The sequence below is a fragment of the Bemisia tabaci genome, chromosome 2, assembly GCF_918797505.1.
Source record: "Bemisia tabaci chromosome 2, PGI_BMITA_v3".
Taxonomy (NCBI): domain Eukaryota; kingdom Metazoa; phylum Arthropoda; class Insecta; order Hemiptera; family Aleyrodidae; genus Bemisia; species Bemisia tabaci.
This window is the reverse complement of record NC_092794.1, coordinates 53,416,544-53,484,511: the sequence shown is the minus strand read 5'-3', so window position 1 is coordinate 53,484,511 and position 67,968 is coordinate 53,416,544. Positions and strand designations below refer to the sequence as shown.

The 67,968-nt window shown below is 41.0% G+C and overlaps 3 protein-coding genes across 3 annotated transcripts; 2 read left to right on the top strand and 1 right to left on the bottom strand.

The window, feature by feature from the left end:
• Positions 1-10,721: 10,721 nt before the first annotated feature.
• On the bottom strand, positions 10,722-16,100 carry LOC109039257 (uncharacterized). The gene is made up of 3 exons (XM_019054694.2): positions 15,923-16,100; positions 11,664-12,095; positions 10,722-11,130 (listed from the first exon to the last, which is right to left on the bottom strand). The coding sequence occupies exons 1-3, from the start codon at positions 15,971-15,973 to the stop codon at positions 10,858-10,860; spliced, it is 756 nt and encodes a 251-aa protein (XP_018910239.2). The 5' UTR covers positions 15,974-16,100; the 3' UTR covers positions 10,722-10,857.
• A 2,502-nt stretch (positions 16,101-18,602) lies between these two features.
• Positions 18,603-27,671, top strand: LOC109039174 (V-type proton ATPase subunit E 2). Its single transcript, XM_019054593.2, has 4 exons — positions 18,603-19,256; positions 20,358-20,521; positions 25,168-25,336; positions 27,067-27,671. Exons 1-4 carry the CDS (start codon positions 19,005-19,007, stop codon positions 27,421-27,423), a joined length of 942 nt encoding a protein of 313 aa, XP_018910138.2. The 5' UTR covers positions 18,603-19,004; the 3' UTR covers positions 27,424-27,671.
• A 3,069-nt stretch (positions 27,672-30,740) lies between these two features.
• Positions 30,741-63,485, top strand: LOC109030311 (uncharacterized). The gene is made up of 4 exons (XM_019041595.2): positions 30,741-31,064; positions 50,628-51,598; positions 55,444-55,713; positions 56,999-63,485. Exons 2-4 carry the CDS (start codon positions 51,415-51,417, stop codon positions 57,112-57,114), a joined length of 570 nt encoding a protein of 189 aa, XP_018897140.1. The 5' UTR covers positions 30,741-31,064; positions 50,628-51,414; the 3' UTR covers positions 57,115-63,485.
• The last annotated feature ends 4,483 nt before the right edge of the window (positions 63,486-67,968 follow it).

The following is a 67,968-nucleotide window of genomic DNA, read 5'->3' as shown; positions in this document are numbered from 1 at the left end:
AAAAGTCGTTTTTGGAAAAACCTCAACGTTACGGCAGTCATTTAGAGCTTATTACATCGTTGCCATGTCTCTCCTGACTGTTGCTGACTGTTGCTCGGGACAATGATTCTAGCGCGTGAAAAAGTTATTGATGGAGCAAAAAATAAATTGACTTATTTTTTTTCTCAAATTCAAAAGCATTACCTATCATCTCCGATAAAGTTTTCTCAAATAATCACTCTAGTTATGCTGCAACATCGATTTAAAGTCAAGAACCAGGCACGGGGGACACGCAAATTTGGGACAAATGTAGGCAATTTGCACATTCAAAGTTCTCCTAAATTTTTATTTCAGTCCAAATAAAGTGGGAAGTAGCATGTAATAGTCAACAATAGTGTGGAAAATGAGAAAAAAATTTGATCTGCCCATGATTCTCAGATTATGACGATTAAAACAGCTCGGGACACCAAATTAGACGCTTATTTGAACTCACCCACCTAGCTCCACGACGTGTTCAAAACAGTGCAGTCAGCTCTACGTACCAACGTGCGAAGGAAGAACGCCATATAAGCCTTCAGGCGTTGCCAAATTTCCTCCGGAGAAATGCGAGGTTTGAAGAAACTGTTGAATACTTTTCCTCCAATTTTTCAAAGAATTTCACACGCAATTTAATTTAAAGTATGCGAGAATTTCAAAGAAAAATATTCTTTATATATTCTTTAAACATTAAGCTTTATCAGGGTGAATATGGCAACTTCTGAAGGCTCGTACGGCGTTTTTCCTCAATGCGGCAGCGTAAAACTCACACGCACTTACTTTACAACTCGTTTGCTCAATGTTTATACACATGGCTCACGGATTCATTAATGAGGGTGCTGAGGTTCAATATTACAACCCCCATCCCCTTCCACCGAGGTATTTAGTATATTTGCTGTTAAGGAAAAGAATTGACATACTCGTACATTTTAGGGATAACGTCTGGAATTTCCTAAGAAAAAGCTGTAAAAATAGGTATGCAAAATGGAGGACCCTTTTTCGTTTTTATTTCAGAATGTCTCCTCACATTTTTACAAGCTGGATGCATATTTTCCCTTTAATTATGGTAAAAACTGGAGCTGAGAGTCAAGAATGACAACACGCAGTCCCACAGCATTCTTAAAGTCTTGTGCGCGCTAATACACTATTCACGCCAGCTTACCGATTGCGCTGCGTTTGACGCAATGCGAGAAGTATTCAGGCAGTCTTGTAGGCGCTAATACGCGTTTGACGCCGACCACACTGTTTGGCGCAATGCGTGCAGTATTCCGGCAGTCTTGCAGGCGCTGATATGAGTTAAACGCCGACCGCACCGTGTTTGGCGCGATTATTCGAACTCGCGTTAGGGTAATCGCGGCATCGAAAAGTGGGGTTTAAAAAGCCCATGTCGTGTTTCGACGCCGTATGAGCATTCCAACGTTGCCTTGTTTCTTCCGATTAAAATTTTTTCCGACAAAAATTAGGAGAGTTCTTTAAACCCTCGACCATTATTTAATCTTTTTACTTCATTTATCATCAGAAAGTAAGACATCGATGACAACCTAAACTAGCGTTAACGTAAAATTGCGTTTATTTTTCAACTGCCTCCTATTTTGCCAATATTCTACCTTGAATGAACTTCATTTTAAATTCGCACATTCCTGTAGCAGATGTTAAGGTTTCTATTCGCGCAATCCTCGTATATTTTCTTAGACCTTATTACCGATGTCGATGGTTGAAGTGCGAAACGATATACCTCCGTTTGCGACGGAGCAGACTTCTTGTCGTAATTATTCATTTTTTCTTCGAAAAATTGGTTCACGAAATTTCTGGACGAGAACTTGATTGATTTTTCTATCCTATCAGCAGAGTATTCCTTGTAAATTTCTAGCCGTTAAGTTGGCTTGTTTCTCCTCGAAAAATAAACTAGGAGAGGAAATTTTGAAACGCCGCGATAAAGATACGTAGTTTCGCACTTTGACCATTGAAATTGCATGGTTCAGATAGAGCTTTGTCTTGTCTTATCGACATGAATTCAATAATCAGGCCAATATGGTCCTCTCTCTACCTATCGAATGAACTTGTTTTCTTTTTCTTTTTTTGGTTCGTAATTTTTCTCCTTAAATCGTGAGGCTAAGAAGAAGAGTTAGAATGGTTCTTACTCAAGTCAAATTTTTAACATACATATAGCTGACAAAAGGGCGTACTACACATTGAGATGAGCCCGGAAAAGCATTAAAGTGTATGGATAACAAGGTTTATTGCCGAGTGCAGTTACGCCTTTATGTCAGGAAGGCGACGACCTTACGGCACTTACCGATAGGAGTAGACTGCGATTAATATTGAAATAGCCGGATGCTGAGATAACCAGAGGAATCGCCTGGATTTGAACGGACATGATCTCGATCTGAAAAATTGGTCAAGTGCAATACAGTTGCCGATTTTATGGTAATTTTATGGTCCAGTGCAACCGGGAGAAGAAGTCAAGAAATTTTTTAGTTCGAGAGAAACCCGTCATGTTTTTCTTTACTTTTTTATTCAAGAAACCGACGGATCGCACGGTTCCCTCGATGGCAAAAGTGCGAAACCACGTATTTCCATTGCGGAGTTTCAAAATGTCTGCTCCAATTTAATTTTTTCGAGAGGAAAGAAGCCAACTTCATAGCTTGAAATTTATATAGAATAATTAAAATATCCTACCGATATAAAAGAAAAAACTAAGTATGACCGGCATTCTGCAACGTAGAAAACGGAGATACGTGGTTTCGCTTTTAACCATAGATTCGGAACCCGTGTCACCTGTTTGCACCACCAAGTTACACCGTTGTAAAAAGGAAGGGATCCAATTATAAAATCTTACATTTTCTACAGAGGAAATTAATGCATTCGGTCCACAAATCTACCGTCAGTATAGAAAATAAAAGTAAAATACATTTTTAAAAAACGGTCATTTTCATACCTGGTTCAGCCAAGAATTAGGAAGATACTGCATTGGTAGGCATCTTAAATCCTTGACAATCGATTTACTCTGTAAACGAAATTGTGGATTATCAATAATGAAATGGAACTAGGAATCGTGTAAATTGAAGTACGTCAACTTATCAGTCATAAATGTAAAGAAAAAATAAAATTTTTGCTTCCCTCGCATGCACTGAAAAAAATAATATGCTTTTTTAGCACCTAGGATATCAAAAATGTGTCTGGTGATTCCAATCTGCTGCCTTTACCGCCACCGCAGTTACCTTTACATCCACTGAATGCAAATTCAACTGCATGGGCAATCAAGGCAGCATTTTATTTTTTTTTAAACAAAAATCAATTATTTTATTATGTTTATTTACAGGGTGGAATGATATTTAACAGAATATCACCCGAAGGCCTTGTTTACATTTTAAAAGAAAGTTCCTAAATAATACAGTTATTTGTTACTTATAATTCCCCCCTGTCCCGTGGAAGCTTAGATTTCTAAGTTAATAATAATTGTATCTTGAGTTCCTCAGACTCTAGTTTAATGTTGTGGTTGATTTTCCTCGGCATTACCATTTGGTTTCTCTTCGAGGGAGGCATTGGTTGATTGGTCTGCATTCAAAAGACGTTGTTTCCTTATGAGAGTTTCCCGAATAAAATGGTGTACTCTTCTCCAATTTTCTTTTGAGGATGTTAAAATTTCCAAGATGTTTTGAGTTGAAATAGTTTGATTTGTTTCTGTTTCAAGTTTGGTTCGTAAGTCTTCGTTATGTTTACATTCAAAGAATGTATGATGAGGTGAGTCTATTTCTTTTTTATTGCAGGGGCAGAGTGGAGAGTCCTTTAGCTTAAAGCGATGGAGGTATTGGGCATATGCTCCGTGGCCCGATAAGAACTGAGTGATGTAAAAGTCTGGTTCTCCAAATTTCCTTTCGAGCCAACGTCTGGGGTCAGGTACAACACTTCTAATCCAGTAGTTCTTTTCTTCTCCATTCCAAAGTACTAGCCATTTCTTGATTTTGTCTCTTTCTATTTCATATTGGTCTTCACGGTTGTATCTGGCCAGACGTTCCTCAATCAGAATCCGGCAGCATCTTTTTATCACCACACACATTTTTGACATCCTAAGTGCTAAAATAGCATACCATTTTTTTCAGTGTGGATATAATCAGAGCTCATGAGGGTACATAATCGCGTGCCATTCGGGTAAATAACTATTCGACTCGTACTTACAGCCTTGATCATGTTCTCTGCGGCTGTGGTCATGGAGTGGATCATATAGTAGTCATAGAAGTAGTGGAGAACCATGGAGAAAGTGACCGACTCGGAGAGGATGATGATCTTGTAGCAGAGGTGGAAAGTCTCGTAGAGGTTCTGGCAGAGAACGACAAGAAGAGCGTCCCCGAAGAAGCTGGAGCCGACCTCGGCCGCCTTGACCAGGTTGAAGTAGTCGGTGCGCATCTCCTCCAGGAGGAATTGGTCGTCCTCCGCGCCACCTCCACCTCCTCCTCCGCCTCCTCCACCTCCTCCACCTGCTCCGCCTCCATTGTACTTGTCGCGGAGGCGGAGCGTCAAGTTACGTCGGACGAAGCGGAAACGGCGGACGACCTCATCGGCGATGACGACGAAGAAGAACCCGATGAGGATGCGGGGGATCCGAAGGAGGAACGAGGAGAGGAAGCAAAGGACCAGCTCCCATAAAGGGTGGTTTTCGGCGTCGTGCAACAGGTCCAGGTATAGTCCTGAAACGGGATAGAAAACAGCTGACTTTTTGGTCAGGAAGTGCAGTGGCGTGACGTGCTTTGCGATATATCGATTGATGCGCCACTCAAACCCATGAAAAAAGATCGATTATCAGGGTGTTCGCAGCGAACACCTTATCACTCGATTCTTTACCATAGCTTCAAATGGCGAGATATCGGTAATCGATCATTCACGCCACGCCACTGTGGAAGTGTGCAACATCTTAAACAGAGATACGTGGTTCCGCACCTCGATCACCGATGTGTCGTTTCCAAAGTGAGCCCAAGTGGCTATGACGGGCTTCGGGTGACTTAATGAACCAAACAAGTTTGCCAAACTTCGGTACGTTTGCGGAACGAAATACCCAACACGTTGTTCGACATCCTCCGAGTAGGTAAGTCAACAGTTGTGTGTTGGAGTCCCGGGAGTGAAAGCTTCCACCATTCTGCCGTAATAAGGAAGAACGTCTTATGAGCCATCAGGCGTTGTCTTTCCTTCGACAAATCACGTAATTTCAGGAAAATCTGTGAAAATTTCTCCTTCGATTTTTCACAGAATTTTGTCCGTGATTTCAACTAAAAAGTCTGGATTTCAAGGAAAAATATTCATAACTTTCCTCAGAAAACAATAAAAACACATTAAAATACAAAGAACAAATGGGTATACAAGGTTAAGGAGAAATAAAACAAACCGGGAGGATCAAGGTGGTCATCAAAAAGGTGATGGTACCCCTCAGTCCATCTTTGCTCTCCCTGGTAAAAATTGGCAGTAGAATCTGTGTTCCAAAATACCATAGACCTACAGCCGGCTGTAAGATTTCCAACAGCCGGCAACACAATTTCTTATAGCCTTTTATAGCCGATGGCGATTAAGCAACAGCCAGGCGATAAAGTGTATGCTGAACGTTACTAATTACGGATGCTAGGACTTAGTGAGTTTTTGGACCACTGCTCTCTTTTTGGGGCCGTAGTATCTTGATTTATTTTGCGAGGAAAGCTCCGTACTTTTGATGGATGCCTGCCAGTCCTAATATATTAGAGCACCTTCAGTTTCGTATGATACTGTGCAGTACCTCTGGTGTGAAATAGTTGCTTCAAGCGCCGTGGCAGGCGGGCAGCCAGCGCGAAACACGCATTGGCGCCCACAAACCTAACAGGGATACTTCACGCGTTGCGCGATGCGTGAAGTATCCCTGTAAGGTTTGTAGGCGCCAGTGCGCCGCCGCCGCTCCGCTTTTTGTTAGGCTCTAATATTTAATCTGGCGGAGTCAGCGTTATTCAACTCATGATTTTGAAATGTTTGCACATCCTGTATGGAATATTCTCATTTTAATTGATGAAAAAAAATATGCATTAAAAGAAAATATAATGTGTTTTGTAAATATTAAGGTGGTTCCGTATCAAACTTAATGATTTCCAAAGCACACGAATTTCTACACAATTTCTTATAGCCTTTTATAATCGATGGCAAAAAAGCAACAGCCAGGCGATAAAGTGTAAAGCCCGGCGATAGGAACTATAGCCCGGCTGCATAATTTTTTTATCGCTTCGTATAGCCCGGCCGTATGATTTTCTCCGTATTCTACAGCCAGCTATATGATTTTCTGTAGCTTTCTTTAGCCGGCTATAAGAATTCCTATGGTATTTTGAAACGCAGCTTTTATCGCCAATTTTTACCAGGGCTGTTTTTCAGTTTGCACTGATTCCTACCTCGGTCAGTTGCATTCTCATTTCCTCGTTTTAATTTTTACATTTTTTAGCTTCTGTTCCAGTTGAGAATGGGCATGTAATTGGCCTGAAACGTCCTGGTTTGTTTCATTTCTCCTTAGCCTTGTATACCCATTTGTTTTTTGTACTTTGATGTGTTTTTATTGTTGTCTGCATTCGGGCTATTGTGTCTCACCTCTCTCTTATTTCCTCAGAAATGAATATTCAATAGGAGGAAATTTGGCGACTCTCGAATGTTCACACGGCGTTTTTCCTTAGCACGGCAGCATTGCCAAGATAGCAATGGAGGGTCTCTTGTTTTAGTGCAAACCTATGTAAGCGACGAAAGAGTAGACGTAGAGGCAGATTCCCCCAGTGAACCAGAACCTGCGGCGCCTGGGGCAAGCCTTGACGAAGGCCTCGTCGTAGGGCATCTTGTCGTCGAATGCGTTGACGAGCTGGAAGAAGTGGAGAGCCTGCTTCGTCTTGATCCAGTAGATGAGGAGCATGACGATCGGCCAGATGACGTTGGGCAGCTGCAACGTCTTGCTCTGCGGTCGGCAGGCCAAGAAGACCATGGAGATCACCGCGTAGAAGCTGATGGCGTAGAGCGCATTGAAGGAGAGCAGCTCGCCTTTCACCTCTGTGAACGCGCCCTTCTTCACCAGTCGGTACGGGAACAAACCGTGGAAGAGCCCAACCATCAGGGTCGGTTCTAACACCCCCATCAAGTAGTCTTTCTGCCGCCGTTTCGACATCTACACCTGTTCTTACACCTGGGAACAGAGAAAGTGAGGACTAGGGTACAAATCGATGGACAAAGTGCGAAACCCGTATCACAATTTGCGACGATGCAGACTTCTCGTCACGCTTCATTTTTCATTTGGAAAACTAACCAGCGTAATTTCTTGAAAACTTCCTCAACTTCTCTTCTCCTTTAGCAGAATATTTTGTGAAAATTTCAATTTGGCTTATTTCCACTCGAAAAAATAAGAAAGGAGCGGACATATTGAAACACCGCGATGGAGGTATTATGTAGTTCCACACTTTAGCCTTCGATATGATCAATTCTTGGCCTGGGCGTAGCTATTATGACCCTAGTGGGGCCTTTGCTTTACCCCGAATTGAAATAGTATTGTTTGCCCCCCCCCCCCGGAAATTTGGACTGAAATATGACCCTTTTCCTTGCCACACCATGCAAGATGAGAATAGAGAAATTCAAATCACGAAATTTTTAATGAAATTTTGCGTCGGAATGGTCTCAAAATCGACAGGAAAAGTGCGAGACCACCTATCTCCATTACGGTGTTTCAAAATATCCATTACCGTTTTATTCTTTAAAACAGGTACGAGCTAAATTTATAGCTTAAAAATGCAGAATATTCTGCTAACGGTGAAGGAAAATCGACGAAGTATTCAAGAAATTATGTTGACTGGTGAACTTCAAGAACTGGTTGACTTTCAGAGAAAAAATGAAGTATAACAGGCTGGAAGTCTACAACGTCGTGAACGGAGGTACGTGATTTCGCACTTTGGCCGTCGAAATGCATCTCAAATGTCGTCAATTTCTCAAAGTTTCCAGGGGAGACTCCCCCTTACCCACTTAGTACAGGTAGTAATTTATATCCCCCATGAGTGGGGTTAGAGTTTGAGACCGTTTTTCTAGAGTGGACAGTTTAGGTGGTCTAACCTCCCCTCCCCCCCTTCCTACGCTTCTAGCGTCGCTTATGGTTCAATCTGTTTTCTTAAATAACCCAAGTAGCACCCTCAGCACAGGTTGCAATAAACTGCATTAATTATGCATGGTGTCTACACGCTGTTGAAGGGACCTCTCTTTTTAAATGTATTGCAACTTTGAAAATAATCGAGGTGGAAAAATGAATCTTACCTTGCAGTAAATAGCAATGATTTGCGTAGGAATGCCTTTTAGGAAATTAGCAACGATCTAGTTTCTCAGACGGCAAGGCAAAGACGTGGAAGAAACCGTTCAATATGATTGAAGGCAATATTTTGTTGTAAAAGATTTGAGCACAAAAATTTGAAAGATTTATAAAAATGTTGCCTCTTGGGAACCTCCATGAACCCTACATCAGGGGAAAAGTGACCACCAATGAAAACTAATTCGAAACCTCAATCCTGCAAGTCTCAGATTTGTACACACAAAAAAGTATGTCTGCGCATGAAATATTCGATGCTTCATCACGATTAATATTATTGACGATACGCAATATCTCTCTAAAAGCTTGAACAAGTAACGATGATTTCTGCGCAAAATGTGACGAGCATGTACGGGAAACGGAATCAATTATCATAAGTGCTCGTAAGAATGAGTTAGTAACAGATGGATTTGTGATAGAAAATGATAATGGAAAGTACGTTTGCTACTTATTTCATCTTATTCCCCCTATTTTTTTCTTGTTTTTAATTTTACTTCTGTTTCTTTTTTTCTTTCCACTTAAGGTTCGCCTTCAATTTTGCCCCATAGGCAACAAGCATACTGTAGAGCGCGAATATAGCTATCCATTCGAAAACACATCAACTTTGAGGTGATAATTTTCCTAAAGTTGACCAAATGCGGTGTATATGTAAGAACATGAGAAGCAAAGATTTTGGTATCCAATTCATCTTTCGCTCTTCATACCATACCGGGATAAATCTTTTGATTCAAAAGAATGCATTTAAAAAAATTATAATACAAAAAATAAAAAAATGTTGATATTTCTAATGTTGATTTATTTGAGGAGGCGGTGTCTCCTTAGTATACAAGATGCAGAGCTGGTGTCTATAGGTGCCTAATTTGGAATCACAATCTAATCATTTAACACGGATGGAATTAACCAAACCAAGTGGTGTGAACAAGAGAATGGAGTAAGCAAAAAAGCATTAGTTTATTTCTATTCGAATGAGCGACAAACGATCAAAAGCGAGACATTTCCTCACAAACGACATTTCAAAAATATCACAATAAAAATTTGCAAAAAGTTACCAGAAAGTTACCACACAAGTTATTTTAAAAGGCATTAACCATTATGTAAATACATCAAAATATACTCTGAAGGGTACACAGTTTTTCTTTAAAAGCAATCAAGATATAAGTTAAAAATCATGAAATTTCCGGTATTCATACAGTGAAGTCCAAACTGTTGAGTGTTGATACAGTCAAGCGATCTACCTTGTATCACGGACTGTAGAAAAACTGAGAAAAAAATGTTCATGGATGACATTCGAGGGAAACTTTGAAAAGTCGTAAATGCTACAAACTGAAAATTTTGGGATAATTTTGGTAATTCGACGACTTTCCCTAGGACCCCATCAATTCATAAGCGACTCCTACAATTTCCGACAGTTTTTCCTCAAGTTTTTCTCGAGTTCGCTCGCGAAAGCTGCCGTGCTAAGGAAAAACACCGTACGAACCTTCAGGCGTAATCAAATTTCCTTTGATAAAACACGAATTTACAACTTTTTTCAGAAAATTTTATTCGTAATTTAATCTAAATCATCTAAAAATCTTCAGGAATAATCCGCATAACTTTCCTCAAAAACACATATTCGAACGTATTTATACCAAAAGGAACTAGAGACATTTAAGAAAGATAGGGTGTGTTCGTGGCAGCTGGATAAGAAACAAAGTGGAAGTGGGCGTGGTGCATTTGAGTAAATGGAAAAGAGGGATTTGAAATTAAATCAAAAGGAACTAAGCGCCAAAATATGATAGCGCATGAGCCGTGAACATGTGACGACAGCGTTGTGTGCAGGGCTCATGAGTCAAAGCGCCCCAACACCGATCTCGTCGTTGCAGGTCTCGTCGTCGCCGCTGACGTCACTGGCGCCTTACAATTCCCATTCATTCTTACAACCCTCAAACCAACGAGCACACTCCTTTTCCACCTGTCTCCTGTTCGTTTCCGCACAAATACATCCAAATATGCTTAACTTTCCATAGAAGTACATATTTTATCTGGGGAAATTTGGCAACTCTCGAACGTTCATACGGCGTTTTTCCCTAACACGCACTGAAAAAAAATTCTCGGCGTTTTTACCAAGGTCCCTTGGTACCTTTACCATCTTACTTTTTTTTACCAATTATTGGTAATTTTACCAAGACAGACTCGTAAGCTTACCTAAAAACCGGTATTTTTACTGTTTTTTTCAGGTAATAATACCACTTTTATTGGTAATCAATTCCCGGTAACTTTGCCATTTTATCTCGGTAATTCTACCACAGTCGATCAAAAATATTGGCGTTTTTGCCAAGGTCCAGTAAAATTACCGAGAAAGTTCATTAATTTTACGCGAGATTTCTCGGTAAAATTACCAATTCCATAAATGGTAATTTTACCAAAAAAAACTGGGATCAAATAGAGCCCTGAATTCTTGGTAATTTTACCCTTTTCTTAGTAAATACACCAAGATTTTTTTTTCAGTGCGGGGCGGCCAGACGGTGGTCCTACTCCCTGGGGAGTGCCAGGTTGATCCTGGGATCGATTTGGCGGGGCTGGGTTACGCAGTTGTGGATGACGTCTTTGAAGGTGTCTTTCATGACGCGGGCGTTGGTGAGGGCCTCCTTCATGCACTCGTCCATCTTGACGCGTTCCAGGATTTCAGCCTCCGCGGCTTCCGATTTCATGTGCGTCATCCTGGATTCCTTGAGTCGGGCCAAGTCCGCTCGGAACGCCTCGTTCAGAGATTCCAAACATATCTCCGCGTGGGCTTCGGGTCCCTGCGAGCAATCGGAAACAAATGCATCTTTACCAAGTTTTAGCAAGTTCCCAATAACATTTCCATTTCTTTTGCCAAGCATAGGCGGATCCAAGGGGAACCCTGGTAAAAATTGTCAGTAGAATCTGTGTTCCAAAATACCCTACTAAGATGGCTGATCTCAGCAAGCAAGATTGAGGTTATGCACATCTTACATCCTCCTGTGATAAAGGTGAAAGGCGATTTAACAATGTTTTCGTGTTTTTTTCGTGTGTTATTTGTAGATATGCTAGTTTAAATTTGTTCTGTCGTATAATTGAAATTTTTGTCAAATTTAGCTTCTTATCGATGTTACGGTGAGTCGCCATCTTGTTTGTTTATTTACGGCCCTAAGAGCATCATGAAGCCTAAAAACTCGTTGACCAATCAAAAAGCGGAACAGTTTTCCTGTAGTAAAAAGATACGAATGGCCATACTCTGTCTTTTAAGGTACTCTAGATACGGCTTTCTTCCTTAGCACGGCAGTATAGGTCTTGTGTTGAAGGACCTGTTTACCTGTTTGCAGTCATTCAAGGCGTCACTGGTGTTGCGCTCGAGGTCCCGGAAGCTCTGTCGGAGCTCGGTGATGTCCATGTTGACGGAGCCGCCGGGCGGGTAGTTGGCGACGCAGCCGCGGAAGTGCTCGTAGCCGGCGTTGGTGACGGCCTGGGCGTAGTTGGGGTCGAACTCGGCGAGACACTCGTTCTCCGGCTCATCGGCCCGGGTCCGCTCCAGGAGCTCCCTCAGGGACTCCGTCACCGGGGTCATGTCCGTCGCCAGCTTGGTCTTCTTCTCGGCCACCTCCTGGTCGCGGATGAAGAGGATCCGGGACATGATGTCCCGCACCTCTTCCTCGATCTCCTTGTCGGCCTTCTGGAGCAGCCCCTTGATGTTGCTCTGCATCGAGCTTATCTTCGCTGCCGATGATGCCTCATCGCTCCAAGTTCCCTAAAATGCAATACCATTACTGGTGTGTTACCACACTGAAAAAAAAGGTTACGGACTATATAGGGGTGATTTCACGATAATAGGAATAGTCGTGTCGCCGTGGGTTTTGAACGACATAGGGCAAAACGATTGAAAACCAAATTAATTAATCAATAGGAATGATGTCCCTGAACCTATCCATGCTAAAAAATATGATGAATTATTATTATATTTAATAATATGAGACTTTAAAGGCCGAAAATGTCCGGTCGGTTACGCGTCGCCAACCCCGATTTTGAAGCAAAAGAGCAATTTGCGGTAACAAATCAGTACTGATCATGAACTCTTTGGCAATATTTGCTGAAAAGAGACTCTAGTGTTCAAGAAAATTGCCAGTTTGAACTGAAATGTTTATTATTGAGCGAGAAAAGTCATAAGAAAGAGGTGTCGCCACATTTGGCAACAAATTTTTGCAGTTGTATTAAGTGCAGTGTTTATCTCGCCAGATGGAGTCAGGAGTTTCAAAACTGCCATCAAATTGTTCGCTGAAGTCTTCTTGACAAAACCATTACTGATAAGTCAGTTTTTTTTACAATGAAAACTTTAATTATTATGAAAACCAGTGATTTTTACGTGTGTAGCACTAATTCCTCACTACGCAAAAACCTCAATTTAATAGTATTAAACTAAAAGGAAGTCTCCAAAGTTTAGAAAACTTTTAAGGCAGCATTAATTCCACCTCATAACTCAAGAATTGCCAAGTTTCATCTTTTGTATCATCTTTAATCTCACATTTTTGAGTGTCGGTTACGCTGTGTCTGTTACGTAACCGACACAATTTGGCAGGGCCGCCATGTTTGCGTGGACCTCCAGCAGTCCCGCGGGAAGCGCTGATACCTGATTCAATGGCTTGTTTATCAATCACTTTAACTTTGCACTGAATCAAAATAGAGCGTGCCAAAGCTGGAAAAAGGAAGTTTAATACCTTTAAAATGAGGTAATGAAATCCTGTTAAAATTGGTGCACTTTTATTTCTAAGGTATTTCACATTTTAACTATTCCTGTTATCGTGAAATCACCATAGACATACCGTCCGTTCCGAACTCAGAGGCCGATACTGCCGTGCTGAGGAAAAACTCCGTATGAGCCTCCAGGCGTTGCCAAATTTCCCTTGACAAATCACTACTTTTCAAGAAAATTTGTGAATATTTTCCTTCCAATTTCTCAGGTAATTTTGTTCGTAATTTGATCCAAAAAATTCTGAAAATTTCAAAGAAAAATATTGATAATTTTCCTTAAAAATAAGCATTTTATCGGAAGAGATTTGGCAACTCTCGAATGCTCATACGGCGTTCTTCCTCAGCACGGCAGGATAGTTCCGGGTGCTGAAGCCGTAGCTTCGATTGTTCCGAATGCATCCGAAACTTTCGGCCTCTGAGCCCGAATTGTGGACGGTGTGTCTATATAGCCCGTAGGCACGGCTTCCACGGCTGGAGTTTTTTTTTTTCAGTGCAGAAAGGAGAGACCCTTGACCGGTAGCTTGGCAATGGTGGAAGCTTTTACTTTCGGGACTTCAACATTCAACTGCTCCAAGTAACAGTGATCGCGATAAGTTGCGATTTGATCAAAGAATGATTCGCGATTCGATCGACGACGATTTATCGCAATACTACCGGATAAAAAATTGTGATAAATTACGATTTCATCACATAAAGCGACGAAATCGCGATTTTATCAACGGCTATGTATCGCAATATCATCGAGCAAAAAATCGTGATAAATTGAGATAAAATTTCGATTTTATCGAACGCGATTTTACACAGATAAAATTGCGATCAAGGAACTAACGAACGGAGCATCACATGGTTTTAGATTCCACTCAGCCATAATTCTTGAACATTTGAAAAGCCTAGAGCATGAATAGGTTTTTCGTTTTTTAGGAAAAATGGGAAATGACGTCGTACAGTTGAAGTGATAGTAAAAAGGTCTTCCAATCATAAATATCTCGTGTTAAATTGAGTAAAGTGCCGCATAAATTCTATTTTTACCCCATGAAGAAAGTATTCGTGCGACGTGCTAGCCTTATTTTCTGCCTAGTTTTTATTGAAACATTGACTCACAAATACCTGGGTCTGTTCCTGTTTTGAGCGTCATACGTGTAGCATGGCGTGCATTTTCTTTTTTTTCCACGAGGTGCATAATAAGCACTGGCGCAAACGAAACGCCAGAGTATGTGCAGGCGCAGATCCTTTCGTGCCTCGAGGCTTGAGACATATTGGATCCAACATTAACTGTTTTCGCGAATTGCTCGTTGATTAATTCCAGCATCACTTGGCTGTTTTTTCGCGTAAAGAACTTGATTATGACCATTGCTAACTCATGATGAAGCTCAATTGATTAAGGAGGGGGTAGACAGACGAGTCTGGAGAGACCTATTGTGGAGTTTCAAAAGAGTGTATTCAGTGCAATTTTTTTCCAGAAAAATTAGGTGCAAGATTCTGACTAATATTGATCGAAAATAGGTGGTGGGAGACTGAAACTCTGCATAAGAAAATGTGTTGGGTATGCAACTTACAATCGGCATGACACACCCCCCTCCCTCTTGCGCAGCTGAAAGTCGTGGGAGCGGCAAAACTTTTATGGCCTTGGGGTGACAATTACGTAAATCCGGCTATGTGCATAATGCGGTCTATTTTATGTCCTCAAACGATAAGAGAGACCTTTGGCATTCTTTCAGGCGAAATATCGGACGCGCCGCTGTCAAAAAAGCTCAGCCATCTGCGGTTACATACATATGCTAAAAAGAAATGACGTAATCAAAGCTGCAACGTTGACTCATTTACGCCTCTTCCATTGTCTCGCTAGATAACCACAAAGAGGGACTGTAGCGCACCGTTTTTAATTTTCTTACGATCTCAACCGAACCCAAGATAGAGGGCAAGAATGGCCCCCACTCGCTTCATCCCTTGAGAGGAATGCGTTGTTCAATTTCCTTTTCCCCATGATGGAGAAATACATTTTGGAAGCAGGTTATCGACGAAAATTGGACTCAATTTTGAAGATGCAGACACCTCGCCAACATTAGACACAAATTTTTAAGATTTCCTAGAGACTCACCCTAAACAATAGCTTAATCCTCTCTCGCAACACTTAACACGGCAACTTACCGCACATGTACCCGTAATTTACCAGTGGCGTGGCGTGAATTGCGATATATCGATTGTTATGCCATTTAAACCTATGGTAAAGAATCGATTACTAAGGTGTTCGCTGCGAACACCCTGTTTATCGATCCTCTTCCATAGATTTAAATGGCATAACAATCAATATATCGCAAAGCACGCCACGCCACTGTAATTTGCGGACGAAATGAAAAATCGATCCCTCCGCGTCTTGACTCCCTAGTTCCGGTTTAGCAGTCGTAGTAATTCGACCGACAAACTAAGAGCGGGCGTTTTTCTACAAAGCCTTCGTAACTAACGATGGCGATGTGCTTTGTAGTAGATCGATCGATCTGCCATTTAAACCTACGGAAAATGATCGTTAAACACCCTGTTCGCAACGAACACCTTAACATTCGAATCTTCACCACAGCTTCAAATGGGGAAATATCGATAGTCGATTATTCTACGTCGCAATTCCATTTTTCGGGCCCCACGGGATGGGAGGATTTCGATATCCTCACTGACGGATTGTTTAGGAAGCTTCTGGGAAATCTTTAATTGAACGTTCATAATGAATCATGAGCAAGAGCAAACTTTTACAGAAGAATCAACAGTCAAATCGCAAATTCCTCACACATGCAACATCTCCATTATGATTCCCAGTATAATATGTTTGTAAGTTACCTGAAGATCAATCAGCAACGCGGCAACACAAATCACAACTTTTAATGTCATTTTGGAACGTGTAAAAGCTGCAAAAGCCAAACGGCCTTTGGAGAAATTTCCCGGAGATGAGTTATCTGATACGTAGCAAATATTCGCAATAGGGGCGGAAAGAACGCTATTCGTGTACTGAAAGTCCTGGCGTAAAGCTGCGAATTTCTTTCCCGAAAACCCACGAAAAAAAAGAGGAGCACATATGACAGAACACGCGATTGACGCACGGAAGGCGTCGCGTCGCGCATGCAGGCAGCGATGTAGTACTGCCGTTTTGAGGAATAAAACCGTATGAGCTTTCAGACGTTGCCAAATTTCCTTCAATAAAATATGAATTCTCAGGGAAACATGCGGATATTTTCACCCCCCCCCCCCCATTTTCAGAGAATTTTATTCGCAATTTGACCTACAGTATCCGAAAATTTCAAGGAAAAATATGTATGACTTTCTTAAAAAAATGAATGTTTCGTGCGAGGAAATTTGGCAACGGTGGGGCATTCAAACAGCGTTTTTCCTTAGCACGGCAAAACAGGAGCTTTTTTCGCCGACTTTTCGTCGACGTTGATAGAAAACTCTGCGACCGCATCAGGTTCGCGCACTGTTTCTATTATGACATGATTTGGCAATATTGCATTCAAAACTTGATCACATACTCATCGAACTTGGGTCGACTCATTAAACATCTTCTTTTTTTGCCCTGTGAGGGGGCTTTGGCCTCAGTGCATCGGCGCAAATAGCCACTGTCATGGAAAACCTTTGCTTTCATCTATAAAATTTGTGAAATATAGGACAAAAATTTAATCTTCACAGAGTTCAAAGTGTCTCTTGCTTGGAAAACTCAGGGACTTTGTTCTAATGTATGACCTGATAACGAAACCATATGATGAGGCAGTCCTTCCCTAAAAGTTTAACCTCAAGTTAAAAGCTCATTTTGACAATACAGAGTTGCAGAGTTCACATTTTTTTAAATTAAAAAATAATATTTTGAAGTTCTTCGGTTTAAATAAAAACAACTTTAGTTGATCCCGTTTGTTTTCTGAGTCACAGTATCGACAGTTGATGTTATGGAGCCTCAGAAAAAAAAAGAGAATGAACTGAATTTGTTTTTTCAACTGATGAACTTCAAAATATAAGCATTCTTCAACTGTCAAAATATAAATTTTGCGACGCTGTATTGCGTCAAATCAAAAAAGTCGAGTAGCTCGATTTCATTAGGCCATTCAGCCTCCGTTCCCTCCCCAAAAAAATTTAAAAAATAATGCTGTTCCGGGTAGAGTACCTATATTAAGAGAGTATGGCCACTGGGTCCCATGGAGAGGCTTAGGACCCAAAAATGGCGGTGCTTTGTTTTGGTTTTTGAGGATGGGAGGGGGGTCATTGCCAACTTTTGACGGTTATCACCAACCGCACTTGCTGCCAACCTTACTACATCTAAGATCATTTTTCTCAAAAATTGCACACGATTAGCCTTAAAAATATGTAAAAAAAGTCGCAATAGTGCATTTGGGTAAAGTTTTCGTTACGATAAGCAAAGACAACTACATTTGGAATCATTTTGCATTACATTAAATTTATGGCGTCCGCCATTTTTGGGTCCTAAGGGCTCCATTCAGCCTAAGATGGCTGAGCCAATCAGAGGTGGTAACTCCAGTGGCCATACTCTCTCAATATAGGTACTCTAGTTCCGGGTAGGGACCGTCAAAAGAAATGACGCGTGCTCTTAGTTTTGCTGCGATTTCAGCGTCGCGCAAGTAAGTATAAGGTCACAGAAGAGAGCGCGGTCGAGTCACGAGTCATCTTCACAGTGTGATGCGCCTTCAATCCAGCTAGCGTGAATTTGCTTGTACCCGTAGTATAGTCGAATAGTTATCGCAAATAACTCTGGTATTGCGTTTGGTGCAGTGCGAGAAGTATTCTTGCAGTCTTGTAGGCGCTGATACGCGCTTGACGCCGACCGCACTGTTTGGCGCAATGCGCGCAGTATTCCGGTAGTCTTGCAGGCGCTGATATGAGTTAAACGCCGACCGCACCGTGTTTGGCTCGATTATTCGAACTCGTGTTAGGATAATCGTGGCATCGAAAAATGCGGCTTAAAAGACCCGTGTTGTGTTTCGATGCCGTATGAGCATTCCAACGTTGCCTCCTTTCTCTCGATAAAATATTTTTTTGAGAAAAGTTAGGAAAGTGCTCTATGTTTGCTTTTTTGGATTGAATGGACCATTAAACAACGTACAAAAAGCAATCTGATACATGATTCTTCACCAGAATTTCACGTAGAACACGATTCGCGAAACGAAAACTACCGAAATCAACTTCTACCTAAGATATCAACGTTTTCATTGTTTACTTTGGTTTTTGAATTACCCGGTCACAAAAAAAAAACAAAACCCTACGCGAGTCAAATTGTGCACCACAACGGCTTTATTAGCCTACCCAATCAAGCATTGTTTCTTTCTCACGATGTGTTGTTCGAAATGTGTACAACTTAAGCTGAGCTTCAAGATTGAGGTTGCCATATTTTCATATTATTGAGCCCGTCATAGTGACGTTTGGAGTGCAATATAACCAAAGTAAATTATGCTCTCTTCCATGAGCGAATTTATTCAGAAGTAAATTTAAGACTTTTTCTTTATGTACGAGCATGACAGAAGAACGAGATCCATAAGAGCCAATTTCAAGGGTATTTTTTCTCTGGATCGAGGGTCGGCAATCTTTGTCCTCATTGAGACCAAATATAAAATGATACAAAAACGGAAAAAAATTTACAATTTTAAGCAAATTCACATTATTACTCCGGTTGAAATAAATGTGGAAAGAACTCTTTCAATTCCTATGAACGTAAATATCCGTAATCATCAACCTCCCCAGAACGTCGACATACCGCAGGCGTAAACAGTAGGTACTTATTGAAACAGTTTCGGTTTGTTGACGAGAAAATGGCGGTGGCTTGCGCTTTTGTGCGAGCCATTTCCGCGAGAAAAAACTCTGCAGTGCTTTCAGACCGATTAAGTATCAGCTGATATCAAGAACCTATCTTAAAACAGCTTTAATGTATCGGCTCCATAGATCGGCTCGACGATCCAACATAAATCGTAAACCGTTAACCTATCAAGGTCCAGTGGTGTCATCCAGAAAAAAGCTAGTTATTCTGTTCTTGCAAAGTTGCACAGTTCAAAACTTTTACGGGATGAGAGCACTTCGGGATCGAATCCAGTCAAACGTGGTTGAAAGAAATCCGAACGTAAGAAAAATATTCCAAACAAAGGTTAAGCAAACGCCTTCGAATGATAACGCGGAAAAGGTAAAGTTTAACTCCTTCTCAGCCCAGATGAATTATTATCGAATGAGCTTGAACAATTTATCCCTATCTTAGCAATGCTATTCTCTCGATTGAGGTCATTCGACAACTGAGATACATACGCAGAAAAATGTATCGTATTCGATACATCAAACAAGGGAGATTGTATCTATATTAATTGGTTCAACACGTGAACATAGCCTCAAAAGTCAATTGAGTAATCTGAGGGAACGGGTTTCCCGAGATAGACTTTCGATCTTATTAGTATAAAATGGCAATAAAAAGTGAGATTGGTAGGAGTATTCTCATCTCTAGCTTTTTCTACTTAAATCCTAAAATTTTCGTTTGAAGGCATGTTCTATCGTTTGAACCGAACGATACATCGAACCAATGTCGAATACGATCTATTGCACACTAGCAACTTTTACACTCAAGGTTTGATTATGCGTTTGGTATGAGGAATTATAGGGGCATTTATTGGTTTTTGTCGCCATTTTTATGATGGTCTGTTGAGTATTTTTCGATCGTTAGATGGTACAAAATCAATTTCTGCGTCTACATTGGAAATGTTTTCCCTTCTTCCGTACAACCACGGAGCGAACACGTATTCAAAATGCTCGGATAAACATATCTTTTGACATACAGTTTGGGCTTACTGCTGCGCTCTCAGCGTGAGGCGCCTTCAAATCCGGTGATACTCTCAGCTTCGCCTGGCAGTTAGTTTAGTTGCCCATCCGAACCAAATCTGACTCGAGTTACTGATTTCACTAAAGGAACTAACGCATTTAAGCAGATCAAAACACCTATTTGAATTCTAATTATCAATATTTTCTGTCTTATTTCTTTTCTTGGACATTTTTTCACATTTTTATTCAACAGAAATACTTAAATCGCATTTAGCCGGCGATTGCCAATGCCTGCGATCTGTGCAGGAAACGGTATTTTATATTTTCTAAGTAGGATTTGGACGTTTAAAATGCGCCCACTGTGAGCCTACGTGAACCTTTAAGTGATGAGGAACATGCATCGCGGTCCTTAATTTCATAACATGTATTTGGCACTGTCTATTTACTAAATGAAATAATTTCTTATTTACACTTGCAGCTGAAGGTGATGGCAGATTATATTGAGCAAGATGGTTGTGAGAAAGCTAACGAAATCGACATCAGCGCCGACGAAGAATGTCGCATCATCATCTCCCACCGATCCACTTCCGTTGATGAGCACCTAGAAAAAAAAATTAAACAGACTCTCAAAGAAGACGTCTTGTAAGCCTCGTATCTCCGATTTTATCTAAGCGTAAAACGGCCATCAAATATTGGCGAATCCAGCAAGTCGGCAACACCGGATTCCCTCAATTTAAACCTATATTAAATAATCGATTCTGGTCGAAGCACTTGCGGCCCCTCGAAGAATCGATACATTTTCATGGGTTTAAATGGAGAAAAACAATGTTGCCAATTTGCTGGATCCGTCAATGCCACCAAATTGATCATAGCCTCTGCGGATCTCGCACCGATTTATTTAAAATTGGGCTATCTTTGTAAGATGTTCCTCTTTTCGTCACATGAGCGAAACAGGAAGAACCTATTCTTCCCCATTTCGATGACTAAAGTGCGAAACCACGTACATCCGTTTGTAACGTTGCAGACTTCCGGTCATACTTTTTTTTTTCTTTGGAAAACTAGACAGTTCATTTACTGAAAACTTCCTCGATTTTTTCTCGAGCAGAATATTTTGTAGTTTCAAGCTGATTGTTAGACTTGTTTCTCTTTGAAAAAATAAACTAGAACCGGAGATTTTGAAATACAGCGAAAGGGGGTACGTGGTTTCGCACTTTAGGCCATCGATGCGCATTGATCAATCTTGGATAAATTACAGACGTATCCTAATCAAACATTTTCATATTAATTTTAGCAAAATCTCTTCTGAAAAAAAAGAAAAGAAAGAAAAAAAAATCCGTCTCGGAGACTTTTTGGAGACTTGGCATTTCTAAAGAAATGCGAGAAGTCTCTATGGCATTTTTGTCTCTTGCTTCGGATCAAACTTATTTTCTTCTTAATACAGATAAGAAACTACTTTATACAGCGTATAAAGCCATGTCTTTTTTCACATCTGGGGGGTTTATTTGGAATCAACCCCTATACTGAAATATTTCCGACATATTGTACGTTATCGTACGTTTTTACTTCTCTGTCATACCGGCATGCAGCATTTTGAATTCACACTTTAGCTAGTTTGTTCATTGCCCACATCATCAAACGTGCTTTAAACGATCCAGATACATCTGCTTGTCCGTTGGTACCCAGAACTTGCTGCGTCGTGAGATGACATCCATAAGGCGGAGAAGGGGCAAGAGGGGGTAGGGGGTTGTGTTAGGGGGGAAGGTCGGTATAGAATTCAGTGATTAGCGTCCATTTCATGTCTGTCAAAGCACGAGGATGAATTTATTATTCATTAAAGACCAAGAGGAAAGAGAGGAAGAATAGAAGTGCACGATCTCTTGACAACGCCTGGCTTGGTAGGCCTCTAGAGGGCGCCCGGTGGTTTCAGTGTTGTGGCGTGCTTAGCGATGGATCGATTGATCTGTCATTTTAACCTACGAAAAAGGATCGATTATAAAGCTCGTCGCAACAAAGACTCTCAGAAGCGATTTTTTAGCATAGTCTCAAAGGGGAAAATATCGATTCACGCTTCACCTTTGGCGCCTCTAAGTTCCGACCACTACCGCGTCTCCTCTTTTCAGAATAATGTGTAACCGTGCATCTTTGTACGATTTCGAGGCCGATAAATTTTATTGGAAAATTCCTGTGGTCCCAATATTGTGGTACAGATATATGTGACAGTAAAATTGATTCGGTTTTGGTTGAAAAAATTAAACAAGTAAGAAAAGCAGGGAATGAGTCAGATACTTTCCTTGGGGTGACTATACGGTCGAAATTTTTTTATGGTTCAAAAAATGCTGAATATCAAAATATCTCTGGGTTTTTGGGAAATTGTCCCGTCATGGTAGGCTATATAATACATACCAGTATACCTCCTGTCACTACTACACCACTGTTGGAAACAAAATAATCAAGGACATGTTTTATTTTGCTATAGTTTTACCATTGGCGAGTGCATAACGATGAGGCTTGGGACGGCATGCTTTCGATTAAATATCGACGTGGGTCAGAGCGACAACGCAGCTGTTGAATGACTTATGACTTGAGCAGGGCCGACAATCGAGAGTAAAATCTAGCCTGGATAGGGGGAGGCGCTCAGGGAGGGGCGGGGGAGGGGGAGGTTAAGGGAGCACCGAGCACGTGCCCTAACGTCAAATGAAGGTCACTAGGCCATCTCAACGTCGGACTCATAGGCCCGTAATGACGTAACCCACGAAAATTAGTCTGACGTCATCGTCTGGCGGGGGACCCAGGAAACGACGAATGCCCCAGTCAAAGCAAACAAATTCCTGGCCACAGGTGGAAACTTTAAGGGTCGTATTCATCAGTGGCGTGGCGCACATGATCGATTATCGATATCTCCTCATATGTAGCTATACTAAAAAATCGATTATTCAGGTGTTCGCTGCGAACACCCTGTTCATCGATCCTCTTCCATAGGTTTAAATGGCAGAACAAGCGATATATCGCAAAGCTTGCCATCATCGCCGCTGGTATTCGTAGTCGTTCTTTTAACAGCTCTTTTCCTCAAGAGGTTCCATTTATTTTACATAGGGATCAAGGGAGGTTTTGGAGTCCCTGAAACATCCAAAAACTGGTGAATCCAAAAACTTTGAACGTGGGGGGGGGGGCGTAAGAGGGATTCGGGGACTTGTCTCAGAAAATTTTCAAAATTTTAAAGCATCTAACAGGCAGTTTGAGTAAATTTCGTCATAAAAAAAGAAAAAAAAAGAATTACCAAATACAAACGCCCATCCTTCTTTCCTCCGTTCTCTCCTTCTCTCTCCCTCTCTCCCTCCCCCTCTCCCTCCTTTTTTTCGAGCAAACAGGGGGGGGGGGGGAGGATAGGCCCTCTACGCCCTCTTCCTAAAGCGGACAGTTTTTACCAATTTCGAATGAAGTTCAGCAAGATAACTTTGGAAATGGGCAATTGAAAGGAACTACAATGATTTACCACTTTTAACAGAAAAATACAAAGTACAAAAGAAAATACATCGCGAGTTAGAATTTTTTCTCCTCTCTTCTTTTTCCTAATCCTCCCCAATCCTACTTTTTTACGCATTCTCATTTTTTTCCTCCTATTTGTATCCTTAAAATAATAGGCCCCGAGGAAATGGGTCAAAAATCATCGGGTAAAACCGTTTGATCTACATTCAAGGATCCTTACAACCGCGTAAAAAGACCTTATTTTGACCTCTTCGCTGCTCATATCTTCAAAATTTTCCGCAAAATATGAGCACATGAGTCACTTGGGATATGCTAAGATTCTTATGAGCCGTATGAATGATGAGGGAACCATTTTCATTTTGAAGGGTCACATCACCAGTATTAAGGAAGCGAGAGGGCAGAGGTCAAGTGCAAGTCTTCAAAGTGAAAGAGTCGCTCATACAAATATGAGCAAATATGGCATAGAGAGAGAAAGGAGGGTGTACTTTTATAGTAAGAATCGATAAGCTGATCTCAAAACCAAGAAGACACTCAACGGAGATGCAACTGCAAAAATTGACCACTAAAAAATTTAGAGGCTTCGTGGCTTTTATGTTTGCAGAGCGAGACCAGTTTCATCCCGGGCAAATAATTTGCGAGTTTGAAGTCCGCGATGCTATGAATATGTAACTGCAGCCGGGAACGGTGCATTGAACAAAATCGCGGAAATGACGTCATGTCGCAACTTCTCTCTCCAAGACTCGCGAAAGAACATGTTTTCATGTTTAGATGTGGTTTGGTAGGGAGCTAAACTGCTGGGATGTCAGCATTTTTAACTAGTGGGATCAAAGGAGGTGTGGTTCTTGAAGAGCGAATGAATAAAGTCATCCTTGACACAACCTGGATTGAGGAAGAGTGAGGAAACTCGCATTCAGAAAGAGGTAAATAATCGAAAGAAATTAATTTTGAAAGAATGAGAGTTTGCCTTGAGGTACGGAATTGGACCTCGGAGGAATGGTCTGGATTCAGTTCTGCGGTAAAAATTGTTTTTCCCACCTACCGTCTCACATCGCCCACTCTCCCCTTCTGTATCTGTATCTCTCCCCTTCTCTCTAAAAATCATGAAAAAGTACGCATTAGAATATTAGGTGTGCTAACACAGGTACTAGGAAAATACGGGAAAATATCCTGCAATTTTTTTTTAGGCGTGTATACAATTATTTAGGACGTATTTAATTGGCTAAGTACGGAATGTTAGTTACCAATGAAACTCATTATCTATTTTACACGGAGAAAAAAATATTTTGTGCGTAGGGCCCGAGGCCCGATGTTGAGATCATATGACTCTCTGAATATTTCGGATAGCGCATCCAAAAACTTGATTTATCTAGATGCCGAAGTTCGGGTCAAACGTTTTAAGTACTCCGATATATACCAAAGGAATCGGGTCATACATCTGAAGTACTTTGGCACATACCGCATGATGTTTGATCCGAACTTCTGCAGCTGAACTTCAAGTTTTCAGATGCACGATCTGGAAACTTCAGAGATCAACATGACCTCAACTTCGTGTCCAACGCACTAAATTTTTTTTCTCCATATAATTTAAAAAAAAAATAAATTAACACTGAGCGTTTTGAGATGGTGGTGAGATGGTGACCCATCGATAAAAACAGATAAAACAGCCAAGTTTAATAAAAGCTGATTTGATTACTCATCTGAAGGGATTAACACACGCGATTTCAGACTCTTTATACGTATGGCCTCTCTTTGTTTAAATTTCCCATGTGGAAAGTTTTTGTACTTGAAATTTTAATTTTTAGGGAGGAGTCAAAAACGAGGCTTCAGTGGCGGCTGCACTTTCTTTGTGGAAAACAAGCGGTTGTCGACCATCTCCTAAGCAAAGTGAAGAAGCGTTACGAAAACATTATGAAAAATGAGCAATATCGGAAAAGTATTCTGGCTAAACTAATGCTCCAAGCCGCTCTCAAAGTAACAATTTTTAAATTAATGCCTCTTATTACTTTAGGCTAGGCCCGAAAAAATCATAGGAAATTGTGATCGGTCCATGCACATAACGTTAAAAAAATGTTTAAATTTAATCCTTAAATGCTCATGCTGGATGAAATGGACCCCAGGCTCGATGAAAACACTACACTGAAAAAAAAAAAAAAAACTCCGGTCGTGGGAGCCGCAATTACGGGCTATATAGACATACTGTCCGTTCCGGGCTCAAAGGCCGAAAATTCCGGCTGCTGGAGCCTGAGCTTCGACCTCTAAACCCGGAGCAATCGAAGCTACTCCTCCAGCAGCCGGAATTTTCGGCCTTTGAGCCCGGAACGGATGGTATGTCTATATAGCCCGTAAGTGCGGCTCCCACGGCCGGAGTTTTTTTTTTCCAGTGTATAGGTCGGCGGGTTGCACGGGGCCGGTACATATGGGTTCCAGATAGAGGTTTAAAAATACACCGTAAAAAAGAAGCAGACATCAAATTGAAAAAAAAGACAAAAATTGGGTGTCAGGCAATTTTTATAAACACTTTCCACGGAAATTCTAAGCCGGGTCAAATTAACCCGAATACTCTTCTCGCTCGGGGAGTCATACAAGTGCTGGTACATACGAGCCTCATAGTATATGACATAGATCTACAAATACACCTTATAAAAAGAATTAGTCATCAAATTGAAAAAAAAAGATGAAAAAATCGAGAGTCAACACAGCCGAAGATAGGAGAGATGTAATTGGGCTTCGTTTTTTCCCCCGAATCTGAGCAACATGGAATTGAGTTGGAGGATGGGCAGCAGATCAAAGGCTGCGAGCACTTTAAGTACTTGGGAGTGCGGTTGACCCAGGATGGAAGGACGGATCAAGCTATCAGGGAAAGGAACACCTTAGCAAGGAAGGCTATAGCGATGTTAAATGGAATCCTCTGGGATCAGCGGATTTCCAAAGATAACAAGAGGAGGATATACAACGTTGTAGTCAAAAGTATATTAACATACGGATGTGAAGTTTGGCAGCTGAAGAAACGGACACAGGATATGCTAAGAGCAACGGAGATGGATTTCTGGAGAAGGTCGGCAGGAATTTCTAGGAGAGATCGGGTCCGTAATGATAGAGTGCGTCAGATAATGGAAGTCGGAAATGACATCGTGTTCGACGTCATGACCAAACAACTTGTTTGGTATGGTCATGTCAATAGGATGACGGAAGAGAGGCTGCCAAAAAAGATGCTTGATTGGGTTCCTCCTGGGAGGAGACGTAGGGGACGCCCAGTGAAAGGTTGGCGACAGGGGGTGTTAAATGAGATAAGAGATTGTCAACTCCCTGATGACCTGTGGGAAGACCGAGCTTTGTGGCGATTAGGCGTCGCACAGCGCCAAAGAGCGCTATAAAAGCGACTCATATATATATATATCTGAGCAACACCTCGTCGGCAGCATAGAGCGCAGCATTGCGAGTCCACGCATCGCGCCATCGCGCCTTCAATTTTACAGACGCAACACGGACATTCATCAGGCACGAATAGTTGTATCTCTTCGCCGTCTTCAACGCGCGTGAGTAGAACCAAACGAATGTTACTCTCGGTTATTTTGTCATATCTCTTCCAATAAGTTTCCAATTTAGAAGCCAAGGATATTCTCGTGTTCAGTTCTCCTGGCCGTTTCATCTTGAACATGAAATTCACCAAATTTCAGACACCTGCAAATTCTTCATTTCAGATCCTGGAGCCTACAGTTTTCCTGCGGGTTCAGGAAGAGGACTTCGGTTTGGCGCAGCAACTCATCCCGTGCGTACAGGAAAACTACTCGAAAGTAACAGGACTATTGATGACCATTATCCTGGATAAGCTCTATCCTCTCCCAACTGAGACAGGGGGTGGGGTCCAGCTGCGGACCCCTGACAACCGGATCTTCGTCAACAACCTGGTCACCAGGAGGATCGAGTTGTGCATCGCGTCTGTCCATCCGCTCATCAGGACTGTCCTCTTCGATGACGTCATACACCCGCTCATGTCCGAGGGTCAAATCATACTCGATCATGACCGACTTTCTGAGTTTTCCGAATGTTCGCTATGAATGGCACATGCATGCTCTCACACCTGGAGCCTGGAGTGTGATCACTGGCATGCCTGTATACAGTCAGTGGCGATTTTGCAAGTTGGCATTTGTCAATGTTGGCAATGTTGTCATTTCTCTCCAACCACCTGATTCAACTAATAGAATAGCTCCATTTTTCCTTGGTCTACTGCCTTGTCTATCAATTTTAATATTTATTCAGCTCACAGATGTCGCCTAATTTTCCCGGATGTTTTATTCGTTAAACAGAAAACCAAGCAACATTGAAACTTTAATTTTTTTCAACATATTCTTCACAAGTAGGGCACCCCCTGACCGCTTTGCGGTCCAACCCCTTCGAAACGCTTCACCCCGCAAGCGTTATGTGTTACGCGTTACGTAGTCATATCAATGGCCAAAGTGCGAAACCGCATATCTCCATTGCGGTGTTAATTCATCCCTAATTCATTTTTTTCGGAGAAACAACCAAACTTCATCGCTTGAAATTCGTACTGAATATTTTACCAACATAGAAGAAAAATCGGGGAGGTTTTCAAAAAATTATCTCTATCAGATTTGCACAGAAAAAATGCGAAGTATTACAGGAAGTCTGCAACGTTGCAATCGGAGATATGTGAGTCTGCACTTTTACCATCGATTTGACTATATATTTGTATCATAGAGTAAAATTTAGGGTTTACATGCAGAGACTGGAAGGGCGCACAATGGATCGAGTCAATGAGAGAGGCCGAACAAAATTTGGAAACTTTAAACGCTGATAACGCCGTCTATACACAACTTCGAGGTTCTAAAAGTAGCTCCATGGCTTCCCTCGTGAGATCTTCTTTCAGAAACACCCATTGAAATTTAAAATGTGACAAAATAAACATCGAAATTCGCAGTTTTAGTCATAAATTTTATGTCCGACAGCTCTAATTGACTCGATTCACTGTGCGGCGCGGCGTTAAGAAGTCTAGTCCTCTTTTGAAAAATGAACACGAGAGAAAATAAGACAATTTAAAATGCAGTGAGCCTGATTTCTATTAAATCCGTCCAATTACTCGTCCTAATGACTTCGTCACGAATAAGAACAGCGCCGCTGTGTCGAAAAATAATCTCTGAATCTTGCGCAAAGTAGGAGCTTGCGAGAAAACAGGTTCTGAGTCAGTGAACTTGTTCCCGTTGGATTTTATTAAATGTGAAGGGTGTAAAATGCCAAAGGTGTCGCCGGGGGCTCACGATACCAAAGGTTAAAAATACCCCGCCGTGAATAATCATCATACATCCCGGCCTTCTCCTTCCGTCCATCGCCTCTATTTGCATAGAGCCTTATTAAATTGGCGTTTTACGTGTTGATAGATTTTATTTTGTTCTCTGCGTTCTTATCGTTCTCTTCCCACAGCGGTGTTGATCGTCACCAACACCTACGGTCTGTGTTTGAATTTGCAATTAGGTGCCGATCAGTGGCACGGCGAGCTTTGTGATATTACGACGGATCTACCATTTGAATCTATGGAAAAGGATCGATAGACAGGACGTTTGCAACGGACACCTTAATAATCGATTCTTTACCATAGCTTCAAATGTGGAAATATCAATAATTGATCATTCACGGTTCGTACATTTTCATAAATTATACGTGCAACACTCAAAAATCAGGTGAGCTCATGGCAGCATCACCAAAAAGCGTACTTTGTTGGTGAAGACGTTCTTTGCGATGATTTTCTAAATTGACAATCGCAATGAAGATCAGCACATTATACGGAGGCTTTATGCAGTCCTTCAAAATTACTCACAAAAACCTTCGATCATATCGCCTATACTACACTTGATTCCTGTTCTTTCAAAGGACCCAAGTAACAGTGAGATCGAGAAAAATGGCAATTTTTTCGGTCGATTATCGCGATTATATCGGTGAAAATTCATTGCGATGTTATCGAATAAAAAATTGTTATTTGTGGCGATTAAATTGCTATACATCGCAATTTTGTGTTCGATAAAATCGCGATCAGTTTTCGTCGATAAAATCTAGATTATAAATCGCCATATATCGTGATAAATTGCCGGGCGATAAAATCGCGATTTTATTGCAACAGGATAATCGCTCAGATGTTGATGATCCCAGCGAATTTATCGCCGATAAAATCGCAATATATCGCAATTTTTCCGTTGAAAAATGCTACTTTGGGGAGCGGAGGATTCGTTATGACCAATAACCGTCCATAGATAGCCAAATGGACCGCGTTAAACAGAAAGGAACCATGCCACATCAGCTATTGCCAAATTTAACAGGGGAATTCAATTTTCTACGAGAGAACGTTTGTGCAGATTCCTTTGAAAATTTGGAGAAATTTACTTTGTATTATGGAGAAAATCCATAGAAATTTTCACAAAAATCCGTACAACTGTTTTCATGTAAAAAATTAAATTGCCCGATTAAATTTGGCAGTAGCTGATGTGGCTTGGTTCCTTTCTGTTTAACGCGGTCCAAATATGAGCATCCATCTTTCTTCTTCGCCCCGTTCACTCATTCTTTTTTTCTTCCCTTCTTCTTCCTCCTTTTTCGGGCGTACCGGTGGAGGAGGAGGGGGGGGGGTGGGACCTATACTCGTATGCCCCTTCCGTCCTCCATAGATCCGCCTGTGCCCATAGAAGAGTCAAATTTTGAATTTGGTAAGTTTGGCTGTTTTATAAACCAGCTAGCTGGTTTTCCTCATATTATGTCTTCAATCCTGGTTATATTTACTCCTCCTCCACCTCTCCTTCTTGGTCTCTTTTTTCTACTCTACCGTGTTAAGGAAGAACGCCGTAAGTACATGCGGATGCTGCCAAATTTCCCCAAATAAAACATCTATTTTTCTTTGAAATCATAAGATATTTTAGATTACATTGCAAACAAAATTGTCTGAAAACTCGAGTGAAAAATATTCACAGTTTACCCAGTAAAGGTTTTTTATTGCAGGAAATCTGGCAACAGCTGAACGCTCATTCGGCATTCTTCCTTAGCACGGCATTATTTTACGAACCCAGAAAATATGATAAAATACGAAAAGGGAAGAAAAGGCGCGACGTCTCACCTCAGCCCCAACGACCACTTTTTAATGGAAGGCGCCGGCAAAGCTCCTTCGCGTCACAGGCGCAGGCAGGGCCGCGTCTGGGACTCTCGAAGGTGCGTCACGTGACAGCAGCGCTCTCTCTCGTCCGTCAACGTCTCGTCCGACTCGGGGCCCCCTTCCGGGGAAACCGCTCAACTCCGCCGGGGACCCCTACACGGAGCAGCGGTTTCGGCCGCGGCGCGGCGGGCGGGGGTGGGTGGGGGTGGCGCGTCGTGGCGGGCGTCGCTGTCTTGGTCGAGTCGTCGCTGCGGTCGGCGTCGTCGTCGCCGTCCTCGGCCTCCGAGTTTTCCCCGTCGTCGCTAGTCACGTCACGACCCTCAACGGGAGACCATCCACCTTCTCGCGTCGCACCCTCGCACCCCCAACCCCCGACTCCCTCGGATCTCCGCGAGTGACATCCACTTCGGCCTCCTGGTGAATATACCCTTTCCCCCGTGAAACAAGTTTTCTACGTGAGGTTATCCGTTAGTGGTGTCGTTACAGTATAGCCTTTGGTTCGGGTGCTACAGCCGGAGGTGGTGCCTTTATGCCGACCGAAAACAACAAGTGAGTGGTCGTTATGTTCAGCTTGCCGAATACACACCTTGTTCTTTCGTTGTCTGTTGCAGTGATCCCATTCCAAGTCCGTCAACAGTTCCGGGATTCGGAGCTTTTTTGTTCCGATTTCTCCCACTCCATGACTGACGAAAGTTCCGCGATCCTTTTTAGATTTTTTGAAAAGTTTCGAAAAATGCGAAAGATCCGGAACATTTCGGGGATTTCAAAAGTTCCGGGAAATATGCAGGAAAATCTCAAAGGTTCCGAAATTCGGAACTAGTTTCGGGAAATGGGAGCACTGGTCTGTTGAAAAAATACATTCTGTGAGGAGATAGGCAACAAGGAATCCACTCGGGCTGATTCTGATCGGATCAGTGTGGATTCTGATATAGGAAAAATATATGTTTCAAGTCGATTCTGCAGCCTTGGAAAGGATATCGACGGTGAAATTACTAGACCAAGACCAGACCATCTCGGTTTCGCGACGTTGCAGACTTTCTGTCACACTTTATTTTTTAAATGGAAAACTACTCAACGCTGATTCTTACAAATTTCGATGATTTTCAAGGAATGATGTTGATTTGTTCTCCTTCAAAAGAAATAAAATGGTAGCGGAAATTTGTTAACACCGCATACGAGATACGTGGTCTTGTAGTTTCACCGTCGATGTACGTTACTCTGTCTGGAAAACTAGGTTTAGGCCACCGTATGAGTTCTGAAGTAGAAGAAAACGTCACACGCGTTTTCTTCAAATACCCACATAGCGAACAGTTCACACAACGGAAAGTTTGAAAATCAACTCCTGGACGAGAGATATTAACAAGTCTTTTGAACGGAGAGCAAATGGAAGTTCGATTACACGAATGACGTCATTTTGACCAATGTTAACAGAAGACACTTAGGTATATCTTGTTCAGGAGTTGATTTGGAGACTTTGCGTGGTGTGAATCTTTTTCCTCGTGAAATAATGAAGAGAAAATACGTGGCGTTGTGCTTTGATGCATACATTGTCTAGAGGCCAATCAGACGTATTTATGCTACAAGGAACTATGTTGCACTCGTGTGCAACATAGTTCGTGGCTGGACTATATTTTACAATTGGACGTATTCATGCTAAAAGCAACTATGTGCATAAGGTTTGCATGCAACGCAGTTCCTTTTAGCATAAATACGTCCAATTTATTTCCCAGACACGTTACTCCAACTCCCGGCTGTAACTCCATTCCAAGGCAACAAAATTGACTAAAAAAATTCATTTTTTATCAGAATCTGGTCAGTTTTAACCAAAATCAACCTAAGCGGATTTTAAGTTGCCTATTCCCATAAAACCTAAACTCCGAGAACAGTCTTCTCGGTTAAATAATTTTTTTGTACTAGCTTTACAATATGAATATATCTTCCCATCCTCTCCCAGAGAGTTCATCAGTGGTCTCCTTCAAATATTTCAGCCCTTAATTCATCTCCCTTTGCATACTTTTTAGTAGTACCTTAAAATTATTTCAGCGCCTGGTGCACCACCGGCACTCAAACGAGGAGTGTATACATAATATGCTTGCCCGAAAAAACAAGCCAGTAAAGTTCGCATTTTGATTGGAAGTTGCGGTGCAGCATATGTCTCAAAAACTTCGAGAGTATATCGTGTTATGCACTAGAAATCTATTTAGTTTCAAATTTACAAGCTAACAAGAGAGCTCCTGGTGGCGTCCCGATATCTATGTGTTTCTACTTCCTCTATTCAAAGCAAATTCAAATTCATGTTTGGATATTTTGCGAAATATACTTTAGAACAGGGGCGTAGCTAGGAAATTTTTCTGGGGGGGGGGGGCATGGGACCACCTCTCGTGGTGAAGAGAGCGGGGGGTGGGTGAGGAATGGAGGATCCCGTTTTTCTGGAGGGGGGGGCACGAGATTTCTGGAGGGGGCCAGGCCCCCCAGGACCCCCCTAGCTACGCCTATGCTTTAGAAAGTTAAGGGAATAAAGAATAAGAAGAGCGTTAAAAAATACATTAATTAATTTCACTTATAGGAAGAGAATGTGTTGGAAAACCTGGCATCCAGGAGATGTATTTATACAATTTCACTAACGATCTCAAGTGTCTTTATAGATACTCGTGTCACGTAAGTGCTTTTTGAAATATGGGTCCTGTTTAAGACCAGTATAGTCTGTCGTCTGTAAAGCCTCGTTTGAAAGATACCCGGGGAAAATACCAGATCAGGGCCAAAAGAGACCACGTTGTATACTCAAGTGATTCATGGCGTCATCCATCTAGGCTCGGACTGGCCAAAAGGCCAATCTGCCATTGGCAGATACGCCCTTTTCGCGCCGAAAACGCGCCCCTCTTACAGATAGCAAAATAAGAAGAAGAAAAAAATTACGACCGAGAATATGTGCGAAAAATTTCTTAAATGAACGAAAGAAGAGAGAGTTAGGAGTAAAGAAAGGTGCTTTAACGCATGATAGTGGTGAACAGAGGTCCAAGAACTACTTTCTGAAGCGTAAACAATTTTCTGTGAAATTTTCACCTTCTTCTTGCATACAGAAGCGCTATATCATCCCCCTCCTCCATTCGCTATGTGTAACTCCCTTAGAAGCGATGGTCGGCTCGATTTTTAGACATACGCATTCTTTATAAACCTCTTAAGAGGCCGTTAAACGCATATTTCCTCTTTTTTAAACGACTATTGATTTGGACATACCATAGCATAGCTCGGGCAAACTTAACCTTAATTTATCTCGAAATCCAAATCTAAGAGACATCTAAAGTGAAAACGCGATACAACTATTCGCACAAGATGGATGTCCACATCCACATTGCATATGAAAAATGTAAGAAGCGATGCCGTGAGTCGTGAATTCGCAATGATCTGCTCTAGTTTGAAGCAACATTACAAATAAGACAAACGCAAACAAACACAATATGGAAATAAAGCGAGGGAAAGGAAGCGCGTTAACGACGGCGCAGAGATACAACTATTCGTACTTGATGGACGTCCGTGCTGCATCTGAAAAATTGAAGGCACGATGACGCGAACCGTGAGCTCTTAATGCTCTGCTTTATGCTGTCAATGAAGCGTCGCTCTCATTTGGGAGAAAGTTTAAAAAAGGCCTGAAGACATATCTCCTACCTTCGGCTGTATTACCCACGTAGTGCTTGAAGCATGCACCATTACGAAAAAGACAAACGGAAACAAACACAATACGGGAACAGAGGTAGAGAAAGGATGCGCGTTTACGACGGCGCAGAGGTACAACTATTCGTACTTGATGGACGTCCGTGCTGCATCTGAAAAATTGAAGGCGCGATGACGCGAAGCGTGAGCTCTCAATGCTGTGCTTCACGTTTAATTACTCCGTCTGATCAATAAACTTTGAACCTGAAAATAGCGTAAATTTGTGCTGATTTGCCAAAATTTTCTGAACCCCCCTATAGGGAATGCTCTACCAGGAAATATCACATTACGCTCCTTTAACCAACCAAGGGTCTACGCCCTCAGATGCGAGCCAGTCCGACCCTGCATCCATCGTGTGTTTTAAAACCTTTCGTCCCGTTTAATCACTCCTGTGGCTGTTTGTTTCCTATATTTTGCCACGTGGCCATTTCATCACGCTTCAATATTGCCAGGAATTGCCCCATGACTTTTACAGCTTTTCAAACCTAGTTTACAAAAACCTAGGTTCAACTTTTAGACATCTGGAAAATACATGAAACAGTTTTACTGTATTACCTGTAACCGTGGACTGCTCTCCGGAATGGATGTGTTTTCCGAATAGAGTCGTGCTCTATGCTGCTGTGCGAAGGAAGAACGCTGTATGAACCTTCAGACGTTGCCACATTTCCTTCAATAAAAACCTAATATACTGGAAAAATTTTGAATGTTTTTCTTCAATTTTTTCAGGCAATTTTGTTAGCAATTTTGTCTAAAATATCTGAGAATTTCAAGGATAAATAAGCATAATCTTTCTAAAAAATACATGTTTTATCCGGGGCGATTTGGCAACTCTCGAATGTTCATACGGCGTTCTTCCTTAGCACGGCAGTGCGGTATGTTTGTTGCCTGTGCAGATAAATGGGCCTGTTGCACGCAAAATATAGAGCCAACTGAATACATTTTTTTTAAACGTAAATTTCCTGAAAATCACTTTAGGCAAATCAAAAAAAATCTGAAATCCGCTCCTTAGTGCGCAATCTTCGTAGTTTCTAACTCGAGTTTTTAAATTTACCGCGTATGCGGGCAGTTTTTCTTGGTGGCCGGTGGTTCACGGAAGCCATAGGAATGAAACTAAAGTATACTTAAGTTGGGCAACTTTCATGATAGAGATCGTAACATGGAAGCCTAAGAACCTGAAAGAGCAGCCAACCTTTCCCATACGAAATATTTGAAACAGGGTCGTTGCCAACCGATACATTCGAACACCGCAGGTGGACCACCCGGTCGTCCTTCAGCGGGCTGATTATTTAAATTGATATACAAAGCGATGGACAAAAAAGACCAATAGGAAAATAAAGTGATCCTGTCGGTGGAAGCGGGTGGTTTCAATGGATAAAGGAGAGAAGTAGCAAAACTCATAACGGTGACCCACGAGAGACCTTAAGTTAGTCCATCATTTTCCTCCTTAAGCTCTGAGAACCACTCGTTCAAAGCAATATGATCGCTCCATTTTTCTTTTCTCTTATTAGTCTGTCATTTGGACTGTATTTTGCAATTTGGACCTATAGATTCCGGTCCGGTTTAAAAACAACGTATGTGCCATTAGTTTCCCTATGCACATAAGTGCTTTTTCAGCAGAGCCAGAATTTATAGGTCCAAATTGCAAAATGTAGTCCATTTTGTCTATCAATTTTAATAATCAATCTGCAGGCGACAGTTGCTGTTTCTCCAAAGCAGCGACTAGTGCTACTAAGAGCGTATTCTTCCTCCAGTGACAGAGAAACCCCATGCTCATTAATTTGATGAGGAAAAAAGTGCTGATACCCGACCAATTGTCTTCCTCGCCTGTCCATATGGTTTACCTAGGTGCTAAAATACCTTCTCGGATGAAAAGGAGAGAAGTCCATACTGTCGTGCTGAGGGAAAACGCTGTTTGGAAATTCGATGGTCGTCAAATTTTTCCCAAAAAAATATTTATTTTTGAGGAAAGTTGTGCATATTTTTCCATAAGGTGTTCAGAATTTTAGATTGAATTGCGATCAATACTGTCTGAAAAATTGGAGGAAAATTTTTCAAAAGTTTCCCAGTGAAGTCTTACACTATTAAGAGAAGTTTGGCAACGTCTGAAGGCTCATACGGCGTTTTTTTCTCAGCACGGCAGAATACTTGAGAGTACGGACACACCGACGTGGAAAATAAGAATAAACGCCGTTTGGAAATTCGATTGTCCTCAAATTTTTCCCCCCAAAAAAATTATTTTTAAGGAAAGTTGTGCATATTTTTCCTTAAAAGAAGGAAAACATTTAATTCCTTAAAATTAGATTGCCGTAAAAATTGTCCGAAAAATCGGAAGAAAAATATCCAAAAGTTTCCCAGTAAATTCGTGCTCTATTGAGAGAAATATGGCAACGTCTGAAGGCTCGTGCGGCGTTTTGTCTTAGGAAGGCAGCAAACTTGAGAGCGCGGACACACCGACGTGGAAAATAAGAATCGGTGTCTCCAGGGGTGAAATCCGGAAGATTAGATGAAACGCACGGAGAGGCCATTAAACTTACCCTCGGAAGAAATGTTTGAATGGGGCAATAAGGGGGTGTTTTCCTCCGGGCCGGCAGAGCGCAGAGAGAGCAGAAAAGCGCAGAGCGTCGAGCGAAGGGCCATGAATGAGAAAAGAACATTTAGTGTAAATATGCATAAGTGAAATCGATAGGACACGTCATGTGATGGGGAGTTATAAAAATATTTCTCGCATGAAGGTTGACATTGATTTTTACTGCGAGCCTTTCCTATCTTGTTGCTCAGGTAATTATGTGGCCTTGCTGTGTTGTCATGTCCGGCATCGGCGCCTCGCGTGCACGGCTACCCGCCGGCGCCGCCGAGTGACCCTTGGCGAGCGTGAATAATCGATCATCGATATTCCTCCATTTGAAGCTATGGTAAAGAATCGAATATTAAAGTAATTGCTGCGAACACCCTGTTTATCGATCCTTTTCCACAAGTTTAGATGTCGGATCAATCGATATATCGTAAAGCACTCCACGCCACTACAGTGACCCTTGGCTGACCGCTTTAGACTCGACGCTTTGCAAAGGAAAGACGTTAGTGCTATTGGAAATCCTAAGCATTTACGTCTTACTCCGATTGAAACGTCCAATTCGTGCGATCATGCGCCAAGTTTCCGTGGAGCATACCTCTCAACCTGCACGAGAGGAAACTTCGGTAACTAAGTCTAATTTGGACTATATTTTGCAATTAGGAACTACAATTTTCAGCCCATTCATTAAAACATTTAGGCGCATGGGGAAACTAATGGTACATACGTTGTTTCTGAGCTGAGCCAGAAATTATAGTTGCAAATTGCAAAATGCAGTAAAAATTGATATTATGATGACCGAACCTCAGTTCTTATAGCACATACTAGCATTTACTTCCATTCATTTGATCGAAGTTTTCGGTCGTAGAAACTGAATCAAGTGCCCTTTTTCAAAATACATAATGTTAAAAGGCGATTTTTGAGGGCTAAGGAACAATACATACCTAACTAACAATTTTGGCAAAAATGATTTAGCTACTTTGCCGCATTCTAAAGTATAAAATACGCAAGCTGATGTTTTAAGGTTGTTTTCAGTTCTGTGGGGAGGTGCTGTAATGACGCTGTAATGCACGAAAAAAATTGCAAATCTAATTTCAAAATTACAAAAATTGTGAAGTTTTCTCTCCGTCCTACAAAATTGCCAGTTTGCAGATAGGCGGTATTACTCCTTAGCCAAACTTTTGTTTTCCTTCCCCTCCTTCTTGTAAATAAGTACCCGTGCCGCAGGTTCAAAACCCTCCTCTCCCTTTAGAGCGTTATCTACTTCCTGTATGAACGGCCTTTCAAGGCTCCTTATACCGAGGTCATCCGTAAAATATACGTCTCTTCGTGTGACTAATGAAATCTTTGGCTATCTGCGGGGTGATTCTTGAAATTAATAGACGAAGGAACAGACAAAGAATGAAAATTGAGCGAACCTATTGGTTGGAATAGGTTGTTGTTATAGACTGAAGGGGAAAGCGGTGGACTATCTTTATGGTCTCTTGTGGGTTGCCGTTAGTTAGTCTTACTTACACAATTTTTCTAAAAATTTCCGCGAATTTGCCTAAATGATCTCTGATAAAAGTATCGAAAATTTCGACGTGATGTTTACGTTGGTTCTATTTCCTTTAACTGTGAACAAAAAAAAGTTAAAAATCATCCGAGTTTCTGAATCGTTAAAATCAGGATGCATATTCCCACTTTAATCATGGGAAAAACTGAAGCAGGAAGTCAAGAATGAAAACACTCAGTCCCGTAGCATTCTTACAGTCTTATATGCGCTAACATACATTTCACGCCAACTGGCCGACTGCACTGCGTTTGGCGCAATGCGAGAAGTATTCATGCAGTCTTGTAGGCGCTAACCGACCGCGGCGGTAGGCTGTACGCCGACCGCACTGTTTCGCGCAATGTGTGAAGTCTTTCCGAAGTCTTGCAGGCGCTGTGCGCTGTGTTTGACGCGATTATTCGAACTCCCGTTAGAGCAATCGCGGCATCGAATAACAGAGCGTAAAAGGCCTATGTTGTATTTCGACGCCGTAAGACCATTCCAACGTTGCCTCGTTTCTCCCCATTAAATATTTTTTCCAAGAAAAGTTAGGAAAGTTCTTTATACCGGCGACCATTATTCATTATACTCACTTCATTTATCATTAAAAGGTAAGACATCGACGACTTGTCAACAAAGTAACCTAAACTAGCGTTGACATAAAAATGCGTTTATTTTCCAACTGTTTCCCGTTTTGCTAAACATCTGCCTTAAATTAACTTCATTTTAAATTCACGCGTTCCTGTAGCAGATGTTAATGTTTCTATTCGCGCAATCCTGGATTACCGGCTACAACATATGTGCCATTAGTTTCCCTACAAAGATAGGTGTTTTTATGCATGAGCCGTAGATTGTATGTCCGAATTGCAAAAGACAGTCCAATTTATTAGTCATCTGTACGATTTGAATTTTGAAATTTTAGTGTTCATATCAATTTTGGAGCTGAATTCCCTGAATTTTCCTTGTTGACGAATTTTTTTCCTCTCGGGTGCTTTGAGGAAAATGGGGCAAATGACGTTCTTGGATTTAAAGGGGACGGGGGGCAAACCTCTCTCCGTAGCCACGCCACGCCCATATTTTCTTTGATCGATTCAATAAGTGTTGCTGGAAACAAACATCACACTTTGAGAATAATACAAGCATTTGTCCTCGATATTGTTTAAGGTTGTCCCGCAATATTTTCTGGTTGCAATTTTAGCATTCGATAACGTTAGTCGTATGTGAGACGTGGCAATTTGACTGGTAGAGACTGCACTCCATAACTCCTAATGTCTTTCAGCAAATAAGAGCAGACTGGCGGTGCATAATTTACCTTCTGAGTAAAATAATTCATAAGAATTACGACTAGCATAGAGAGGTTTAATCATTTTGGGGGAAGAGAGGTCTGCTTATTGGTAATGGTTGATTGATAAACTTATCCTGCCACTTGCTCTAGTTAGCACGTCTGGCCCAGAAGTTTCAGGTTGGAATCCTGGCGTAGGTAACAAAAACGAGATTTTGATGATGCTCCCTCTCAAATGCTTCCCATCGCCATTTTTCATCCCTTCTTTTTCTGCTACTCCTCCTAATGAAGTTCTATCCCTATGCTATCAGATATTTTGAGAATATATAAGCATTATTCCGCCTAGAAAATGGAATACCTACCCTAAAATTATTTTGGAAGTCTACTAAGTATTTCAGAAAGCATAACTAATTTGTGAATGCTCTCGTAGCAATTCGGATCAGTGAAATTTATTTCGAGGAAATTCTGAGCACAATACTTGGACAGAATACGTCAAGTACATTCCCGGATAATCCTTGAACGGTGTGTATAAGCTAGGGTTTTTTAACGGTTGACCACCCTTCTGGTCGATTCAAGTAGTTTCGTGTTTAGTTTCAGTCTAACGTAAATGACGTGAGTAAATAAAAAAGTTTCACCAAGAATGCTTATTTTTAATCGGAAGTACAAACGTGGGCAAACAATTTTCGGTTAAGAAAAAGGGTGAGTCCTGAGTCCCTTTAATTGCAAAATTTTTAAGAGAAGCCTGCAGGGGATCGCCCTTTGAAAATATTTAGGAGTTTAGCTTTAATCGATTAAATTTTACACTATTTCCGTACATATCCTTCGGAGTTTCCGAGTTTCCTCTCGTCACCAAATCGTTGTGAACACTTTCACTGATTTCCATCTCTCAAGTTGCAGCAATGTGAATAAATTGATCGCGTTGGATTTCATTTACTTCCTTTCATTTACTTTAACATTCAAGATAATTTTAAGAGAATTAGGAATCTTTTCACTAAGAAAATCATATCCGGGGAGAGCTTGAATGGTTAAATGTGCTAACCCTGATAGGTAAACTATTAATAAGAGCTGAATACTGTTACAGCTCGAATCGACCGACATTTAACAAGAAAATACTGTAATGGCATTGAAAATGTGCCTTAGAGATAAATAAAAACTGCAGGATTCTGGTAAAAAACGTATTTTTAACACTAATTGACTTTTTCTTGTGAATTAGTCAAGATAGAGTTACATTCTGTACCGTATAAGGATCTCCGCAAGTCCCTCAAGAACCTAGGCCCTACACTGAAAAAAAAAACTCCGGCCGTGGGAGTCGCAATTACGGGCCACATAGACATACCGTCCGTTCCGAGCTCAAAGGCCGAAAATTCCGGCTGCTGGAGGCGTGGCTTCGATTGCTTCGGGTTCAGAGGCCGAAGCTACGGCTCCAGCAGCAGGAATGTTCGGCCTTTGAGCCCGGAACGGACGGTAATTACGCCAGTAATTGCGGCTCCCACGGCCGGAGTTTTTTTTTTTTTTTTTTTTTTTTTTTTTTTTTTTTTTTTCAGTGTAAGGCTGGATCTACAGTAATCCTCTCCCTTCGGCAGCAGTGGTTTAAAGTAAAGAGTAGCACCAACTTTTAACTTCTTAAAAGTGATTCGATTATTTATTCGGAAAAATATAATTTAAAAATTGCCAGTACGTATCACATTCTTTCGGTAGACAATCCATTGGGGTGTTCGAAGTTGAAGCTTTATTTTCAGTGCATGAAACGCCTATAGGAGAGCTCACTCAAAATATCAGTGCTTTGATCTATGTGGCGAGGGGTGAATTTATAAGCAGGGTGGTCAAGTTGTGTGCTGAGAATTCCCGATTGTAGCCTGGAGTTTTCGCACAGTGTGGCATCATTGCTCACGAGATTGGCCTTTCTCCTCGTAGAATAAAGTGACCAATTACTGGGGTGGATTCTCCCATGGTTTTATGCGGGTTGACCTTGAAGAAAAGTGGATGGATATTCACGTGGACGCTTTGATTATTTAATCATGAATTGATTATACCCAAACGCATCCTGATATTCGTAATGCACAGCTGCATGTCATTGGTCAATCGGTCAGAAACAAGCGTGACGCCAATATTTTTAGTGCTCCATGACATATTGAGCGAATTTATAATTTGAGTACTTTTATTGGGAGAGAGGCCAATATGCCATTTCCTGATTGGTCGCTCCACTTTAGGAATTTCATTGAGTCCTTGAGGATGAGTGCATAAGTAAAAAGACAAGATAGACCTCATACAAACTATTGAAAGAATTTGATGGAATCCAATGATGTATTTTGAAGTTATTAAATTCATTCAGAATGAGTAAAAATACGTTTTAAAATTAGAATTTCTATTTCAGATTCAGCAAGACGCACATACGTCGCGTCATAGGCAGTCAGCAATTATTGGCTGCAATTCGGTGGTCTCACGAGTAAAATAAACGGTAAAGCATGTATCGGCAGCTGTCTAATTTGACTGCATTTTGCAATTTGGAACTATAAATTCTGGCCCAGTTTAGAAACAACGTATGTGCCATTCTTTTCCCTATGCACATGAGTGTTTTTTCAGATGAGCCAGAATTTATAGTTCCTAATTGCAAAATGCAGTCCAATTAGGCGTGGTCATTGTGCCTAATGACGCTAAATTTGATTACGGCCTTCCATTTTTGTTCCACGTAACAATTTTTAGAAAAGTCGGTTCTTTTTTGTTTATTATTTTACAAGGTGGAGAAATGGTGCTGGGTCCACACCATTCCGTGGCGAGAACAAGGCCAAGGAATTCAAAAAATTATTCAATTAGTGTCACGAAGATTTTTTAGATCCCTCGGCGTGACCTCAACTTAATGATCCAATGCAAACTGCCTGAGCTGAACACTCTTCGCCTTCAGTTTTGTACTGGTACTCATTGGAGCAAAAAATCTTTTTGACTCTAATTGAATCATTTCTAATTTCTTAGCCTTATTTTCCCCGCGAAATGGTGTGGGCTCAGCACCATTTTTCCACCTTGTTAAACACAGTGCGGGCCAGTTTTTTCCCCCTCATTTACTATTTTATTAGGTTCGTATGAACTTTTTTTATTACCAAAAATACGTCTCCCGGTCGAAAAAATCTAATTTTCTGGAAAATCCCGATGTGGTAATTCCTTAGGCTTTTTATCCGGACCCAGCTCCAAAAAATACGCCGGGATCGGTGGAGGAAAGGGAGTTGGTGAAGTTTCTGAGGAGACCCCCGGAAATTCCCTTTTGTGCTGAGAAGACCCTAAGTTCTAGTAAAGTGAAAGCAAGCCATCCTTCAGAAAATTACTATAGCTACGTATATGACCTGACCTATGTGTTGACGAAGTCTCGGAAGAGGATTTTGAATCGAGTAAGATAATTAATCCGATGGCCAACGTGCGAAACCATCTCTGTTTGTGACGTTGCTGACTTCTTCTCATACTTTAATTTTTTCATTGGAAAACTAGTCAACATATTTGTTTTAACACTGCCTTGATTAGCAGAATACTCCCCTTACTGCCTTTAATACTGCCTTTATGAGCAGAACACTCCATATGAATTCCACGCTATGCTTTTGGCTTGTTCCTCCTCCAAAAAGTAAAGAAAGAGCAGAAATTTTGAGACACCGCGATGGAAAACCGTGGTTCCGCACTTTGGCTATCGTTATGATGGATATCTTTGCTAAGAATTCAAATTTTCTCACGAGTTTCATTAATTTTTCTCCGGAACAGTTCGTTTTCATTGGTTCTCAAGAGTCCAATGGTAGTCTTAACACTGATGAACCAATCAGAAAGCGGCACTGACATGGCAGCACTCTCCCTCCATCCATCCCTAATCAGCCTCGATCCACCGCGGCGCGCGAGCCCTGCCCAGTTCATCCGTCTAACTTCCTTCCGCTCATAATTCCCACTGATGACTATAATGCGGGAGCTTTTTCGTGTGTTGTGAGTCCTCAAATAACAAGATGGGTGCGGTCACAACACCATAGTACTCATTTATTGATTTTCAAGTTTTCCTTCTTCTTCCTCCCCCTCCACCCCGAACCCGCCTCTCTTTCTCTCTCTCTCTACCCTCGTTCCTTCGTCTCCTTCCATCTCCCTCTCTGCGACTTCCTTTTGCCCTATTTCCTTCACCATCCAACACCGCCGCCGTCGCCGCCCGAAAGCTCCACGTAATGAGGATGGTAAAAAAACCGAATCGGTGGATCACTCAACCGAGTACAGCCGTCTTCACGCGGTCAAAGTGGGTAAACGATGCCTTTTCCAGCTCTCCCATTGGCCATCGTTGCAAGTTCAGGTCATCGATTGTTCACCTCGAAGCTCCTGCCTTGTGAGGACGGCTCAAAAATGGAGTTGATGCAAGGTCATGCACGGATAAAAAAGCCTCATAGTGCGGGCACTAGACTGTCTGCGGACTGACTATTGAAATTTATAGACAAAACAATAGACAAAGAAAACAAAAAGGATATGGAGGGATCCCATTGGTGGAGGCGGATAATTGCAATGGACAAAGGACGTACGTTATAGACTAACTAACGGCAACCCACAAGAGACCCGATAGTTAGTCCATCATTTTCTCCCTTAGTCTATAAGAACTACCCATTTCAACCAATAGGATCGCTGTATACTCCCTGTGTCTTCTTTGTCTATAGCTTTGTCTATCAATTTCAATAATCGGCCCGCTGGCCATATATGTCCCTCAGCGGGCTGATTATTGAAATCGATACCTGGATAAAACGATAGACAAAGAGATGATAGATCGATCCTGTTGGTTGAAACAGGCGGGTGTTGTAGACCAAAGGAGAGAATGATGGACTAACTATTGGGTCACTTGTGCGTTGCCGTTAACGAGTATTTTACTTACCTCCTTTGTCCATTGAAACCGCATATCGACGGTGTAAGTCGGCAATCACATAACTCGGTTTGCGACGTCGCAGACTTCCTGTCATACTTTATTTTTTAAACGAAAAACTACTCAACGGCAGTTCATTAAAACTGTCGTGATTTTTCTTCTCTGCGCGAAGAAAAGTCTGCAAAAACCTCAAGGAATGATGTCAATGTGTTCTTTTTTAAAGAAATGACATAGAGGCGGAGATTTTCAGACACCGCAAACGAGTTATGTGATTGCTGACTTACACCGTCGATATTCCCACCAAACAAGATCGCTCCAGGTTTTCTTCGTCCTCTCTATCTATTGATTTATCAATCACCTTCAATTGAAATTGATTGATAAATTGGCCGGATTCTTAAGAATCCGGCCGCAGGGCCTCTAGTAGTAAGAGACTATTTATTTTAAAGACCCCGTACCAACAATCTGAGCGATGTAATCCGGTGAGGCAAAAGTTAAGTACGGAGATCCAGTGGCGACGCGTGAATGATCGATTATCGATATTTCTCCATTTGAAGCTATGGTAAAGAATCGATTATTAAGGTGTTCGCTGCGAAAGCTCTGTTTATCGATCCTTTTTCATAGGTTTGCATGACAGTTCAATCGATATATCGCAAAGCCCGCCATGCCACTGCGAAGGTCATGGCCATTTTACGACTAATGATGGTTGATGAGCAAATTGTTAATCATGCAATTTGCCAAATGATAACTGATGGATGACAGGGTGAGGATATGAAAAGGCGAAATTTTGCAAATGAGGCAAATCATTTCAGAAATCTCCTTAACTTCCAAGAAATGCGCGAGGAATTTTGATCAATGCGAGTGAGACATATTTTTCACCAATTCGATTAATTGGACGTATGTCTATCAAACAGAATTAAGTGCACTCCCTGGGAAAAAACACATTGGATCTAGAGTGCAGACTCTTGAAAAGATTTCGTCTCAAGCTGCAACTGCGTATTGAAGGAAATTTCGACATTCCAATTGCTATAAATTACATCGTCAGAAACTAGAAGTCACTCTTAAAGACCGAAATCCAACGCAATACCCCCCGAAAATGCAATCCAACCCATAGCAGTCACAGAACATATCACTCCCTCACTGGGTAATATTCCGGAATTAATTAGCTGAGAGATCATAATCAAATGAATTATAACACGTGGTCGAATGAACGCTCGTGTCTTGTGTCATTGCATGCACTTCGTTGCGTTGTCCGGTGCCGACATGATTCGCCTTCATCCAGGAGGGTAGGCCAGAAAGCAGCTCACAGACACGAATAGTGGCCTACCGGTCGTTTTACATTTCTTTGCATGGCAGCTGCACCAACTTGATTCATTTGATTGTGATCAAATGAAAGGCGTTAGTTCGGTTCACTCAGATCGATATTGGCGACTCTCCAATTTCAGGTGAATTAAGTTAATCGGATTCGTCGAACATATCAACTCGGCCTCTAACGGTGTTTCCTTTACCTAGATGCATTTCCTTATTTTTCGAGATAGATTTTGATCCAAAAAATTAAATGCAGCTCCTGAGTTACGGCCATTTTCCTCTCAATAACCTGGACAGTAACAAACTGGTGGACCTATCGTGGTATCGTGGACCTGCCAGCTCTAAAAACAGCCAGCTCCTCTGCTCCATGATCTTGCCATTCGTCCTCGGTCTTTGGCTTCCATACCACTTTTCATATTCTTATACTGGACGTAATTTCTTGATTTTTCTGCCTCTCTATTAAAAAATTCTAATTTCAAGCCATGATTATGGTTCGGTCTCCTTTTAAAAAATTAAAATATCGCAATACGGAGATACGCATTTTTGCAGTTCCATAGTCGATATTTACTGTCCGTAATTGTTCAAATAGGCAGACACATACAGATACACATTTCGACGGTGAAACTACCAAACCACGTATCTCGGTTTGCGACGTCGCAGACTTCCTGTCATACTTTATTTTTTAAATGAAAAACTATTTAACGTCCAGCCTTGAAAATTTCTGTGATTTTTCCTCTTCGCGCGGAGAAAATTCTGTGAAAATTTCAAGAAATGATATTGATTCGATCTACTTCCAAAAAATAAAATGTGAGCGTAGATTTTTAAACACCGCAAACGAGATACGTGGTTTGGTAGTTTCACCGTCGATTTATTGTCTGCCCTAGTCTAGTATTCACACTCGAAAGACAGATACCCACACCTGCTCGTCTATACGTTTAACCGTACACCTATAGTTGTACAATTTGACTTAATGAGTTAGGTGTCATTTAATTATAAACCTCAAAACCGGTAGAAAACATTTTGTGTACGATTATATTGAAAGGGGAATTGAGCTTTTTATTGCATATCCACTGTGGAACAGACAGCGTTGAGATCAATAGGGAAATGAAGCCTTTAAAAGAACAAGGACACAAACGATGCCAAATCTCTCTCGAAATAAATAAAAAAAACAACGTTTAAAATTGTTTTCTAGCTTCTCTCATTAAGTGAAGCAATTAGTAGGACACGTTAGTGCTTGTTTTTTACTCATCGGTTTCCAGATGTGGTGGGACAAGAAAATGAGAATTAGTTATGTCAGGAACCTGAAGGGGTCGGAGCAAATCTAGTTTCACATGACGCATTAGGAAGGGATGAGTGCAGGAGGCGATTCTCATTCTCGAAGTTTCTCCTACTGTTTATCCTCTATTTAATTCTATTATGAAGGATCGAGTCCAGTGGAAGAGTCCGACTCGACGAATATCGATTGTTTACCCATGTTTAAATGAACGACTCTCGGTGTTGCCAACTTGCAATTTTCACCACTGGATTGGTATATGCTGTGAGCGTTGCTCTTCGTAGACAGTAATCAATATTAATACACAAAACCAGTATCGATTGGTGTCTTTAAAAATTTTCTTGCCGATTTGTGTATCAAGAGTGAATTTTTTGTGCGATCTTGTTGAAAGGGTAAAGTTAAGTATAATGCATGTTACGGACTTAGGGTCAGTAGTTCCTTCCTTTAGATACTGAAACTAAATTATCTTGGTGAAAATATCTTGAAACGTTGACTACGGTTTACTCCAGATTCGCAATCGCACATTCTTCATGATTAAAATTTCTTTTAAAAGTCAATTAGTATGATTTGTTAATCGTCATGGTAAAAAACGTTGTATTTTGTTTATACCGTCATAAAGGTACGATCCTCTTTCTCTCTACCCCTCTTCCCCAACTCCCACCGCTCTCCTCCATGCCCCTCTCGCCCTCTCCCCCTCCCCCTCCCTCACCTTTTCATTAACAACGTTTTGCGGGAAATCATAAGTGTTAAACATATTGCGATGTAAAAGCACTTAAAATATTTGAAATTTGCGGGAGATGCTCAGTATTTTTTACGCAAAGGAAGTGAATGCATACTGATAGTTGTTTCAGGTTTTATTTATGCTAGTTCGGTCCTTTTCTATCAAGAAGGATATCAATAATTGCGAGGAAAATCTTGATTCTAAAACTTCCACCCCTTGGTAGACTCGCGCGAAACGCATTTTTTTTTTTTTTTTTTTTCACAATTTGAATAAACAGTTCCCCTGACTTGAACCCAGCTCAGCTTCCGAAGGCTGCTCCGTAACACAAAAGTGCCTGTTTTGGTGACGGTCTAAAAATTCGAATACAACGAGCCCATCTGGAATGCCAATAGCGTAAATATTATGAAAACTAGTCAGGTAGATCTTCAGATTTGTCTATGTCAAAACATGGACCGACATTTTTGCAGTTAGAAAGGCGGAAATAATTATTTTACGGGACCTAGGATGTTGCGGAGGCAAAAAAGGGATTTTTCGAAAACGACTAGGTATTTAAACGCAAGAAAAATCCGGGAATGGGCTGATCGAAATTTATCTTCCACGTAGCGACCTTTGCGTGCGCTTTATAGGTGACCTAGTTTCGGTCAAGGTAGTCAGGTCGTTGGTTGAATCCCCGAATTTCTCTGGGGGTGTCTGCACCCGGCATTCGTAATTCGATTGATATTCTAACAACTTTGCGATGGGTGCGGGAAAGCAGTGCCAGCGTGCGGTTCACCTGTGAGCGTGCCTCGTTTTCCATCCACTTTTCAAGACACGGATAATCGGAGGGAACCTACCTGCGCCCCTATCAACTTAAGTCGAGAGTAAACGATAGTCCATTTTCATTACTGTCATTTAGCACTCGCATCATACTATTATCATTTTTGATTGCTCGACTGAACTGAGACTCACCCAGTGGCGTGGCGTACTTTACGATATATCGATTGATCTACCATTTAAACCTATGGAACCGGATGGATTATTAGGGTGTTCGCAGCGAACACCCTCATAATCGATTCTTTACCACAGCTCAAATGGGGAAATATCGATAATCGATCATTCACGCCTCGCCACTGGACTCACCACTACGAAAAGGAGCAATACTCTGCCGTGCTAAGGAAAAACGCCGTATGAGCCATCAGACATTGCCAAGTTTCCTTTGATAAAATACGAATTTATTGGAAAAGTTATGAATATTTTTATTCCAATTTTTTCAGACAATATTGTTCGCAGTTCTATCCAAAATATGTGAAAATTTCAAGGAAAAATACGCATAACTTTCCTTTAAGATAAACATTTTATCGGAGAAAATTTGGCAACTCTCGAATGTTCATATACGGCGTTTTTCCTTAGCATGGCAGTAACTGCCTGCAAAGGAAAAACGCCGTGTGAATATTGCCAGTTCACATAACCAGAGTTGCCACGATACTGTGTGTGAAATAGTTGCTTCAAGCGCCGCGCCGTGGCACTCTGCGGCGCGGCGGGCGGGCAGCCAGCACGAAACGCGCATTGGCGCCTACAAACCTAACAGGGATACTTCAAGCATTGCACAATGCGTGAAGTATCCCTGTTAGGTTTGTAGGCGCCAGTGCGTCGCCGCTCCGCTTTGTGTTAGACTATAATATTTAATCTCGCGGAGTCAGCGTTTTTCAACTCATGATTTTGAAATGTTTGCACACTCTGTATGGACTATTCTCATTTAATTGATGAAAAAAACATATGTCTTAAAGAAAAATATAATGTATGTTTTGTAAATATTAAGGTAGCTCCGCATCAAACTTAATGATTTCCAAAGCGCACGAATTTCTACACAATTTCTTATAGCCTTTTATAGCCAATGGCGATAAAGTGTAAAGCCCGGCGATAGGAACTGTAGCCCGACTGTATACTTTTTTATAGCTTCGTATAGCCTGGCTATATGATTTGCTCCGCTTTCTACAATCGGCTATATGATTTTCAATAGCCTTCTTTAGTCGGCTATAAGAACTCCCATGGTATTTTGAAACGCAGCTCCTATCGTCAATTTTTACCAGGGTATCAAAAGGTAACAACTAGATGTCTTACAGAAAAAATGATGAAATTTAAAAGAAAAAGTAAAACGAAAAAAAATACCCAATTTCTCAAATAGCAATCTCTCAACTACCATTTTGGTCGATTATAATGAACAGAGACCTACCTGATAAAAGAACTAAACTAGACGTTGAGTCTGCGGTGTCTGATATCTCAGAAACTTTCCACCGCATGAAAAAAAACTCACCCACGCACTACTTGCATCCCCCCTTAACCCTCCCCCTTCCCGTACCCCCTGTAACCTCCCCTCCCCCTCGAGGGTGGCTACTGGCTCCGGCTATTTCCGGCCATTTTCGGCTGCATTCGGCCAATTGACCATTAGGCTTATTTGGCCGTTTTGTCATTTGGACTGCATTTTGCAATATGGACCTATAAATTCTGGCCCGGTTTAAAAACAACGTATGTGCCATTAGTTTTCTTCTGAAAATAAGTGTTTTTTCAGACGAGCCAGAATTTATAGTTCCAAATTGCAAAACGCAGTCCATTTATGAGTGTTCCCGGTTGATGACGTCATTGTAGAACTGATCGATAGCGTCATCAAGCACCCATTGATGACATCATCAAGCACCCATTGATGACGTCATCAAGCACCCTTTGATGCAGTTTTCCAGCACGCTTTGATGACGTCATCAAGCACCCTTTGAAAACGTCATCAAGCACCCTTTGATGACGTCATCGGGGAGCACGATTTTTCCTGATTTTCATGATTTTGGCCTGAATGTTCTCACCGAAGCATGGATGATTTTGTTCCAGGTGGAAGGCAAGAAGACGACAAGACAGGAGGAGGTAGGCGGGAATGGAGACGGCGAGAGCGTCGCTCGGATGAGGAGGAGCGACGCCTTGATTGACGCCGCCGTCGTCGTCGCCGTCGGCACCACTCGAGGAGACGGTGGTCACGGCCGTCAAGGTTCCAGCCGAGTAAGGCTCCCGACCTAATAAAATGCCTTATCTTCAACGCCGTTATCACGCGCCTCTCAAGAAGCGTGCAGTTCGGACAAGCTTTTAATTAGAACCCCGAAAAAATCAATACATATTCAATCACCCCCTCTCCGAAGAAATGGCGTAACGATGATAGCAAATCTTTGAGCCTGGCATGGCTGAGCTACAGAATTTCATCTACCATGTGTTTTAAATATTGACGCCCCGAAACTCAGCCGCCAGCCGCTCAGGCCTCTCGTTTTAGTCCCGAAAAATACCGAATAATGTAACTCCCCCGTCAATTATCGCTCTCTCACCTGCGTGCGTGACTTTCGCCGAGACAATGGATAGTAAACTTTTTAAATTATACGCGATCACAAGTGCAATTTTCACTCTTTACTTGAAAAAGAGGAAGAACATTATTTCGAATTGATTGGCTGCCTTCGCGAGTTGTTCTCCCCGTTCTAGTTTTAATCAACCCCCCGCTCGCGACCCTCCCCTAGTTGTTAATTTAGTCTTTACGAAGCGTTGACCATGTGTACAATTTCCTCGATGGACTTTTGATGGCTTTGCGAGAAAATGGGCGTCCCTCCAAGAAACGGAAGCCTTCGCTGGAGGAAGAATGACCCGATGTCGGATCCTCGTTGCTATGACAACTGCCGGGCTTTTCCTTCAATCGGAAATCCATCAAAACGCCGGGCGCTGCTCTGTTATGAGTGATTCCCGAAAGAACTTCTTCACATGGATCGTATCACTAATCTTCTGTTGCTGGAAACCAGCTCAAAGAAACTACTCTCGTCATTCAAGTGAGTACTTTTCTCCTCCTCCAGTGGTGAGGCGTGAATCAATCATCGATATTTCCTTGTCTGAAACTTTAGTAAAAAATCGACTATTAAGGTGTTCGTTGCGAGCACCCTATCTATCGATTCTTTTCCATAGATTCAAATGGTAAATAAATCGATATATCGCAAATTACGCCACGCTACCCTTCTTTATCCTTTGCATGCGGGAGAAATATTCAAGCATCAACGGCCAAAGTACTAAACCATGTATCTCCATTGCGAAGTTTCAACATTTTTTCGAGGAGAAACAAGGCAACCCAATGGCTTGTTTACACGGAATATTCTGCTCACGGGGAAGAAAAATCAAGCAAGTTTTCAAGAAATTACGTTGACTATGGTACCAAGGAAAATATAAAGTAGGTATGACAAGAAGTTTGCCAGGTCGCAAACGGAGATCCGTGGTTTCGCACTTTAGCCATCGGCGTATTTCATGTAGTGGGTGATTTCACGATAATAGGAATAGTCGTGTCGCCGTGGGTTTTGAACGACACCGGGCAAAACGATTGAAAACCAAATTAATTAATCAATAGGAATGATGTCCCTGAACCTATCCATGCTAAAAAATATGATGAATTATTATTATATTTAATAATATGAGACTTTAAAGGCCGAAAATGTCCGGTCGGTTACGCGTCGCCAACCCCGATTTTGAAGCAAAAGAGCAATTTGCGGTAACAAATCAGTACTGATCATGAACTCTTTGGCAATATTTGCTGAAAAGAGACTCTAGTGTTCAAGAAAATTGCCAGTTTGAAGTGAAATGTTTATTATTGAGCGAGAAAAGTCATGAGAAAGAGGTGTCGCCACATTTGGCAACAAATTTTTGCAGTTGTATAAAGTGCAGTGTTTATCTCGCCAGATGGAGTCAGGAGTTTCAGAACTGCCATCAAATTGTTCGCTGAAGTCTTCTTGACAAAGCTATTACTAATAAGTCACTTTTTTTTACAATGAAAACTTTAATTATTATGAAAACCAGTGATTTTTACGTGTGTAGCACTAATTCCTCACTACGCAAAAACCTCAATTTAATAGTATTAAACTAAAAGGAAGTCTCCAAAGCTTAGAAAACTTTTAAGGCAGCATTAATTCCACCTCATAACTCAAGAATTGCCAAGTTTCATCTGTTGTATCATCTTTAATCTCACATTTTTGAGTGTCGGTTACGCTGTGTCTGTTACGTAACCGACACAATTTGGCAGGGCCGCCATGTTTGCGTGGACCTTCAGCAGTCCCGCGGGAAGCGCTGATACCTGATTCAATGGCTTGTTTATCAATCACTTTAACTTTGCACTGAATCAAAATAGAGCGTGCCAAAGCTGGAAAAAGGAAGTTTAATACCTTTAAAATGAGGTAATGAAATCCTGTTAAAATTGGTGCACTTTTATTTCTAAGGTATTTCACATTTTAACTATTCCTGTTATCGTGAAATCACCCTAGTAAGTATTTTCAAAGATTCTATGATGAATAATTGAATAAACAATAAAAATGATTAATTCACTCCTAGGGTAGCAGTGCTTCACTTCCTAACCTGCAAAAAGCGTGCGCCCCTGAAACAGGCTCACAACTCTCCTTTCTTTAGTAATAATACTTGAGGAGGCTGATTACCGTACTCTTAAAATGATTCTAAATGATTCAGGGCGGTGTCTACCACTACGTTGCGCTTCTACACTGTTTGTGCGTTTGAGAAGCAATAATTACCATAACCTACTATAATTTACCTTTAGATGCCCAGGAATTTTTTTTAAGCGGAAAGTCTTAAATCGAGTCAAATACACTGATTTTGATAGTTTTTACTCACGTGGCCCTTGAAGCACCACAGTAAAAATACGATAAACGGAACCAACACAAAATGGAAATAGAGCAAGTGAGCGGACGTTTGTTGATGACGGCGCAGAGATACAACTATTCGTGCTTAATGGATGTCCGTGTTGCGTCTGTAAAATTGAAGGCGCTATGGCGCGATGCGTGAACTCGCGATGCTTCGGCTTCGCTCCATGCTGCCAGAGAGATGTTGCTCAAATTTGGTACTGAAGTTAAAAAAACGAGGCTTGATTACGTCTCTCCTATTCTCGGCTGTGTTAACGCTCGATTTTTTTTTTTTTTTTTTTTTTAATTTGATGTTTGATCTTTTTTTACGATGTATTTGTAAATCTATATCTGAAGCTCGTAAGTGCCGGTCGGATGCAACTTGCGGGCAACGTGTTTTTAGTAAGCCTTCGTCCATTTTTTTGGGCTTGAGCATCTGGGGGTTAATGGAAGAAACTAATCTACGACGCACCACTGTGCGTCAAACCACTGTGTGTCTGTGTGTTGTGATCGAGTCAATCAGAGAGGTCGAACATGAAATTTTTGACTAATACTGCAAATTTTGATGTTTATTTCGTCACATTTTGAATTGCAAGGGGTGCTTTTGAATGAAAATTTCACGAGAAAACCAATGGAACCACTTTTAGAGCCTCAAAGAATGGTACAAACGCAGTTACAAGCGTTTGAAGTTTCCAAATGTTGTTCGACCACTCCGATTGACTCGATTTACTGCGCGACGTGTGGCAGCATCAAAACTGAGTGGTATGACATCAAATTTGCGTAAATTCATTGAAAATCTATATCAGCACTGAATCAAACAGTGAAGTCCCTTTTCGTAGTTTTCGATATACATTTTCAGTGAATCTTCATTTTGATGTGATACTACTCAGTTTTAATACTGCTACACGTTTTGGATCAGTTTCTTCCATTAATGATTTGTAGATTACGATAATTAATACTCCTCGAAGTCACAAATATTATAGAAGCGGTACGTAATGGGCGGATTGCTGCTTTAGATCATTTGGAATCACTTTAAAGAGGACCATGTCACTGAAATCGAGATTGCAGGAGCCAAAAGTACCCTTTTTATCCCTTTTCATGGGTCAAAAGTATCATTTTCTCCACCAAATTGGTCCCTGGATGCCTATCCAGGAGCTGGTCAGTTTTTTCCCCACAAATTTCGATTGTTTTGAGGTTTTCCTGAAAATGCCTCAAGTTGAATCAAAGGAGGAGTATCGACAAGGGCCGTTTTGGGGCTCACCCTGAATTTCCTCAACTGGACAATTTTTTTGCTCGTTCAAGGTCTTAATTTTACGGCATGCATCATGGTTCGATTACTTCTGGTCATTCCTCCCGATACTGACCTAAACATAGATCTGAAGGCCAATTTTAACAAAAAATGCAGATTCTCCAGGTTTGCGGCCAAAGGCCGAAGAAATCCGCATCCCTCGCTAAGTCGGCCTTCAGACCCATGTTTAAGCCAGTATCGGACCGGAAAAGAGAACGAAAATGACCAAATCATAAAAAAATCCCTTTAAATATAAACCTTCAATGAGTCAAAAATCACAGAGTCGCGAAAATTCAGCCAGGATGGACCGAAAAACGGCCCTTATCGATACGCTTCCTTTAATGTAAAGTATTTTGATCATGGATGGAGCAAATTGTCACCCAGTGCAATTCAATTCCAACGTAACGGAAATAAGCCGTGCTAAGGAAAAACGCCATATGAGCATTCGAATGCTGCCAAATTCTCTCTCAAAAATATCTATTTTTGAAAAAAGTTATGAATATTTGTCCTTGCAATTTTCAGACTTTTTAGATCAAAGTACGGACGAAATCTTCCATAAAATTGAAAGAGAGATAAGCACAAATTTTCCGGGAAATTCGTAATTTGTCGAAGGAAATTTGGCAACGCCTTGAGGGTCATATGGTGTTCCTCCTTAGCACGGTAGTACTGCCGCCTCGATCCACCAGGTATCTTATGAAATTGGATATGTTTGCAGATGAGAATTGCGAGAAGTTCAACCCCAGCTTGGAGATGGGACCACTGACGCTGCGCGATTATGTGAGGACGTTGGAGCCTTACGACCCACAGCGCCACGGGTGGCGGGGCAACGAACCCCGACCCGTGAGCCGCGAAATTGTGATCAAGAATTTTGATAATTCCTCAGAGACGTTGCTCTCTAGTTCTCCTTTTAAGACTGCCTTACCTCCTACACATCATATTAATACTAGTTCTACTAATAATCATATCATCTCTTCACCCTTAGCAGGTCAGTGTTTTCATTCACACTTACCACGTATTATCGTAATCGGCCAGTCGATTTGGCTCAAAAATTCTTGGGGAGCTAGATATACAGGGTGATCCAGGGTTAAAAGGGTTTTAAAAAACTGCAGGAAAATATCACATTATTAATTTTATCATTAATTTGAGTGTCCTACGAGTAGAAGTATTTTGGTGACATAATCTCAAAATGCAATCGAAAAAAACCGCGGATAAATCAAATCGCGAGTAATCAAAACTCTCCTGTACCTTGGTTTTCAACGTTGCATATTCCCTGTGACATTTTACTTTTTACTGGGAAAATAGTTGACCATTGTTATTGGATTTTGCACGATTTTCCTTTGTCCTTCCAATACTCCAATAGTATTCGCGAAAATCTTCAGTAATAACTTGTTGGAATCATACGGAAGGAGCTGACATCTTTAAACACCTCAATCGTCAGCGTTTTCGCAGTTTCACCATCGATATGCTACAAGGACACCCCTCCCTTGAGCTCGAATTACTGCAGCAAGGCGTTGTTGTGATGAAGGAATCCCAAGCGTCTTCAATATTGTGTGCATGCAATACGGACATCCCTAGAGCTCGAATAGTCGCATCCAAGCGAATTGCGATTGTTGTCTATGTTAAACTCGACGCAAACTGTCCCGAAATCATCATAAAATTTGGGATGGTTTGTGTTATTTTTCCTATCAACCGAAAGCAAAACAGGATCACATATACGAATTCTTCTCGGTGTATCCTTGTTAATAAAATATTTTTCCTTTTTAAAAAACCAATTTCTAAATATGATTTATTCTTTCTATGTCGTTCTTCATTTTTGCAAATCCTCCCCCCACCCTCTTTTTATTTCCTTGTCATTTAATCCCCCTTCCTGCACGTGATACTACCATCTATACAAGTAACAAACACTAAAAATGTGGCCCGAACGGTAAAAAACAAGATAGTAGAATGTAGAATAGCGCTAGGTCCACACTCTTCTGCGGGGAAAGCAAAGGTCTCAATCTTGCATTGATATTCATCAGAGCTCAAATTTTTTACTCTCATTGAAAGTTTTGGAAATTTTTTGGTCTAGCTTTCTCCACAGGGGAGTGTGTACTCAGCACTATTCTAACACCTTATTGTTTACCATCTATATTTCTATATTTGTATCGATCTCTCTTATCTGTGGGTTTTTAAGGCATCTTCAAGTAAACGTATTGGCCCACTAACCAACCAAACATGCTTTCGCGACACGCGTGTGCTAATCTTTCGTCATTCTCGTTTTTTTATTGCAGAAGCTGACAGTTATGGATCTGACGTGAGACAGCGGTATCGAGGGTTGGTGTGCGACAAGTTCGACGACGACGGCATAGTAAAATTTGAAGACCTTTGGCTGTATCTGTCCAGGTGATGGATGTCTCCAGGAGACGCAAATCGTGACTGCGCTCCTTCCCTGTTACCACCCTCTTGCCTTCACATTTAGCCTTACCTTTACCTTTACCTCAACCTCGGAAACCATCAGCGTACTCCGTGCTGGACCAATCGTCGCTGATTTCAGCTATGAATCGAGCCTCGTCTCTGCTCATCTGTAGGAGGTACATCTTACCATGCCACGATCCTCCCCTGCGCCCTGATTCTTGAAATCGATAGACAAAGTGATAGACAAAGAGGTCATAATGAGTGTGGAGTCATGCTAATGGTTAATTTGGGTGGTTCATACAGACTAATGGAGAAAGTAATGGACGAACTAAAGGGTTTCACGTGAATTGCCGTTAGTTAGTCTTTTATCTACCTCCTTTATCCATTGCAATCACTCGCTTCCACCAATAGAATCCCTTCCCCCCATCCCGTTTGTCTTTCTCCGTTTATAGCTTTGTCCATCAATTTCAACAATCAGCCCGCTGATGTGGGCTGTTTATTAAAATTGATAGACAAAGCCAGACAAAGAGGACAAAGAGGAAATGAGCTGTCCTCATGGTGGAAAGCGGGTGGTTGCAATGGATAAATCGTCGTTCCTTTGACGTAAGGGCGTCTCTCTATTTTCACATGAGCCCTAGAAAGCATGGAGGTATACGGAGCACAGGGGTCACGAGCAAACCGAGATACGCACTAACGTCAGAGGAGCGACGAAATGAGGCAACTAAAAACTGACCAGAGGCAACCTCTTAGAGAGGGGCAACCGAGAGACCCTCCCTACAGTTAGACTTAGTCTCAGACGGTAGAGTTGGTCTCTTTCCCTCTTAGTCTTGAGACAATCACCCGTTTCAACCAACAGCATTGCTTCATTTTTCTTAGGTGTTCTTTGTCTATAGCTTTGTCTATCAATTAAAGTAATTAGCCTGCTGAAACAGCGCGATAACCTGACATTAGACTGCCATTGATGATCTTACTTATGTAAATTTAGCCGTCGCACAGTGGGTCGCAAGTCTATGGAAGAGGTCCGACCAGGACATTGAAACTTTAAAGATGTTTATCCTCTTATTTAATATGAAAGGGAGAGGTTTAAAAGTGTCTCTATTGTTTGTTTGTTTTTTTTTGTTTTTTTTTTTGTTTTTTTTTTGTTTTTGTAGAATTCCCACCAAAAGTTTACTCAGCAATTTAAATCGTGGCAAAATAAATATGAAACTTTGCATTCCAGTCTATAATTTCATCTCCGACCTCTCCCAATGGCTCGTTCTACTGTGCGTTGGTTGGACAAGGTTGCCACTTTTTGCGATAAAGTGGGTATTTTACGTTGGTTTAAATGGGGGGAAAATACGTATTTTCCCGTCCTATGTGGCAACAATGCGGTTGAATCAAACGGGCATTACAGATCCTTCACACGGAAGACCGTGGTGCGACGCTGCCCTTATGCTGGAGGATGCTTTGGGCCCCAAAATGGGACCGACTATGGATCAGTTGACTGATTGTTGAAATTGATAGACAAAGCAACAGGCGAAGAAGACAAAGGGAAGATGGAGCGATCCTGTTGGTTGAAACGGGTGGTTCTCATAGACTAAGGGTAAAATGATGGACTAACTATAAGGTTTCTCGTGAGTTGCCGTCAGTTAGTCTAATACTTAGGTACCTCTCTTGTCATTGCAACCACCCGTTTGGAGACGACAACTTATCGTTGCTCTTTTGATGTGAGCGTGTATCTTTACTTCCACTTTAGTCTCAGTACGCATTAAGTTATGTTTACGCTGCCGTGCTAAGGAAAATGTCCGTATAAATTCAACCTTCAGGCGTTGCCAATTTTCCTTGGATAAAACAAGGATTTTCTGATGAACTTATGAATATTTCCTTCCAAATTTTTAGATAATTTTGTTCGCAATTTCATCTAAAGTTCCTGAAAATTTCAAGACAAAATACTCATAACATTCCTTAAAAATAAACATTTTATCGGAGGAAATTTGACAACACTCAAATGTTCATACGGCGTTCTTCCTTGGCAAGGCAGTACGGAAAGCAGGGCTCGTGTGGGAATTGAGATATGCTCTCCCGTCAAGGAGCGACGCCCTGGTAAAAATTGGCAGTAGAATCTGTGTTCCAAAATACCATAGACCTACAGCCGGCTGTAAGATTTCCAATAGCTTCTATAGCCGGCAACACAATTTCTTATAGCCTTATATAGCCGATGGCGACTAAGCAACATCCTGGCGATAAAGTGTACGCTAAACGTTACTAATTACGGATGTATGATACTGTGCAATACCTCTGGTGTGAAATAGTTGCTTCAAGCTCCGTGGTACGCTGCGGCGCGGCGCGGCGAGCGGGCAGCCAGCGCGGAACGCGCATAGGCGCCTTCAAACCTAACAGGGATACTTCACGCATTGTGCAATGCGTGAAGTATCCCTGTTAGGTTTGTAGGCGCCAGTGCGCCGCTGCTCCGCTTTGTGTTAGGCTCTATTATTTAATCTCCTGGAGTTAGCGTTTTTCAACTCATGAGTCATGACTTTGAAATGTTTGCACACTCTGTATGGATTATTCTCATTTTAATTGATGAAAAAAAAATATGCAGTAAAGGAAAATATAATGTGAGTTTTGTAAATATTAAGGTGATTCCGTACAAACTTAAGGATTTACAAAGCACACGAATTTCTACACAATTTCTTATAGCCTTTTATAGCCGATGGCGAAAAAGCAACAGCCAGGCGATAAAGTGTAAAGGCCGGCGATAGGAACTACAGCCCGGCTGTATAATTTTTTATCGCTTCGTGTAGCCCGGCCGTATGATTTTTTCCACTTTCTACTGCCAGATATATGATTTTCTATCGCCTTCTTCAGTCGGCTATAAGAACTCCTATGGTATATTGAAACGCAGCTCCTATCGCCAATTTTTACCAGGGCGTCATCGCCCTGTCACCTACGCTTGTTGCTAAAATTATCACAAAACCGATCTATTAAAAAAGGCGGATGTTTTTATGGAACTCTCGAAATTGGTTTCTAAACGAATGAAGCACATTTTAATATATTAATTAAGGAAAGTTCACAATGCTGCAAGCAAATGAAATTATATAAGCAGTCATTAAAATCTGCATCTGCTTGGAAAATCAGCTCTTTGTGGGCCTTGAGCGGACTGATTTCAGTGTCACAAAGGCACGTAGTACAATGAGGGAACGTTTTCAATTTTAAAAAATATACCTTTTGGTTTGAAGAATGGACCTTTTTGTTCTTAAGAAGTAATTTTTTATTTACCCACAAAGAGGTTTATTTTGATTTTAACTTTTTTAAAATTTTAGTTTAATAAAGAAAGCTCCGCTTTGGTGATGAAATTACTCAAAGTGGAAAAAATGTCTTTAAATTATAGACAGTATTTTTTTTAATCAAAGGGAAAAGTTTTTTTCAAATTAAAATAAACATTTTTAACACCTTTGATCAGTGTGGACAATTGACCATGTCAAGATTTTGGTCAGACGATCAAATGGACTTCATTTTGCAAATACGAACTACAATTTCTGGATCATCCGTAAAAACGCCACAGAGAAACTAATGGTGATTACGTTTTTTTTTTCTTTTTCTTTTTCTTTTTCTTTTTCTTTTTCTTTTTCTTTTTCTTTTTCTTTTTCTTTTTCTTTTTCTTTTTCTTTTTCTAAACTGAGCCAGAGATCAAAGTTCCGAATTGCAAAATTTGGACGAAATCAGAAGGATAGACGTGTTCACCAGCACTCCTTGTCCTACCATCCCTTTAGACCGAATGTATTGAATAGTTGAGTCTGAGTAAAAAGGAACCAATAGTTTTCAGGGTGATCAGGATTTTGATAATTAGTTATTGGTGGTAGTGTTCCCACACTTAAAGTCAATCAATGTACTCCTCCCTAATCAAGAAATTAGATTCAATTCAGAGCTCCTTCTTTAAAAAAATTCTCCAGTTAATGTCGGATGAAATTTTCTTTTAAAGACGCGATATTAGTCATTTTTTTACTAAAACCTTAAAAACCTGAAATTTTGCAACATGCGTTTCATAGAACGATATCTATGGTCACTTCCACTAGGGATCCGCCTTAGTTTCCAGTACATTCCTGTTAATTGTTGCATTTTTGGACGTTTGATCATTTTTATTTTCTTACAAAAGATCTCTTTTAGGTTTAAATAGAAAATTAATCACCAGCCCAAAAAAAATTTAGGGAAGTTCGTTATGTTTAATATTCATAAGCTCACACTAGTTTAATTAACGATTACGGGGTATACTGATACCAATAAATTCTAAACCATTGAACCATATTGTCATTCTAAGCAACAACTCCACTTGAAACTTCAGACATTACCAAATTTCCTTTGATAAAATTTGAATTTTTTGGAAATCTGTGAATATTTTTCTTCGAATTTTTCAAAGACTTTTATTCCTGATCAGATCTTATCTGAAACTTCCAAACGAAATTATTCATAACTCCTTGGAAATGAGTTTTTAATGGAGACCATTTGGCAACTCTCAAATGTTCATAAGGGGTTTTTGCTCAGCACGGCAGCAGTTAACCCCATTCAGAATGTGTCTCAACAGTTGTAAAATGTATTATTCAGTTCACATAAATTTTTATTTAAAATTTTCGAACTAATGTTATGCAAATCTGATGTCTCGCCATAATTTCTGTCGGATTTATGAGACTATATAATTTCAACATAATTGACTTTTTTGGTTTAATAATGTATCTTACATTAAAGCCTTTTAAAAACATATTAATAGTGGCATAATGTTTGTCTGATAATACACGGATCATTTCAGACGATAACTTCACTTTTTTCTCGACATCCTCACAAGCTACAACGAGTCCGAGGAAATGCGTTTAAGTCACAGAGCCATCTAAAAGTGAAAGAAAAAATAGCTTATTTTAGAGGTAAAAATATGGTGCACTAACGAACTATCACAGATACGGTTACTTCGGTAGATGTCGAGAAAATAACAGGGAAGTCTACTTTAGAAGCAACTCTTGCATTTTTCAACAAAGAAAACGCTTTTAAATGTATTTCACATAAATAGTTAATTTTAATTCAAAATAATTGTCAAGAACATATTTTCAAAACATGTCTTGTTTTCTAGGGCTCATTTCTGTTTCGTTTATCTCTTGGTCTCTATCATAATTCTTTTCCAATCAAAAATGTATCGCTCCTCATTTTTTCACTCCAGTATTTTACTCGATTGCGTTCAGACATAATCGAAAATGTTTAATGTTAACCGCATGGCTATGTCCAAAATTGTGCTGATAGAACCAGAGTCTAGAGAATTTTCCCAAAATTCTTTGGGACAAAATCACCCAAAAGATAATGTCGGCCAACCTGGAGCTTTTTCTTTTCAAACTTTACAGTCCAAGAACGGTAGTCGCGAGAAAAAGCTATTTCAATTTAACTGCCTATTTTAGATATTTAAATCGTTGGACTGAATGTAAGTTTACACCTTTTATCGGTACAAAAATGCGCTAACTTTGCATCTTATTCTTTGGATGATCAAAGTTTCCCGTCGAAAATTAAATTTTTGTCTTTTCAATCTTAACGTAAATTATGAGAAAAATCGCTTTCCTGAGAAAAGTGCCTCCGTGAGCTGAGGTACCTATACCCTTTTGGGCAGTCACATATCGACGGTGGAAGCCCCCAACCACGTATCTCTGTTTGCGACGTTGCAGACTTCCTGTCATACTTAAAATTTTAAATGGAAAACTAAACTTAGCGGCAATTCTTTAAAACTGCCGTTATTTGTCTTCTCTGTGCGGAGAAAATTCTGCGGAAACTTCAAGGAATGATGTCAATTTTTTCTCTTTTAAAAACATGAAATTGGAGCGGAGATTTTCAAACACCGCAAACGAGATACGTGGTTACAGCCTCACACCGTCGACGTTGCTCGTTCACCAAAATTTGACAAAAAATTATAATTAAGATTGCCATAGTCTGATGGAATATTATGCGCTCATATGTTATTAAGTTATATTATACATTATTCCGCAACGCTATCTGGAATACTGTCTGTACCGTATTATCCGGTGCCGAAGAGTCGAATTCTATCCGTACTTTTGACACCAACATTTAGCATATGTTGATGAGTCACCAAAAAATTATTATGGACGTTAGGGCAGACTTACGTGCGATCTTGACTGATCTTAAGCATACAGTATACGTATACATGCATTTGAGAATAAACTCGTTTTACCCGAGACATTTCCCTGGTAAAAATTGGCAGTAGAATCTGTGTTCCAAAATACCATAGACCTACAGCCGGCTGTAAGATTTCCAATAGCTTCTATAGCCGGCTACACAATTTCTTTTAGCCTTTTATAGCCGACCCTAGTAAAAATAAAATGCCCTTAGTGCGTTCGGAGTGCACTCCGAACGCACTAAGTGTGTAGTGTGAGAGTGGGTGCGCTTCGAGTGCACTCGGGGTGCACTCGAGGTGCTCTCGGGTGCACTCGAGGTGCTCTCGAGGTGCGTCCGAGGTGTGTCCGAATCCACCGACGGGTCGAGGATACCTTTCCATTGTATCCGCGCCGGGTTCTTACCTGGCGGCGTGACCCTTGATGATCTACTGGTGGCGAATAATTTGCGAACCAATTTTTTTAATATTTGAAAATTGTCCGTTTATTTCGACGGATTCGGATTCAGCTTGCAATCCTGATGAAAAATATGTATACTTTTGAGTAGATATATTGGTAAGTTCGCGATCCAGAAATAAAAAAAATGCAATGAGAAGCATTTTAGAAGCGCGGAAGAAATTCGCGAGTTTTGTAATTCAATAACTTTTAGTTATACTTACTTTTAACTATACATATTTTTCATCAGGATTGCAAGCTGAATCTGAATCCGTCGAAATAAAAGGAAAATTTACAAACGTTAAAAAAATTGGTCCGCAAATTTTGGGCTCCCAATAGACTTGAGGACCGTAGACAGGTAAAGACCCGGCATCGACACAATGAGGAGAATGCCACGGTGAGCCAGGCCTGGATCCAGGAGCTCCTCGCCGAGATTTAGACGTTGATTCTATGTTTGCCCAAAAATGTTCTAATTTTTACGGCGTCTAATTTGACTGCCCAGACTTATACATGTATTTTCGGCTTCGAATGAAATGTAATGGCTCTCTTGTTAAAACTTTTAAATTTCACGCCGAACTCAATGATCGCATCGATAATTACCGAATGCGACTCTTTAGTGAAGCATTTGCGTTGTTTTCGTTTGACGTGGGAACTTTCCCGCTTATCAAGTCACCACAGCATTGATTTTACGATAGAAATGTGCAACATGAGAATCCTCAACATTTTCCGTTTTTTTACGTTACTGTTATTATTTAGTGAAAATCGGTTCAATTGATCGAATCTACTGAAGAAAAAGTTAAATCAATTTAATAACTTATCCAAGAGATGCACCTGTTGGCCGATGGTGCGCTTTATGAAGCACTTAACACGTTAGCCATATATTTTGCATGGGGTGGGGTGATTTCCAAATAATAACGCAGAATTATGTTTCTTTGGAGAAATTTTCCTTCAAGGAGGGGAGTGCAGACTGCAGACCCTCTGGACCAGGCCTCTTTCACGTCACGTCACTAAGCAAAAAAAATAAAAATGACCCAATCCGAGGGAAGTATCCTTCGTTGAGAGTACTCTATCTTCTATTCTCCTCTTATTACGATTGTGCTCACTGCCTCCTCGACGAATGTTGATGAGCTAGGCTAAAATTTTTTCGGATCAACCTCTCACAGCCAATTTTTCGATTTTCAAGGGTAGCACAAGCGGGAACGGTTCTTGTAGACACCCCAGCGGTAATTTCAAAAAAATGGTGAAAATATTATTTTGTGCTACTGGGTAGTGCCTTTGGATTTTACGCTGTCCGAGGAGCGGCGCTGCGCTTGGGACAGGAACGGTGCCCGACCCGCCTTTGTTTATGTAACTATGAGTCGAGCGACCGGCGACGACGTGACGGGGCTGCTGGTGCGAAGGCGCGTCGCGGATCGCGGAGAGGGTTGGGCCAAACACGGCGGCTTTCTCAGTCTCACAGTGTTCGGTTTCGAGGTCCAGGGGAAAACCCTCGCGGCGACGACGCGGCAAGCGCAAGCCGCCTGCCTGAGAAAATCCAACCCTCTGGTCAGTGGCCGGCGACGGCGGCAATTCTACCCTTGACTTGGCGGCTCTGCGGCGGCAGGTCTACCTTTGGTTCGGACCTGAGGCCGCAGCCCTTCTCGGCTCGCCCAGTGTTGAAAAGACCGGAAAATCGGGCGTTTTTGACTCGGGCGAAATTTTGCTCTGCGAGTGAGAAGGCCCATATTCGCATGATGGAATGGGACGTTTTGGCTCACGACAGTTTCATCGAAGATAGCAGAGTCGAGATAAAAATTCAAACTTATTCGAGCTCATATCGCTTCTTGGTTGAAAAACAATGGTCGGTAGAAGCTTTTAAATTTTATTAAGGAATTTAAGTTATAAAATATAATACCATGAATTTCGAACTTATTGAGAGCAACAGGGGGAACTCTATGATCGTGTATTAAGAAAGGGAGGGCCCTCAAGTCTGGTCTAACATAGCGTTGCGTCGTAGACATATGTAAAGCAACGATTTCCGCCAACTCAGGAAAAATAATCTCGACATTACAGAGCAAAGCACAGGACGAAGAAAACAGCATAAAAGGGCGCGAGCCGCAAAGGGTCGTTTTTTTAGCACCACGCTTCAAAAAAGGGTTGGGAATGGCAACAGCCGTGAGCAAGCTTGAGATAAGGCTGGAAACAAATCAAAGGCGTCTTGAGAGGTTTTCCGATTTAAAGCTACCAAGGAAGGCAACTAGGTATTTAATTTACGGATATATAATTAACTAGATAGTTGTAATTTTTTTAATCCTTCGCACTGTCACGTCGACTTTAGCAATGTTACAGAAAAAGGAAAGCTGGCCACAGAAACGGAGGAGGAGACCAAATGTCAATTTCGTTGTTTTTAGAAACATTTTAGTGTAAAAATTAAAATTTACACAGCTTAAAAGTTTAGAAAAGTGTTGGAGTTTTTGGTATGACATACATCTTGGCTTCTGTAGTAAAAAATGCCGCGACTCTAGCCGAATGCACCGAAAGTATAGTAAGTTTTTCCAGATGTTTGAATATCTTTACCATTCAGTATCACTGTATGAAAAATCAAGTAGACTCATGATAGAATTGACCGTACTTCTGGTAAAATTTGCCGTAATTTTTTTTTGTACCTCGAAAGGAACGGTCCAAAATCTTGTGAAAAACAGTGTTTCATTATTTTTTAGCAGAAAACTGATCATAATACTGTCTTTGAATTCTTGGGTAGTGTTTTTGAATGAGAGGAGAAAATTTGCAGAAACTGTCAAATAAATTTAGTTGGTCCCTTTACCCATATAAAATGAAACGCGAGAAGAGATTTACAAAGTCGCGGTTGGAGGTACGTAGTTTTTTAACTTAAACCATCGGAATAATTCTTCTCACTAAATCTTGCTCTCAATTTTTCGGATAGCCTCTTTTATTAAAACAGGAAGTTGACAGTAAAAATCAATACACCAAATTCCTGTTCTTTTCATAATATAGGGCACAATTTGGCACTCAACGGTCAATCATCAACATTCTCATACTTGCATAGGTTGGAGTAATCATCAATCGCCCCTTGCGGAAATCGGATGGCTATGTTTGATCAGTTTTGCCATCATTCAGAAAATATGCATGAGGAAGAGAGGATGCCAAATTACTCCATTTTATTGGCAAGTAACAGTCATGCGCAGGAATGGTGACTGGAACTCGAAAGAAAAAGGCAACGACGTTCAGTTTGGAAATGAGCGAAAGTGAAGGGTTGAGTCCCGTCAGCACGGCTGATTGAAAGAAAGAGCAAGTGAATATTTCGCGTCTCCTAGCGGTCCGTCGTCCGTGACACCCTCTCACGGCCAAGATTCTATTGTCAGCCCCCGCGCCCTACACCTACATCCATCTCACTTCAACTAACTGTCTCTCCTATACTTACATCTGCAAGAAACATTTGGCAAAATACTGTGCTCTCAAAAATGGATTAATTGAATCATTTTACGGTTTTTCCTTAATTTTAAATAAGTGTTTAAGTACGCCTGCGTGCGTTTTTTTTTATTATTTTCTTTAGTATTTGAGTTTTTCAACAATTTGTCCCTTTGATGGATATCTCAAAAACATAAAGGTTTACCGCCCTCATAAGTATAATTTAAGATACTTACGATCTATAAACATTATGACCTCCCTCTCTTCCCCGGCCCATTTCAATGAGACAGTTTGCAGTTTGCAGTTTCTCTAGAATGTTGTAAAGTCCTCAAAACCAGTTGAGGCTCTTGTTTCCTTTATCCATTGATATCAAAATCGAGATCAAAAACTTAGTCGATAGACGCATTTTTATGGAGGCATTATAATTTTACATGGGCTTGCATATTGTAGGTAATTAGTATCAGAAATTGCATTTTATGGGGTACACTTTCCCATGAAGCAACATTTTTCTAGATCAGTAAGAAATTTCATTTTTTAAAAGAGAAACCACTCTGCAATATCACGAAGAAAAAAGCTCCGAGTGGCTCAATTTTTTTTTCAAAATAAACGACGAAAATTTACAATTTGAGCCCTGAGCGTGGCTTATAAAAACTGTAAATATTCTCTTTTTCTTGTACCTAATATTATACATCAGACTGTCATCACTTACTGGAAAAAAAACACATTGGATCTAGAGTCCAGACTCGTAAAAACATTGACAAGAAAAAGTACTCTTGATTCCATCAGATTTAAGCTTAAATGAAGAACCAAGCCTCTTAATTTGAGCGGATTTCCATTTGATTTAAGCTTAAATCTGATTGAAT

Excerpts from the sequence above, each read along its gene's own strand:
- LOC109039174 (XM_019054593.2), top strand. The coding sequence starts at position 19,005 with ATGTATCGGCTCCATAGATCGGCTCGACGATCCAACATAAATCGTAAA. Across the intron at positions 19,257-20,357 it reads CGAATGATAACGCGGAAAAG|CTGAAGGTGATGGCAGATTA; the intron begins GTAAAGTTTAAC and ends TTACACTTGCAG. Across the intron at positions 20,522-25,167 it reads ACTCTCAAAGAAGACGTCTT|GGAGGAGTCAAAAACGAGGC; the intron begins GTAAGCCTCGTA and ends TTTAATTTTTAG.
- LOC109039257 (XM_019054694.2), bottom strand. The coding sequence starts at position 15,973 with ATGACATTAAAAGTTGTGATTTGTGTTGCCGCGTTGCTGATTGATCTT. Across the intron at positions 12,096-15,922 it reads CGTTGCTGATTGATCTTCAG|GGAACTTGGAGCGATGAGGC; the intron begins GTAACTTACAAA and ends ATTGCATTTTAG. Across the intron at positions 11,131-11,663 it reads CCTTGAATGACTGCAAACAG|GGACCCGAAGCCCACGCGGA; the intron begins GTAAACAGGTCC and ends GATTGCTCGCAG.
- LOC109030311 (XM_019041595.2), top strand. The coding sequence starts at position 51,415 with ATGACCCGATGTCGGATCCTCGTTGCTATGACAACTGCCGGGCTTTTC. Across the intron at positions 51,599-55,443 it reads AAACTACTCTCGTCATTCAA|ATGAGAATTGCGAGAAGTTC; the intron begins GTGAGTACTTTT and ends ATATGTTTGCAG. Across the intron at positions 55,714-56,998 it reads CATCTCTTCACCCTTAGCAG|AAGCTGACAGTTATGGATCT; the intron begins GTCAGTGTTTTC and ends TTTTTATTGCAG.